Source organism: Aegilops tauschii, chromosome 5 (genome assembly GCF_002575655.3).
Source record: "Aegilops tauschii subsp. strangulata cultivar AL8/78 chromosome 5, Aet v6.0, whole genome shotgun sequence".
NCBI classification, from domain to species: Eukaryota; Viridiplantae; Streptophyta; class Magnoliopsida; order Poales; family Poaceae; genus Aegilops; species Aegilops tauschii.
The window spans coordinates 9,451,108-9,518,658 of record NC_053039.3 but is presented as its reverse complement, the minus strand read 5'-3'; the positions used below and the strand labels follow the sequence as shown (position 1 = coordinate 9,518,658).

Here is a 67,551-nt window from a genome sequence, read left to right as displayed (position 1 = left end):
GTGAAACCTCCAATGATGACAACGAAAGATTGGCTATCATGTCACGGCATCGTTAGAGCATAGTTAACAATTAATGTAGGTGGCTGCTGGCTATAGAGAGATGGCATCTCACCTAAAGCCTTCATGAAAAATACTCATATAATAGGTTGACTTTTAGGTTTGCTCTAAACATTTGATATTGCATGAGAAATTTATATGATTGGAAGAGAGTTGCATGCATACAACTTTTTCTTGATCCATGTGCTATAGCCAGACTATAGAATAAGAGCCCGCTCCACTCTATCCTCTCTTCTCACTCCTCCAAGTAGAATTTTAATGACATACCAACTCTTATAGCTTGCTGACCAGGACTTATTAGACTTGCTCTCAACAGAAGTACTTTTGAAAGGACCGACTTTACAAAGTTGAAAGACACACTAATGCTGACTAATACAATCGATGATAAAGAATCTTCCCCAAGTTACACCCAATTCAGCTGATGCTCAGCAGCCTTCTAAATACGCCAATGATGGAGTGTCTGCTACCGATAAATTGGAAGGACCAGCTAATGGAACAGGAATGAAGTCTGCTACGTACTTTTTTTGGCCATGAATTAGAGAAAATCTTTTTCTTATTTTTCCTATTATTTTGTATAGGCTTTTTATATGGTTTTTATTCAACGAGTCATTCAATTTTTTTGCTATATGTGTGCTTTTGTGTTTGCCATGGGTCATGGCAAATTTATTTTTTGTTGTGTTTTCATATGACTTATTTGTAGTAATAGATGGCAACGTTTGTACATGCTTCTGTTTTACATCTTAATATGCCCATTTTATTCATAAGAACAAAATTTTAGCTTTGCTGGCATTGCAATTTTATGTATGTGATTGTTATTTTTTTCTAATGACAAAGAAAATATAGAGCATGGCCATTTTACTAATAAGAGCACGACAATTTTATTTTCACTCGCATGGCAATTTCATTATTTTCGATCATGGCAATTTTTTCTGTATGTAAATTTTTTTTGTTATGACAAAGAAAATATGGATCATGGTCATTTTACTAAGAAGAGCATGGTGATTTTATTTTTACGGGCATGGCTATTTAATTTGTTTTTGTCACTATTTTACAAATTTTATTTTTGCATGTTTTTTGGTAAAGTAGCATGCCAAATTCCCTGCTTGTGTATTTCTTTTCTTTTTTCATCATGGCATTTTTTTGTATATACCATGGCAATTTTTTTAACATCCTATGGCAATTCCTTTTTGTATGTAGTATCGTGAATTTTGTGACATTGTGGTGGCCTTTTTCCTATTGCCTTTTTTCGATTTCTCAAAAAAAAAGCATTATTTTTCTCATGGCTAATGCATTTAATTTGCTGTATCACATTTTTCTATTTTTGTTTGATGTCTTTTTTTTGCAAAAAGCAGTTAACTTTTTTTTAGACAAAAAAAGCATTTAACTTGGCCTAGCATGTTATCTCCCACGCACTTTCCTTTTTTTCGGGGCCATCTTATGTTCGCGCACCACCCCCTCGAGCAAACAGGAAAGGAGTGACAATGGTTTGCTCGTTCGCCCCGGCGACGTCCCACATGGAACACCAGCCAGTTATTGAAGTCCTATATTTTTGGGATTTTATAACCAACAAACTTCAGATTTTTAAGCATGGCAAAACAAACGTCTTTATGGCAAATTATGTCATCGCGGGGATGACAATTTTCTTTAGCAAGCATGGTAAGTCCGTCATGTTCAGTTTTCTGCGAGAATTGTCGTGCTCGCTAAATGAAATTTTCATCCTCACGACAACATAACTTGCCATAAAAAATGTTCGATTTCCCATGCTTACCCAGTAAATGTCAGAATTTTTAACATTTCCTTTTTTGGAAAATATTATTGTGCTCCCATGCTTGGCGCTTGCTAAAGAAATTTGCCATCCTCAAACAATATAAATTCTGGATATGAAAATCCTATTATTTTCCCCTTTTCTGGAAGTGCTAACTCACAAATTCCACCTCAAAACAACAAATACATGACTTACAAACCGCTTTCAGATATGAATTTTATGGTATACTTTTTGTGACATACATCTCATATATTATTGATCATATTGATGGTCAAAGTATATCTCGAAATACATATTAGGCCCTATATATATCCGGATGAAGGGAGTACTTCAATCATCCGTACCTGGCGAGCTGGAGCCAACCTTAACGTGGTAGCGGCAACACCATGGAGGCATGTTGCACCCCGGTGATGCCGCCGCACCAAAGACAAGGATGCGACATGCGAGGGTGAGTGGATACAGGATATAAGGTTATGGTTAGGGGTGCTTGTCTCCTCGAAGACGGTGGGTGCAAAGGGAACACATTATTTCGCGGCGACAACAATTGGAAGCACAACATCGTCGCCAAAGATGGGGAAGAAAAATAGGGCGGGCAGCGGCAAGCAATCCCTCGGATGACTAGTATGAAGGAGAGGCATGGGGGCAAGCAAATTGTTTTGGGTCACAAAAAAACCGTGTCACGCAAAACACATCTCAACAGAAAATCCCACCAAATTCGATCCATTACCATCCACCATCCTCTCACAAACCGGATGATGCAGTGAGAGTAGAAATGTTGTTGCATGGGCATGGGCACAGCACAAGCTTACCAAAAGCTGCCAGTGATAGATAATCTACTTAACTACTTTGCTCTGAATTCTAGAGTCTTGAGGCGGTCACTGCTGCTGCTGCTGCTACTACTACTGCTGCTACTGACTGAGAGCGTCTCTAATCATCCCATCTACGAAAACGCAAAAAAAAAAAGAGCTTCGGTTTCGCAACGTGCGGGCGGGCATCACTTCTTCTTCAGTTCCATCGCCTCCCTGAAAAGAACCAAGTCCATCAGATCATCAAACATAACCAACCACTCAGCTAGCACATCCAGTCAGTCAAAAGGCAACCATGCTTCTGATCTACATGCATGTTGCACAAACCACATAATATATGGAGTACATTTTTGTCACCTGGACGACAAGAGTGAGTAAATGGTGGGGGTCTCTTCCCTACTTACCAGAACAATTTGTCCATCTCATCGTTCTCGGGGTCCAGCTCCACGCCGCCCGACAGCTCCTCGCAAGCTTTCTCATAGTCCTGGAAGAAATGGACACACAGTTCAGATCGACGGCAGCCCAGATGAAAGCAGTAGTACTTATCAGATGCAAAAATGCTACTCTCAAACAAACAAAAAAAAAATGTATAAATGCTTTGGTCTCCAGAAAGAAGAAGAAAGTGTACCTTTAGCAGCATCAGAGCCTGTCCTCGGCGAAGGCGCGCCTCCGCCCACTCCGGGCACCTCCTCTTGCATCTGGTTGCATCCTCCAGAGCCTTTTGTCCGTCGCCAAGCTGAAGCCAGCAGCGGCTCCTGCTCGCGAGCATCTTGCCATCAGAAGGATCAACTTTCAGTGCCTGCGTCCAACCAAGCAGCATGCATGTGTCAACATATATACCGACTGAAGTTATGATAGCAAATCCTTCCAAGAGATAAAATAAAATTGCAAATGGATAGAAAATAAAGGGCAGACACATCATCGTAGATTAATACGGACCCGGCCGCAACATCCTACTGAATCATCAAAATAACTCATGAAGATAGTATCTACTCCCTCTGTCCCATAATATAAGAGCGTTTTTGACACTAGTGTAGTGTTAAAAACGCTCTTATATTATGGGACGGAGGGAGTACTCAACAGAGGCATGTGCTCTATGCCTGCACTTATCTATGCAAGAATTAATACTTCATGTCATTTTTTTGTCATCGCAACTTCTACAGCAATTCTCCTGTAAAACAAGTTACTTGCTGGTTTTGTGGTTTACACTTCAGACAGTAAGCTACATCCAAGGAGATGATGATGCTGATACTAGCCATTTAACAGATTAACTTCATTAAAGGTATCTGCATGTAGAACATTTCACAATTCAAACTTTTACAGATTAACTTTAAAAAAGGTAGACCAACAGAAAACTGTACCTGTGTGTAGAACTCTGAAGCACTTGTGTAATCCTGCTTTTCAAATGCTTCATCCCCTTTTCGTTTCAGGTCAGACTTCCTTGTGTTAAGAACATCCTCATCCTGAGCAAATTCAAACAACTTTAGTCATACATTTGAAATTCCGATGTGTGCGCCAATTATATAGCAACTGACTGAGGATTTAATGCATTCAAAGGACAATAATATACATCCAAATGTTTTTTTTTCATTGGGGAATGGCACTTATTTTCGCCACGGTGGCATACCTGCAGCTGCAACCTCTCCAGTTTGGCATGATTAATTATCCCATCAATGCTCCAGTCTGCCACAGTTGAGACTGGGGAGGTGACAGGAAATAGAAGCTCAACGTCTTCCCTTGTACCATACACAGCAGCTAACTCTATCGGGAATCTACCACACTGTCAAGCAAAAGAAGAAAGCTTATTAAGCAATACTGAAGATTAAGAAAAGAAAGACAAGGGAATAGTTCCTTGGTAATCTAAGAATCACTATGCTCGCCAATTGGACGACACAAAAATGATGTTATAATACAAGCGTTAAAGATGCCTAACAAAGTTAGTAGTCTAGAATGCAGCTTGCACTTCTTGTTTCTATCCCAGCTATTAGTTTGGTACAGTTAAGATGGGCCAAGGAAGTATCCTATAATTTTCTGTGTGTATCTGTCCACACAATGAAAATACGTAGATGACGAATGGAAAAGGAAACATCAACAGGCTTTTTTTAGGTAAAACATTAACATGCTTGTGTTAAAAGGCAACTGATAGTAGTCAAACTAATCATATATACCACAGAGACTGACAAACAAATGTATCTTAATTCAAAACCAGCCCATCCAATTGACTCCCAAATGCTATAAAACTCAAGCATTTTTTTGTACGAAACTATACTTCACTTTCACCTTTGGTTCCCATTACATGTAGACTTGTACCACCATATTTTTGCAGAAACTATAAGTACTAGAACAAGAAAGCCAATCAGCTTAAAACGATGTTGTGTGGAAAACAAGGGACAAGGTCACCTCATCAGGACGATTTGGGTCAGCACCAGCCTCCAGCAAGCACTTCACACATTCAGTCAAGCCTTCGCTTGCAGCTCTTGCCAAGGAATTATTGACATCATTCACATTAGCTCCAGCCTACCAGCATGTACACGCGGAAGATCAGTAGATAAACATATAGTATCTCCATATAAATTGAAGATCAGAACAGATATGAGCAACCGTAACATCACTAGTTACTCATAGATAAGCATATCTTGCAAGGAAAAGCAGATTAGTAGACAATTCCATACCTGAACCAATAACTTCACACAAGGCGTGGAAGCGCTTAACAATGCGGCCTTTAGAGGTGTTACTAGATTAGAAGGCACAACCTTGTTGACCTGTAAAAACCAAGACTGTCATAAACATTTGCATGCCGTAGTAATGGCAGGTCCTTGAGATAACACCACTTTCAAGTAAAGCAAATGCAACATAAGTTGGGTCAGCAGATAGAAAAAAAAGGGTACAAGCACATTACATCTGGATGGTGTTCCAACAGAACCTCCACAGTGCTCTCATGCCCTTTAACAGCAGCAAGATGGAGTGGTGTCCCGTGTTGTGAGCTGCCGTTAACGTCGGCTCCTCTAGCAAGCAGCAACTTTACTATTTCACACCTCCCTGAAGACAACAATCAGTGTATGGAGAACTGGTGATCACAGTCATAACAAGTTTCATTGACAGCAATATTTCTGGATGAATAAGTTTCAGTGGCTAGAATAAAAATACGACAAGGTAACAGTTCATGTCATGACAGTGACTAAAGACCCACGGGATATATAGAAGCAAGTAATACAAACAGGCTGATGGCCACGTGTGAAGTCTTTAAAACCAGGCTATGGTTTGATAACTTGACCTATACCAAATGAAAACTGAAGATCGCTCCTCCCTGAAGATCACAGTATATGGGGAACTGAAGATCACAGTTATAACGTACAAACAAAGGACCTTTGGCCAATTAAGTTTTGAGCAGATAGAGCAAACCAACAATGCTACAATTCATAAATTATAGGAACAACAACGGAAGGTCATTGAACAAGTTTGAATGGCCATAATAGCACAATGTAATGTAAAATTTCTGGATGAACAAGTTTGGCTAGGATAAAAATAGCACAGTCCTTTTCTAAAAAATAAAAATAGCACAGTGTAACAAGTTTGTTCTGAGTTGGCTACTTGGCTTCTCTAGAAAGCAGCAACTTTACAATTTCACACATCCCTGAAGATAAAAAACAGTATACGGAAAACTGACGGCCACGATCATAATAGACGAACAAGGCGTCCCTGCCAACCAAGTTATGAGCAGATAGATCACAGTAATATACTTTGATGCAGACAGAGCATCTGAATAAACTTTAATAAATATACGGCTCTGTGCATCAGAATGAGAGCAGACAGAGCAAACCAACAATGCTACACTTGAGAAATCGTAGCTAGGAACAACGTTTCTAGATGAATAAGTTTCAGCGGCTACAATAAAAACACGACGAGGTAACAATTGATGTCATGACAGTGACAAGGACCCACAAAACGTGTAGAAGCAAGCAACTAATATGAACAAGCTGATGGACACGTGCGAAGCGTGCATGACCAGGCTATGGTTTGATCTGTACGAAATGGAAAACTGAAGATCACACCTCCCTGAAGATCACAGTGTATGAAAAACTGAAGATCACAGTGATGATAACATACAAACAAAGGATGTTTGGCCCATCAAGTTTTAAGACAAAAAGAGCAAAACCAACAATGCTACAAATTAATCAGAAATTACAGGAACAACAACAGAAGGTTGTTTAACAAGTTTGAACGGCCACTATATATAGCACAATGTATGTAATGTAAAATTTCTGGATGAACAAGCTTCAATGGCTACAGTACTTCTTTGATTGCAAATTTTTGTTGTTGTTCTTGGTAATGGCTACAGTATTTCTGGATGAACAAAACAGGTTCAGTTGGTAGGATAAAAATAGCAGAGTGTAACAATACCATGACAGTGCATGACTAGAAATACCAGGTAATTATGGGGGAAACCCAGAACAGAAATGCGTATGGCTAGAAATAAAGCAGCAAGTGTTGAAGGTAAGTAGCAAGGAAGCGTTTGTGGTGGTACCTCTCCTTGCAGCGTGATGAAGAACAGTGTCGCCGTCGTCCTCTTCCTGGGTGAGGTCGGCGCCATGGTCGAGGAGGTACCTGAGGGCGGGCAGGTTGTTGCCGTCCACGGCGTGCTCCAGGGGCGTCTTCTTGCCTGTCCCATCCCATCCCAGGCAGCAGCACGCACACGGTCGATTAGGCACATACTACTAGTACAGTTGATTGACCAAGTGATGTGATGCTGCGTCGCGTCGATCGATCTTGGGGATGCGAAGAAGGAAGTGGATTTAGTACTTACTTGGGGAGGAGTCCCACATGTTGACGTCCATCCTGACGGTCTCGACGAGGTAGCGGCAGGCGGCGAGCTTGCCCTGGCCCCCGACGGCGGCGTGGAGCGCGTTCATGCCGCGGTAGGTTGTGGCGGCCACCGTGGCCTCCTCCCCCGCCTTCCCCTTGCGGTCCAGCTTCCTGGCGATCTCTGCAACCCAAGAAAAAGAGAACAGATGAGTGCTTGTACTTGGCCGGCGGCGCGGGAGGAAGAATTAGAAACCCCCCAAAAAAGGCGCCTTTTTTTCCACCGGACGGTGCAAATCGAGGAGAGGGACGAGTCGCGGAGGCAAGGAAGGTCGTGCGTGCGTACCCTTGAGGCGGCGGACGTTGCCGTAGTGCGCGGCGACGAGGAAGCGCGCCTCCGGGGGCCACGTGTCCTCATCTGCATAAACAGAGAAGGAAGGAATGGGGGGGGGGGGGGGGGGGGGACCATGAGCGATGATGCGATGCGACGACGGAGGGAGTAGGCGGGCGGCGGCGTAGTACCTTTGCCGAGGAGCTGCTCGAACATGTTGGGTAGCGGGATCTCGAGGAGGTCCATGGCCGCGCGCGCGCTCCCCCTCTCCTCTTCCAACTCCGGCGGCGGCGGCGGCGGCGGCGGGCTAGGGTTTCTCTCCCCCTCTGTCTCTCGCGGTGTGCTCTGCTCTGGTGGGAGTGAAGGGGAAGGTTGGGGAAGCGCAGCGGAGTGCTCCAAATGGAACGGAGAGAGAGAAATAGGGGCGGGAAGGGGGAGGGGGAGTGGGTAGTGCGCCTGCAGCTGCAGCTGCAGGCGGGAGACGCAGTGGGAGGCCGACACGCGCCCCCCTCACCCTGCTTTCTTTCCCTTCCCGTCGCCTGGGCTCCTGCTCTTGACCGAAAGGCCACACGCAGAATGCGCTTGGACTCCCTTCTCTTCTCGTCGCGTGCTGTGCTCGGTGCTCCGTTTGAATTCGTTTGGAATCCGTCCGTTCGTTGGCCACAGATAACCACCCTGCTGCGGCCGCTGCTAGTTCCTCTGATTAGCATTTTCACTGAGATTAGGGTTAAGGGGTTGCTTATAGGTGATTAACACTCGCCAGTGGACATCGCCAGCTACGGGGATGTAGCTCAAATGGTAGAGCGCCCGCTTTGCATGCGGGAGGCACGGGGTTCGATCCCCCGCATCTCCATTTTTTGATTTTTATTTTCTTCTTTATCTGTTTTTCTTCATCTCTTGGGACTTGTCACCCTATTTCTCACTCGACTCAATCCGTGCTAGTGTCACGCTTGGTGGATGACAATATGGGTGCTCTGTCCCCAAATATATGTAGCCCCATAACAGAGACAGAGCTGACGGTATGTTCCACAGATTACATAATTTTGTACTTTATTTAGGCTTTGAAGATATTTGGTTACGTTATTCTGATGCTGGCCGGTTCTGCTATAAATAAATTATATAACATGATCTTAGAGACAAAGCCGACTGCACACCGGCATGCCGGTCAACAAAGGTCGACCGGCCGCCACCACCGGAATAAAATGCCACCTATCAGCTCGCGCAAAAGGCGTCTATCTTTTTTTTTTCTAACCTAATCGCACGAACAATTCCCGGTTTTCATCCACTTTCTCGAATATGCATGAGTGTGCATACTATATATTAAAGAAGAAAGGCAAGGAATGCCTCCACCATGAGTTTACATAAACCTCGTTAGAACACTACTCATCCACCGCTCTAATCTAAGGAAGAAAGGGTCCATGTTGCCTTTAAACTTGCCCGCGATGGACCAAACCCTTCCTTCCGACAAGATTCTACCGAGGAGTTCACTCATCGAGGGCGAGGCCCCGTCGAAAACAATAGCGTTCCGGCTTTCATCCACTAGAATTCACGCCACACCTGGCTAGAGCAATCCACGGTTTGGATTTCCGGTGAAGTTCCATACCACCCCCAACGGGATCGGGTTTCACTATCAACTGATAAGGGAACAAACAGAAACATCAGTAAAGAAGCGGATCATCAGGATCGGGTTTCACTATCAAATGTCCGGTTGGCGTTGGCAGCTCCATTTGAATGTTTTTTCAACCCATCCATACGTTGGTGTGACATCCATCTACTTGTCTGGCTGGATTGCCAGTGTACTCTGCTGGTTCCTTCGATTACCATCTATTAGCTGCGGTTAACTAACAATGATTAGAGACAAGCAACAGGCAATGTAAACACACGTGGGAATGTTGGATCCCCCGCATCTCCACTTTTAAATGTTTTCGTTTTTATCTGTTGGGCATTTTTTTAGGGCTGTTGGGCCTTAATTAATGGACCTGCAACACGGTGGGCACTGCTCTTCGTAGAGGTCGCCCACCTGAATGGGAGCTCAGCTCCTATTCGCCTCTTGCTGCGGCAAACAGGCGCGGTTTCGCATAGGCGGGTATCCAACTGGGCCGGCCCATGAATATAGTGAACGACAACACACTGTAGCATACAAAAAATACCGCCATCGCGGGAATTCAAAACTAGGACCTCACGCTATAAATGACGTGGTTCTACTAGTTGATCTAGCACTCGATACTGATTCTACAGCAGCGCCAAGTTTTAAGAACAACCCGCAGCGCAGATCCAAATTATATCTTGAATTTCAAAAGCCTTTTTTATTGGAAAAATCGAAGGGATCTATGAAACACAAACAAATTCCTAATTTGCGAACAAAATTTCAAACTGAAATATTTTCGAAAATCAGGAATTGTTTTTCAAACGGGAACATTTGTTTCAAATTCCAAGACAAAATTTGAAAACGTGTACATATTATGAAAAATGTGAAAAAGAACATTTTTTAAAATTTGTGAACAAATATTTGAAACTAAACAATTTCGAAACTCCTAATAGAATGAAAACATGCAAATTTTTGAAATTTGCAAACAAGTTTTGAAAACGGGAACATGTTTTGAACAGCCCGAACATTTTTTGAAATTTGTGAACAAAAATTTGAAACTGAACAATTTTGAAAAATAAAATATGAAAACGTGCAAATTATTTCAAATTTTTGTTGGATTTTATTAAAAATGGGAACCTTTTTAAAAATTCCTCAGCATTTTACAATTCATGAACAAATTTTAAAAACATGAACACTTTTTCAATTTGCAAGCAAATTTTGAAACATGATTTTTTTTTTGAATTTTTGAACAAATTTTGAAAACAGGAACATATTTCCTAAACCGAACATTTTTTTAGTTTGTAAAACAAAATTTAAAAAGACGAACACTTTCTGAAAATAAGCGAACAATTTTTCAAATTCTAAACTTTATGAAATTTCTAAACAGAAATTTGGAAACAGAAACATTTTCTAAAAAACGAACAAAATCTGAAAATTTCACTTTTTAAATTTTTTTCTGAAAGCATTTGTTGAAATAGAAAATAAATTCAAAAATAAAAGAGCACGAAGAAAGAAAAAAGACATAAAAAAGAAAAGAGGGAAAAGAAAAAGGAAAGAAAAATAAAAATAAAAACGTACAAGAAATATAAAAAGAAAAACCGGTTCAGGAACCTTCTAGGAGGTTCCCAAAACCGAAAAAACCGGCTAGAAACATTTTCCCAAAAGCGGTATAGATCTAACGCTTAACAGGGCGGCCCAGGTGCGACAATAGGGTTTTCCCTGCTGTTCGTCGCCTTTTAAGCGCTCGAACAGGTAGCTGGCGCCCACACGCCGCACCTCATTGGCCGGCCCACCACACGCAGTAGAAGAAAAAAGGTCTTGCGAAAAAGTGTGGTACAGGGACTTGAACTCACGCCTTGCCGCTACAATAGAAGAACTGTTTTGCTAACAACTACAGCCGGTAAGTGCCAGTGACTACAATGAACGCGAAATCTTTACGAACCAATGTACCCGTGCTATTTTTTAGATTTGCGAATTATTCAAAAACAATTTGGAAAAGTTGATTTTTTATGAAAAAGAGTTCATCAAATTTTGAAGCATGTTTATGAATTTTAAAAAATAGTTCATTGATGTTTAAAAAAAGTTCAGCGAATTAAAAAAAGTTCATCAAATTTGAAAGAAAAGTTCATCGATTTCAAAATAGTTCACCAAATTTAGAAAAAGATCATCCATCTTTTTCAAGTTCATCTGATTTGAAAAAAGTTCATCGATTCTGCAAAAAGTTCATCGAATATAAAAAAGGTTCATCAAATTTGAAAAATGTTCACTGACTATGAAACAAAGTTTATCGATTTTTAAAAAGTTCATCAAATCTGAAAAAAGTTCAGCAGATTTGAAAAAAATGTTCATCAGATTTGAAAAAAATCATCAAATTTGAAAAAAAGTTTGTCGATTCTAAAAAGATGTTCATCAAATCTGAAAAAAAGTTCATCGATTTTAAAATTTTATTAAATTGAAAAAGCGTTCATCAAATTTGAAAAAAAAATTCATCAATTTAAAAAAAAGTTCATCAGAATTGTAAAAAAGTTCACCAAATGTGAAAATGTTCATAGAATTTGAAAAAGTCCGTAGAATATGAAAATAGTTCATTAAATTTAAAAAATGAATCAAATAATAAAAAATAGTTCATCGGGTTGAAGAAAAAGTTGATTGAATTTTAAACTGTGCACTTTGGAAAAAGATAAAGAAAAAGAAAAGAAACCGAAAAAGAAGGGAAAATCGAAATACAAATAAGAAAGAGATATAAAGGAAAAAGAAAAGAAAATATAATCCTGATTCATAGCGAACTCGAGCTAGAATAGAAAGCCAAAAAGAGGATAGTAGCCATGAGTCTGAAGGTGGGTGAGTGGTTGGTTTTGAACTATTCGATTCTTGAGGTCGTGAGTTCGAACCGCCCATCGCTGCGCCTTTTTATTTGAAGTTAGCAGGAAAAAATATACGGGCCGGCCAATCTAGACACGCGAGAAACTGCTGCAGGTGCCGGTTTGCGAAAAATGAAGAAACCGGTGCCTGTAGCGCTAAATAGAAATTGCCCATCTGAATCATCCTCCATCAGCCCAGCGTAAGGGAGCACGTCAAGTGATGCGTCTGGCCACTGTAACATGTCACAGGTTGGACGGATCATTGGATTTTTTTTCTGCATGCGTTGTCGGTGTTTTATTTGCTTTTCCCCTAGTTTTTTGTAGGGATTTTTTAGAGGGGGGGGGGGGGGGGGGGGGGGGGAAGGCACATACATGCTTTTGCGAGACGGTTGCGCTTCAGCAAGATACTTTATCTTGACATCATGTCTTTTTTTAGATAAGTATATTTCACTATTCTGTTCTTTGGCCTTTAATATCTCTTACGACAAACTTATTAGGAGTCCTATGCTTCATAAACAAAACATAATCTCTTTTGCTTCTTGTATTTGTATCAATATTTGTCCATCCATGATCCTTTTAATGTGTTACAGAAAACAATTTGGTTCCCATGGGCACGCACGGGCACATACGAGATATTGAAAATAAATCCACCGGCAGCCATACTATCGAATAAATCGTTGAAGCTGCTCTATTTGCATCACTAGGGACGTTTTCCGAGCAAACGTGTTGGTTGCCGTTAGATTCTCTAGTGCGAATCACGGTGCAAGGCTTATACGACTTCAGCTTTTCTTACTCGTTCGGTATAGACAGCGTCCTGTAAGTTGTGGTGGTCTCGAACTCACGACGTCCTGCACAAGCAGCGGCATGCATGTCACTTGGACTGAAGCAGTTTTGGTAACACATATGCTTAAACAGCTTTATGTATTTGATGTTAAATTCATTTTTCATTAAAAAAATCCAAAAATTCTATTTTTTCATTTTTAAAAGAACATATATCCCTATTTTTAAAGAATTCTTTTGTAAACTTAGCGTGTGCATTTTCATTATCGAAAGCATTGCAGTTTCTTTTTGTTTAAACCATGACATTTTTTGTCTTCCAACACATGGTAATTTTTAGGTGTTTTGTAATGCCCCCATGACAAGATTTGGAAATTTTTATCACTCATTCATGGCATTTTTTTTTCTCACATGGCAGTTTTGTTACTAAAATTATGACATTTTAATAATTAATAACATGAAATTTTTGTTATTAAGAGAATGACATTTTTATTATTAAGTGGATGGCCATTTTATTATTAATAGCATACCATTTTTATTATTAAGAGGATGTCAGTTTTATTGTTAACGGGGTGACAAATTTTATGATTGGGAGCATGTCACTTTTCTTATTGCTGGCTGGCTTTTATTATTATTAAGAGGATTTCACTATTAGGAAAAAGCTTATAGGCAGACGCTCACTAGTAGTGAGGGTTTATAATCCTCGCTACTGCTACTTACTAGTAGCGCGGGTTTTTACCCCTCGCTACTACTAAGTAAACCCGCGCTACTACTAAGCGGTCTCTACTGTGCCCTCCCGGGACATGCCATAGTAGTAGCGAGGGGTACAAATCCGCGCTACTACTAAGTTGATAGTAGTAGCGCGGTTTTATACCCCTCGCTATTACTAAATACGAGGTAGGTGAAATCCCCATATATTCAGCCGAATCCTTCCTTGTTTTTATAAAAAATTTATATTTGTTTTCGTCTTCATTACTATTAAACAATCAAACAAGAACTTTCTTACGTGCATCCAACAATTAGTCCCACAAAACGCACATACCAATCAGCATCACAAATCTCAATCTAACAGTCATCATCTCCACTACTATTAAACAATCAAACAAGAATTTTTTTACGTGCACCCAACAATTAGTCCAACAAAACGCACAAACCAATCAGCACCACATAATTAGACCCACAAATCTCAATCTAACAGTCATCATTGATCTAATATCTCTATGGTGTGAACTTAGCAAATTCCTATGATTGACCGTGCTCCATCTCCACCATCCATCCACCAGGACAGAAATACCAGTCCTGTGTCCGTCCCCTACAATCATGCTAGATAATATTATCCCATAATCAGAACTGAAAACACCATCACACCGACGACGCCCAATAGTTATTGCCCAGTCTGCTCGCACCATCGGCGCATGATGCCGTCGCCGGCCGTAATCCCTCCCGGTGTCCTTCTCGCATCACCCTGCTGCACTTCTCGTCGATCGCCTCAATACGTCACCCAAGCGCGCTCGTGGCCACAAAAGCACTTAATCATGGTCAGGCACTGGTAGACGACGACATGCCGCGGAACGATGAGCAGCTCGTCATCGTCGCGGCTTGATCTTCCTTGATTGTCACTTTTTTTAATAAACTATAATCTAAACTATCTTCTGCGGCGAGAAGTATGGTTCCGGATGTTGGACGAGACTTGTCTGCTTCCTTCCCATGCTCCCATCCGTGCTTCCGCATACGTGGCTTGATTTGATTGGAAGAAAATAAGGCCCGGCCCCACCCCCTGAAAATCAGGGGGGGAGATGATTATATTAGAAAAGAAAAAGGGAAAAGAAAGCCGTAGGATGAAGTGGGAGCATGGATGGGAGCATGGAGAGGGAGCAGGCAAGCTGGATCCCCGGATGTTGGTGTTGCAATCGTAAATAGATTGTCTCACACGTTACAGTGATTTTCTAAAAATTAACACATGCACATACTTTCAGGCACCAGAAATGGTTTATCTACATGACACGAGAACTACCAGGGGCCCAGCCCAGGAACAGCCCAAGCGCACCAGGAAGCCCAATGACCGCTATGCTGGCCCGGTTTGGAGCAAGTGACCTAGCTATATAATCAGCGAGTGAAGGGAAGAGAAGGCACGGAAGAACTGACCCTCGAACCGCCCGCCTGTGGCGTGTTCCTCTCTCCCACCCCTGGCTCTCATCTCCCGATCCCCTTCTTGCTGCTACCAAATTTTCCATTTGTATCCCGGATATGTAATGTATTGATACATCTATATTGAGAGAGTGATCTAGGACCGTCACACTACAGTTGTGCATCTATGTGCTGAATTCGTTTGCATGCCACACCCAGACCTAGCTCGTTGGGAAGGGGCGCCACTGCAAAAGATATGAAATTATTAAATTTAATAATGGTCGCATCTGATAGAACAACTAAACTCTTAGTTCATTGCTTATCATATTGGCCCTAACGAAAGAAACACATATATTTTCCGGACCTAATCCACCATGCCTCATGTTCTTATTGCCAAGATTAGGAAGAAGCCATGGGGTGGTCCATCGCCGGGGCTAACCATTTGACTATCTGAGTTATATCATGTTGCGAGAGTAGGGTTTCCCCACTTTTCCGTCGCACTTGTGCGGGTCGTTGTACTATTTCTACTCTGTTCTTAATTAATGAATGAAAAGCGGTAAAGCTTTTGCCCTTGTTTTTTTTGCAGTATCAACCAAACATATAAACAACTAAAATATAGTCGTGAGGTGAGGTGATTAGTGGTCCGCCTCCTATAATATTTTGTCAAAATAAAATTTATATATTACTATTTTGCACTTAATGTATCTAAAGCCTTTTGATGATCTATGTTGCAAATGGTCAATACTTATGCTTTATCTTATTTTACTTTATAATACTCTGCTTAACTCGATTGTATAATCCTGAAAATATTAGTTTGTACATATTGTTTCTCGTATTGTCTCTTTGATAATGAAATGGATGAAAATATGTTTGGAGAGACATGGGAGGGGAGGGTGGGGGTGGAGAACGAACATTTAAAATATTTGAGGCACGGTGTTTAGGATACAAACGACCGTCCAGATGGACTGCCCAAATTCTTTAAGGTTACACGTGCATTGCGCGTGCACGATTACTATTATAGAAAACAGTAAACTGAGCAAACTGCATTGACGGACCATGCCTGAGCTAGACTGATGAGTGATGTGTCTCGCCTTGGCCTAGGGTAGCGGTGTTTTCCATAACCAGTAAAACTATGGTACCAGAATAAACATAATTGTGTATGGAGGCAAATTAACATTTAGTCATTCAATTAACATTTAGTCATTCTTATATAGTTTACCAAAACAAACCCTTAGGAAGTTGTGTGAATTTTTGGGCTCAGCGCTGCTCAGAACAAGGAAACCTTTTACTTACCCTCGTGCGAGGGACTAAGTAAAATCGTAAAAACAGCCTCTACAGAGCCCCAAATAAAACCTCTACTTTAGTGATGGTTTTTTTTTTGTTATTTACGAAATTGTTTCAATTTTTTTTGAATATTTTAAAAATTGCATTGACATTTTTTCAAATTACCGAATATCTTTTGAATACACGATAATTTTTTAAAAATCATGAAAATCTTTTGTTTCACAAACATTTTTTGAAGTTTTGATTTTTAATAATATGCGAATAGTTTTTTGAAATCACGAACATTTTATGATTTCTTGATATATTTTTCAAAACTTGCAACTTTTATAAATTTTTATTTTTTGGAAACCCCAAATTAATTTAAAGAAAAGATAAAGAAAAAGGTAAAATTTGAAATAAAAAATAGGGGCGTCATGACTGGCAAATGGGCCGGCCCATTACCGCATATGGGGAGTAGGAGGCGAGAAAGGGGAGAAAAAGCAGGAGAAAAAAAAAGGGGTGGGACCGGGGATCAAGCCCTGCTCTCCTGTGCGGACGATGGGGGCGTTAACCACTACGCTGCTTACATGCTCCTGGCATATGAGTGTCTCATTGTAGAAGTACGCTCGCGGCATTTTTAAAATAAAAAACGAATAGTTTTTATCCATTTATAGGTGGCAATGGTGGGTAATTATTAACAAGTTCGAGGGCGATTTTTATGACGGACGACCAGAAGCACTAACTATTTTATTATTAGATAGAGATATCTACCCAATGTAGTACATCAACTCTACAATATTTTATCAGCAGGCCAGGATATATCATCTACCACCAGACAGGCGTGTGATGGTGTTCGCTGCCTACGGAGGCGCTTCAAGAACCTGATCCACGTCCGTGACGGCGAGGTATCCGGGTGCGAACTCCGGCAGAGGCAGGTCTCCGTTGAGGTACCGCATGACGAGGCGCATTCCGGGCCTCGCCGCCGGCAAGGGATGCGAGCATAGCAGCCCCAGCTTAAGCACCAGCTCGGCCTCGTCGGCGACGAAGTGGTCCAGCCTCGGGTCAACGGCGTCGATAATCTGACCGGAGCAGCTCTCCCACGTGTCTCTCACCCACTGGACGAGCACCAGCAGCTCGCCGCGGGCGTTGAGCCCCATGGGCCGCCTCCCGCAGGCCACCTCCAGGATGAAGGCGCCGAAGGCGAACACGTCGGTGGCCTTGCCGAACCTCATGAGCTCAGGGGCGAGGTAGCCCCTGGTGCCAGCCACGTGGGTGGTGTGCGCGTCGGCGCCGTGGTCGTGCAGCCTCGCGAGGCCGAAGTCGCCCAGCCGGCCGTTCATTTCGCCGTCGAGGAGGACGTTGCTGGCCTTGACGTCCTAGTGCACGATGACCTGCTCCCAGTCCTCGTGGAGGTACAGGAGCCCGGATGCGACGCCCTTGATGATGTGAAGCCTCTGCGTCCATGAGAGCGTGGCGTGCGTGATATGAGCGTGCAGGTAGCTGTCCAAGCTGCCGTTGGGCATGCGCTCGTAGACCAGGAGCAGCTCGTCCTTGTGTCGGCAATAGCCGATGAGGCGGACGAGGTTCCGGTGTCGCAGCCGGCCAAGGATGATGATCTCGGCCGTGAACTGGGCTAGCCCCTGCCTCGACTCCGAGGAGATCCGCTTCACCGCCACCGGAACACCGGAGCCGGCGAGGGCCCCTCCGTAGACCCGCCCAAAGCCGCCTTTTCCGAGGATTTGATTGTCGTGGAAGCCATTGGTTGCTCGACGGAGGTCCTTGTACGCGAAGCGGCGGGGACCGAGTTGGGCTTCCCAGTCTTCGTTCCACTCTGAGTCTGAGTTCCTGTTCCTGCACCACCATCGAAGGAGAAGCCAAGCCGCTATACCTGCAAGTATAATTTTGACCACTTTTCCCTATTAACTACTGACCAGTTCTCTTCTTCAAATGAATGAAAGCACAGAGCTCATGTCGATTGCTTGAAAAAGAAGGAAAAATTATCTGCAAATATGGCAAGGGAAGATAATACCGCAGGCTGCCATTTGACGATTTTTTCTTGTTGTCATGGGCTTCTTGCCTGGAACTATTTCGTTCTTCTTGTGACTGCAACAGCAGCGATAAGTTAAGCGGTTTGGCCGATCCAGACATGCTAAAGCTCCACCCGAGTAGAATACAACTTGTAATACGATTAGGACTCCTACTCGGTTTATAATAGGGCTAGGTCTGGTGCAATTTGGCTCTTATATATACCTCTTGTACTGGCACAATATTGCACGAATAATTATTCAATAAAATTCTACATGGTAGCAGACTTACGATCCTAGGGTATGGCTAACCCGCCGGCCCCGCCGCCGCCGCCCGGCTACTCCGAGCGGCACGCCGCCATCCTCGCCGCCCAGGTCGCCGCGGCCTCCTCCGCCTCTACCTCTACTCTAGCTCTACCTCCACCAACAACACCTCCTCAACCATCCGGCTGGCATCCAAGTCCAAACTACCGGGGCAAAAACCCTAGGCCGCCGCAGTTCCGCACGACGCCCACCCCTGCTCCGCCCCCGGCTCCACCAACTGCGCCACAACCGCCTCCGACTCCATCAACTGCACCGCCACCGCCGCCCGGATGGCGCCCATCTCCTGATCCATGGACAGGGCTAGTCCAGGCGTGGCCTATGCCCTGGTCCGCCCCTACGCCATATGGTGCCCCGCCTGCCTATACCGGTGGCTGGCAGCCCGGTGCTCGCCCTCACACCGGCGCGCCCATCCTCGCGCCCGACAGCCGACGGCCGCGTACCACGCTGCTCCCTCCTACGCGCCACCGATCTACAACACCATTCCTTATGCATCATACTGCGCTCCATCGTCCCCCTACATGCAGCAGTACAATGATGGTGTCTCTCTCTTTACGCCGATGCCAGCCCTACTGCCGACGCCACCAAACCCGCAAGCGCCCATGACTACACCGGCCTCTACTTCGACTCCGAGCTGGGACCAAGCTGTTTTTCTACAAGCCATGAACAACTTTGCTGCTCAAGGGAACTCAGGTACGGATTGGATTTTCAATTCTGGTGCTTCTCGTCATATGTCTGCATCGAGTAATTTGCTTTCTTCTTGCACACCTTCGTCTTTTCCCTCTATTACTCTCGGTGATGGATCTTCTATTCCTATTTACTGTGTCGGTCAGGCTCAAATCCAATCCCCAACTAAGCCTTTGCTTCTTCATGATGTTCTCGTAGCTCCTGCTCTTATTAAAAATCTGATTTCTGTTCGCCAAATCACCACTGATAATCTTGTTTCTGTTGAGTTTGACCCCTTTGGTTTGTCTGTGAAAGACTACCGGACCAAGGCCGAGATCGCTCGATTCAATAGCTCCGGTGATTTATATTCTCTCCATGGTGTTCCGGCCGCTGCTCCTCCAACATCTATGGCGGCCTCTGTTGATCTGTGGCACCAACGTCTCGGCCATCCCAACAAAAATGTGTTATCTACACTTCTTAGTGAATTTTCAATACCTCGTCATAGAGACACTCATAATTCTTCTATGTGTCAATCATGTCAATTGGGCAAACATGTTCGCCTTCCCTTTAGTTCCTCTCAATCCTCTAGTACTTTTTCTTTTGAATTACTTCATTGTAATCTCTGGACATCACCAATAGAAAGTGTATCTAGTTTTAAGTATTATCTCGTGATTCTTAATGATTTAACTCATTATGTTTGGACTTTTCCTTTACGCAACAAATCCGACGTTCATAATATATTCCTTAACTTTCAGCGCTATGTCTCGGTCCACTTTTTCCTCCCTATAAGATTCATACAATGTGATAATGGTCGTGAATTTGACAACTTTAAAAATCGAAATTTCTTTCTACAATATGGAATTCTCTTGCGTTTCTCCTGTCCTTATACCTCCCCTCAAAATGGCAAAGCCGAGCGTTCTCTTCGTACTCTTAATGACATCATTCGCACTTTGCTTGTTCACTCTTCTCTGCCTCCGACGTTCTGGGCCGAGGCCCTCCACATGGCCACATATTTGCTCAATATTCGTCCATCTAAAGTTAACCCGCAAACTACTCCTTACTTCTCTTTATTTCTCTCTCATCCAAATTACTCTGACATTCGCGTCTTTGGTTGTCTTTGTTTCCCAAACTCCTACTCCACTTCTCCTAGCAACTTTCCCCCCGCTCTATCCCGTGTGTCCATCTAGGGTTTGCTGACGAGCACAAGGGTTATCATTGTCTAGAACTTGTTAGTGGTCGTGTTTGTTGGAAATATGCCCTAGGGGCAATAATAAAATGGTTATTATTATATTTCCTTGTTCATGATAATTGTCTATTGTTCATGCTATAATTGTATTAACTGGAAACCGTAATATGTGTGTGAATACATAGACCACAACATGTCCCTAGTAAGCCTCTAGTTGACTAGCTCGTTGATCAATAGATGGTTATGGTTTCCTGACCATGGACATTGGATGTCATTGATAACGGGATCACATCATTAGGAGAATGATGTGATGGACAAGACCCAATCCTATGTTGGGGATCGTAGCAGAATTTTAAAATTTCCTACGCATCACCAAGATCCATTTATGGAGTATACTAGCAACGAGGGGAAAGGAGTGCATCTACATACCCTTGTAGATCGCGAGTGGAAGCGTTCCAATGAACGGGGTTGATGGAGTCGTACTCGCCGTGATCCAAATCACCGATGACCGAGTGCCGGACGGACGGCACCTCCGCGTTCAACACACGTACGGAGCAGCGACGTCTCCTCCTTCTTGATCCAGCAAGGGGGAAGGAGAGGTTGATGGAGATCCAGCAGCACGACGACGTGGTGGTGGATGTAGCGGGATCTCGGCAGGGCTTCGCCAAGCTTCTGCGAGAGGGAGAGGTGTTGCAGGGGAGGAGGGAGGCGCCAAGGGCTGTGGTACTGCTGCCCTCCCTCCCCCCCACTATATATAGGCCCCCTGGGAGGGGGGGGGGGCGACCTTACAAATATGAGCAACCGCACCGGTATCAAATACCCAGGAGCTACTACGAGTACTGGTAAGGTACACATCAATTACATGTATATCACATATACCTTTGGTGTTGCCGGCCTTCTTGTCCGCCAAGTATTTGGGTCAGTTCCGCTTCCAGTGACCACTTCCCTTGCAATAAAAGCACTCAGTCTCAGGCTTGGGTCCATTCTTCGACTTCTTCCCGGCAACTGGCTTACCGGGCGCGGCAACTCCCTTGCCGTCCTTCTTGAAGTTCTTCTTACCCTTGCCCTTCTTGAACTTAGTGGTTTTATTCACCATCAACACTTGATGTTCTTTTCTGATCTCCACCTCCGTTGATTTCAGCATTGAATATACCTCAGGAATGGTCTTTTCCATCCCCTGCATATTGAAGTTCATCACAAAGCTCTTGTAGCTCGGTGGAAGCGACTGAAGGATTCTGTCAATGACCGCGTCATCCGGGAGATTAACTCCCAGCTGAGACAAGCGGTTATGTAACCCAGACATTCTGAGTATGTGCTCACTAACAGAACTATTTTCCTCCATTTTACAGCTGAAGAACTTGTCGGAGACTTCATATCTCTCGACCCGGGCATGAGCTTGGAAAACCATTTTCAGCTCTTCGAACATCTCATATGCTCCATGCTTCTCAAAACGCTTTTTGAGCCCCGGTTCTAAGCTGTAAAGCATGCCGCACTGAACGAGGGAGTAATCATCAGCACGTGATTGCCAAGCGTTCATAACGTCTTGGTTCTCTGGGATTGGTGCTTCACCTAGCGGTGCTTCTAGGACATAATCTTTCTTGGCAGCTATGAGGATGATCCTTAGGTTCCGGACCCAGTCCGTATAGTTGCTGCCATCATCTTTCAGCTTGGTTTTCTCTAGGAACGCGTTGAAGTTGAGGACAACGTGGGCCATTTGATCTACAAGACATATTGTAAAGATTTTAGACTAAGTTCATGATAATTAAGTTCATATAATCAAATTATTCAATGAACTCCCACTCAGATAGACATCCCTCTAGTCATCTAAGTGAAACATGATCCGAGTTAACTAGGCCGTGTCCGATCATCACGTGAGACGGACTAGTCAAGATCGGTGAACATCTCCATGTTGATCGTATCTTCTATACGACTCATGCTCGACCTTTCGGTCTTCCGTGTTCCGAGGCCATGTCTGTACATGCTAGGCTCGTCAAGTCAACCTAAGTGTATTGCGTGTGTTCCGAGGCCATGTCTGTACATGCTAGGCTCGTTAACACCCGTTGTATGCGAACGTTAGAATCTATCACACCCGATCATCACGTGGTGCTTCGAAACAACGAACCTTCGCAACGGTGCACAGTTAGGGGGAACACTTTCTTGAAATTATCATAAGGGATCATCTTACTTACTACCGTCGTTCTAAGCAAATAAGATGCAAAACATGATAAACATCACATGCAATCAAATAGTGACATGATATGGACAATATCATTTTGCTCCTTTGATCTCCATCTTCGGGGCGCCATGATCATCTTCGTCACCGGCATGACACCATGATCTCCATCATCATGATCTCCATCATCGTGTATTCATGAAGTTGTCACGCCAACGATTACTTCTACTTCTATGGCTAACGCGTTTAGCAATAAAGTAAAGTAATTTACATGGCGTTATTCGATGACACGCAGGTCATACAAAATAATAAAGACAACTCCTATGGCTCCTGCCGGTTGTCATACTCATCGACATGCAAGTCGTGATTCTTATTACAAGAATATGATCAATCTCATACATCACATATATCATTCATCACATCTTCTGGCCATATCACATCACATAGCACATGCTGCAAAAACAAGTTAGACGTCCTCTAATTGTTGTTGCAAGTTTTTACGTGGCTTGTATAGGTTTCTAGCAAGAACGTTTCTTACCTGCGTAAAACCACAACGTGATATGCCAATTTCTATTTACCCTTCATAAGGACCCTTTTCATCGAATCCGTTTCGACTAAAGTAGGAGAGACAGACACCCGCTAGCCACCTTATGCAACTAGTGCATGTCAGTCGGTGGAACCTGTCTCACATAAGCGTACGTGTAAGGTCGGTCCGGGCCGCTTCATCCCACAATACCGCCGAAACAAGATAAGACTAGTAGCGGCAAGAAGAATTGGCAACATCTACGCCCACAACTGCTTTGTGTTCTACTCGTGCATAGTAACTACGCATAAACCTGGCTCTGATACCACTGTTGGGGATCGTAGCAGAATTTTAAAATTTTCTACGCATCACCAAGATCCATCTATGGAGTATACTAGCAACAAGGGGAAAGGAGTGCATCTACATACCCTTGTAGATCGCGAGCGGAAGCGTTCCAATGAACGGGGTTGATGGAGTCGTACTCGCCGTGATCCAAATCACCGATGACCGAGTGCCGAACGGACGGCACCTCCGCGTTCAACACACGTACGGAGCAGCGACGTCTCCTCCTTCTTGATCCAGCAAGGGGGAAGGAGAGGTTGATGGAGATCCAGCAGCACGACGGCGTGGTGGTGGATGTAGCGAGATCTCGGCAGGGCTTCGCCAAGCTTCTGCGAGAGGGAGAGGTGTTGCAGGGGAGGAGGGAGGCGCCAAGGGCTGTGGTACTGCTGCCCTCCCTCCCCCCACTATATATAGGCCCCCTGGGAGGGGGGGGGGCTCCGGCCAAGAACCCATCTGGGGGGGGGGGGGCGGCCAAGGGGGGGAAACTTCCCCCCAAGTCAAGTGGGGCGCCCCCACCCTAGGGTTGGAAACCCTAGGCGCAGGGGGGAGGCCCATGGGGGGCGGCCCAGCCCATTAAGGGCTGGTTCCCTTCCCACTTCAGCCCATGGGGCCCTCCGGGACAGGTGGCCCCACCCAGTGGACCCCCGGGACCCTTCCGGTGGTCCCGGCACAATACCGATAACCCCCGAAACTTTCCCGGTGGCCAAAACTGGACTTTCTATATATAATTCTTCACCTCCGGACCATTCCGGAACTCCTCGTGACGTCCGGGATCTCATCCGGGACTCCGAACAACTTTCGGGTTTCCGCATACTCATATCTCTACAACCCTAGCGTCACTGAACCTTAAGTGTGTAGACCCTACGGGTTCGGGAGACATGCAGACATGACCGAGACGCCTCTCCGGTCAATAACCAACAGCGGGATCTGGATACCCATGTTGGGCCCACATGTTCCACGATGATCTCATCGGATGAACCACGATGTCGAGGATTCAATCAATCCCGTATACAATCCCTTTGTCAATCGGTATGTTACTTGCCCGAGATTCGATCGTCGGTATCCCAATACCTTGTTCAATCTCGTTACCGGCAAGTCTCTTTACTCGTACCTCAATGCATGATCCCGTGGCTAACTCCTTAGTCACATTGAGCTCATTATGATGATGCATTACCGAGTGGGCCCAGAGATACCTCTCCGTCACACGGAGTGACAAATACCAGTCTCGATCCGTGCCAACCCAACAGACACTTTCGGAGATACCCGTAGTGCACCTTTATAGTCACCCAGTTACGTTGTGACGTTTGGCACACCCAAAGCACTCCTACGGCATCCGGGAGTTGCACGATCTCATGGTCTAAGGAAAAGATACTTGACATTGGAAAAGCTCTAGCAAACGAACTACACGATCTTTACGCTATGCTTAGGATTGGGTCTTGTCCATCACATCATTCTCCTAATGATGTGATCCCGTTATCAATGACATCCAATGTCCATAGTCAGGAAACCATGACTATCTGTTGATCAACGAGCTAGTCAACTAGAGGCTTACTAGGGACACGTTGTGGTCTATGTATTCACACATGTATTACGATTGCCGGATAACACAATTATAGCATGAACAATAGACAATTATCATGAACAAAGAAATATAATAATAACCATTTATTATTGCCTCTAGGGCATATTTCCAACATCCTAAGCATAGCACAAGATCATGTAGTTCGTTTGCTAAGAGCTTTTCAAATGTCAAGTATCGTTTCCTTAGACCATGAGATTGTGCAACTCCCGGATACTGTAGGAATGCTTTGGGTGTACCAAACGTCACAACGTAACTGGGTGGCTATAAATGTGCACTACAGGTATCTCCGAAAGTGTCTGTTGGGTTGGCACGAATCAAGACTGGGATTTGTCACTCCGTATGACGGAGAGGTATCTCTGGGCCCACTCGGTAATGCATCATCATAATGAGCTCAATGTGACTAATGAGTTAGCCACGGGATCATGCGTTACGGAACGAGTAAAGAGACTTGCCGGTAACGAGATTGAACGAGGTATTGGGATACCGACGATCGAATCTCGGGCAAGTAACATACCGATAGACAAAGGGAATTGTATACGGGATTGATTGAATCCCCGACATCGTAGTTCATCCGATGAGATCATCGTGGAACATGTGGGAGCCAATATGGGTATCCAGATCCCGCTATTGGTTATTGGCCGGAGAGGTGTCTCGGTCATGTCTGCATGGTTCTCGAACCCATAGGGTCTACACACTTAAGGTTCGGTGACGCTAGAGTTGTTATGGGAAATAGTATGTGGTTACCGAAGGTTGTTTGGAGTCCCGGATGAGATCCTAGACATGACGAGGAGCTCCGGAATGGTCCGGAGGTGAAGATCGGTATATTGGACGAAGGGTATTGGAGTCCGGAATTGTTCCGGGGGTACCAGGCTATGGCCAGCATGTCCGAAAGGGGTTTCGGAGGCCCCGGCAAGCGTTTGGGGGCCTTATGGGCCAAGGGGAAGGGGCAAACCAGCCCACTAAGGGGCTGTGCGCCACTCCCAACCCCCTCACGTAACCAGGAGAGGTGGGGGCGCCACCCCTAGGGCAGCCGCCCCTCCCGGCTTGGGGGGCAAGTTTCCTAGGGGGTGGGGGCGCCCAAACCCATCTAGGGTTTCCCCTGGCCGCCGCCTCCTCCTCTAGATCCATCTAGAGGGGCCGGCCCTCTCTCCCTTTCCCCCTATATATAGTGAGGGGGTGGGAGGGCAGCCACACCCTTCCCTTGGCGCAGCCCCTTCCTCCTCATACAACTCCTCCTCCTCCGTAGTGCTTGGTGAAGCCCTGCCGAAGAACCACGAGCTCCATTGCCACCACGCCGTCGTGCTGCTGGAGTTCTCCCTCAACTTCTCCTCTCCCCTTGCTGGATCAAGAAGGAGGAGACGTCCCCGGGTTGTACGTGTGTTGAACGCGGAGGCGCCGTCCGTTCGGCGCTAGATCGGATCTTCCGCGATTTGAATCGCCGCGAGTACGACTCCATCAACCGCGTTCTTGTAACGCTTCCGCTTAGCGATCTTCAAGGGTATGAAGATGCACTCCCTCTCTCTCGTTGCTAGCATCTCTTAGATTGATCTTGGTGACACGTAGGAAAATTTTGAATTATTGCTACGTTACCCAACAGTGTTCATGTGTCTTGTCATGTAACATTTGCTGAAAACATTTTCCCCTTTTCTGAGCGTCAACAATTAGATCCCAACTCACCCACGCCTTCCACTAGTCCCTCTCGTCGCAATCATCTTCCTTTCTTTCACTCGCCGACCTATCCATGCGAAACCAGCCGCAGTAGCGGATCCTGCCGCCACCACTTCTTTCATCACCTCTGTCCCGGCAGAGGAAAACATATTACCCTCTGACGCGGCAGACCTCGTGCCGCCGCAGTCTTCACCGCCATCTCTCGCGTCTGCTTCCTCCGCTGCGCCAAGCGCGTCCACCACATCTCCCCCCACTCCTCCTGCTCATGCTATTCCCGTTCCAGCTCCTACTAACAATCATACGATGCGCACACGTGCCAAGTCCGGGTTTCGTTTACCTGCAAAAGCTTGTCTCAATCTTCATGCATCTATATCTCCTTCCTCTCTACCCAAATCTTACAAATGAGCTCTCCTAGATCCTAATTTGGCCGCAGCTATGAAAGATGAATATGATGCCCTTCTGCAGAATAACACGTGGCAGTTAGTTCCTCGTCCTTCCAATACAAATATCGTTTCGGGCAAATGGGTTTTTCGCCATAAATTTAATTCTGATGGGAGTCTTGCACGTTATAAGGCTCGATGGGTATGCCGTGGTTACTCTCAGCAACACGACATCGATTATGATGAGACTTTCTCTCCAGTTGTCAAGCCCAGCACTATTCGCACTGTCCTTAGCATCGCCGTCTCTTCTTCCTGGCCAATTCATCAACTAGATGTCAAAAATGCTTTTCTTCATGGCTCTCTTCAAGAAACAGCCTATTGTCAACAACCTCTTGGCTTCGAATATTCCTCCTATTCTAATCTTGTTTGTCTTCTTAACAAATCTCTTTATGGTCTTAAACAAGCACCACGTGCCTGGTTCCAACGCTTTTCTATTTATGCTCAAACCATCGGTTTTATCCCTTCCCGTTCTGACACTTCACTCTTCACCTTTCATCACAACACCAACACTGCTTACCTTCTTTTATATGTTGATGATATTATCCTCACAGCTTCCTCACAACAATTTTTAGATCATATTATCTCTCTTCTTCGCCATGAATTCTCTATGACAGATTTAGGTCTTCTTCACCACTTCTTAGGTATTGTTGTTATCTGTGACTCCTCTGGTCTTTTCTTGTCTCAACGTCAGTACACTCTGGATCTTCTTTCCCGTGCTGGTATGCTTGATTGTCAAACTTCCCGTACCCCTGTTGATACAGGTTCCAAACTCTCTGCCGACGGTGATCCTTTCTCTGATCCTTCTCTTTATCGTAGTCTTACCGGTGCACTTCGGTATCTCACTCTCACTCGTCCTGAAATTTCTTTTGCTGTCCAACAAGCTTGTTTATACATGCACGATCCTCATATTCCACACTACAATCATGTCAAACGTATTATTCGGTATCTCAAAGGCACACTAGACTTAGGTATTCATATCAACAACTCCTCTCCCACCTCCTTGACAGCTTACTCTGATGCAGACTGGGCTGGTTGTCCAGATACTCGTAGGTCCACATCTGGATTTTGTGTTTTTTTGGTAACAATTTGGTTTCTTGGTCTTCAAAAAGGCAGGTTACGGCCTCCCACTCGTCTGCTGAACCTGAGTACCGCGCTGTGGCTCATGCGGTTGCTGAAACGGTTTGGTTGCGCCAGTTGCTGTCGGAGCTGCACCGTCCTATTGAGCAAGCTACCATTGTTTACTGTGATAATATTTCAGCTGTCTACATCTCAGGGAATCAGGTTCAACACCGTCGCACCAAGCATATTGAGATCGACATTCATTTTGTTCGAGAGAAGGTGGCTCTCGGTCAAGTTCGCGTTCTCCACGTGCCTACTTCTGCTCAGTTCGCTGATATCTTTACTAAAGGCCCGGCGACTACTCCGTTTTAAGACATTCGTTTCAGTCTCAACGTCGTCGAGCCTACCGTTGACACTGCGGGGGGATGTTAGAATATAACTTGTAATAGGATTAGGACTCCTACTCGGTTTGTAATAGGGCTAGGTCAGGTGCGGCTTGGCTCTTATATACCTCTTGTACTGGCACAATATTGCATCAACAATTATTCAATACAATTCTACACTTATGAGTGCCACTCGGAACTCCGGAAGCGGCGGAGAAGCCGACGTATGCCATGGTGGGAACCCCTGCCTTTGACTTGGTGCCATTCTTCAGAACCTTCGTGAGGTCGAGGGAGTCGTAAGTGAGAAGCTGTGAGTTGGGCTCATCCATGGGAACTGGAGCAAGCCGGACCTCGAGCAGCCCCGAAGAGTAGTAGTCCACCCACACCTGCATTGGTTTTCCACTATAAAGTATCAACGGATTAAAGTCCATGCCGTTGGCAGTGTAGTAGCCCGCGGTTGAAGAGGCGGCGGACGTTAGGTTGTTGAGATCAATCCCGACATGGTTGTTGTCTATGTCTCGGAACTCCTTGTTGTCTACATTGTCCAGCTCTATGGCGAAGAAACAATTTGCACTTGCATGGGTGTCGACGTACTGACTGGCATAGCTGCTAAGGCCCAAGTATTTCCCTGCCTCGGTAAAAGACAACGGGGCCAAGGAGATGACGAACGCCATCCCGTCGCCGGAATAGCCCCAGTGGCCGGGTGTGATGGTGAACATGAAAGTGGCCGAGAAGCTCGTGGCCATCCCATCAGAACTGACGAACGGGAGGGCTTTGGGGAGGAAACCGTGGCCCTAGAGATCGGCGTAGCTCTTTTTTTTGAACGAAAACGCTGAAAACGTCCGGCTTTAAATTAATAAAGCCACAAGACACCATTCATACAAGGTTCTAAAAAGGGAACAAAAGAAGATAAGCAGTTCCGCACGGCCATCAACATACAAACAAGGTTCAGAAGCACGCAGGCTCAAATATTACAACCATGGAACCACCCAGCCTTACTAGGCCTTGCCAGCGAAGGCTTTCCAAAAGCATCTCATCCGTGCGTCGGTTCTTGTCTTGACAAAGTCTGAGTCGTCTTGATACGCATCATGGCCCTTGATATGCGCTCAGCATCACGCTCCTTCCCCAGCGGTATCCACGTCTGTAAAAATAAGTGGCATTTGAAGATCACATCAGCGGGGTGATTAGGGAATTTTTTTCTCAATCGTAATTTTGTTACGAGTCATCCATAGAGCCCACAATAGCGCCCCTACGCATCGCCAAGCTATTCTAGCGCTGGACCCTTTTTGTGTTCTGATTAGAGTGAGCAAGTCGGCTCCCAATGCGGGATTCCAGTTCGAGTGGAATGCATCCCTAACCGCACTCCACACAAACATGGCTAGGTGGCATATGAAAAACACATGGTTAGCATCTTCTGCCAGACCGCAAACCGTGCAAGATCCATCAGCCGGACCATTGCGTTTAGCTACATTGTCCGAGGTAGGCAGCCTATTTCTAAACATTTGCCACATAAAGATTTTTATCTTCAGTGGCTAGCCTGCCTTCCATAGTCCCCTTCCTATGTCTAGCGCATTCCCTTGGGTAAGTTTGCTATAGAGAGATTTTACCGAGAAGTTTTTGGAGGCGGTCAAACTCCACTCTATTGAGTCAGCACCCACGCCAAGTCGATAGTCACCAATTTTTCGAACCAAGTCATCCCATGACTCTCGTTCGGTATTGGTGAGGGGCCGCAAGAAGTGAATCCCTGGAGGAGAGGAGATCAGAGCCTCCCCAACAATGATACTGATATTCATGGCAACCTGGTAGAGATTGGGGTGGCTTTCCCAAGGGGGGCGGGTCCCAGCCAACAATCTAGCCGAAACCGAGTGGATTGGCCATTGTTAATCCGGAACTTTGCCCCAACCACAAAAGCGGGCCGGACCGCTTGGATCCCATTCCAAAACGCGGATCCGGTCGGGGAGGCCATGAAGGGATTCCCGTTAGGGAAGTATTTCGCTTTTAGTAGCTACGCCCAGAGTCCCAACTCGTTTTGGGCTAGCCGCCACCACCATTTGGTGAGTAAAGCCACGTTCATTAGTTTCGAGTTCGTGATCCCCAGCCCACCGAATTTCTTAGGCCTACACACGGCCGCCCATTTAACAAGGTGATATTTACGTTTGATGCCGGTTCCTTCCCAAAAGAACCGAGATCAAGGTGTGTCAAGCCTAGCATGCACTCCGTCTGCTAATAAAAACATCCCCATAGTAAAAAGAGGAAGGGAGGAGAGGCTCGAGTTTGTTAGAATTAGCCGGGCAGCAGAGGACATAAATCGCCCACGCCATGGGCTAACTCTATTTGCCACTTTCCCATAAAGTGGCTCCCACTATAGGATAGAAAGTTTACAGTGCGAAATCGGAAGCACAAGGTACTTAATTGGAAAGCTCCCTAGCTTGCAATTAAGTAAGCTAGCTACTCGCATGCTTTCTTGGTCGTCCATCCCCATGATGATCACCTCACTTTTCAGGAAGTTAATTTTGAGTCCTGAAAGGATCTCGAATACGAGTAGCAGAAGTTTAACGGAAGCGATGTTGTGGTCGTCTGGTTCGAACATCAACAAGGTATCATCGGCGTATTGGAGGTGTGTCACCCCTCCAGGGATGAGGTGTGAAACCAGCCCCTTGATATGCCCAGCCTCCCTAGCCTTAGCAATCATAGCCGACAAGGCATCCGCCACGAAGTTAAAGACAAGCGGGGAAATGGGGTCGCCTTGTCGTAACCCTTTCTTATTGCGGAAAAATTTCCCCATTTCACCATTGACTATAACCGCGGTGTGCCCACCTGAAATCAGGTGCATGATATGGTGGACGAATCCAGCCTCAAAGCCCTTTTTGAGGAGGACCTCACGCACAAACTCCCAGTTTACGTGGTCATAGGATTGTTCGAAGTCTAGCTTAAGGATTACCCCCTGCCCTCGAGTACGTTTCAGCTCGTGAATAATTTTTGTGAGTGCTGTTGGGCCTTCGAGAATATTTCTCCCCTTGAGAAAGGCGGTTTGGCTCTTAAGTATGACTCGCTGAGCTACCGGGGCCAACCTAGTGGCGTAGGCTTTGGCACATAGCTTAAAGGGCACGTTTATGAGCGTGATAGGGTGGAAAAACTTGATTGCATCCGCCCCTTTCACCTTAGGTATCAGGCAGATCACACCATAATTGAGGCGAGCTAAGTCTACCGTGCCTAGGGCGAAGCCATTTACGATCGCATGGAATAAGTCCCTAAGAACAGGTCAGAACTTTTTGAAGAACTTGACCGGCCATCCGTCCGGGCCTGGTGTCGTGTCATTCTTCATATCAGCAAGAGCCTTATTAATTTCTTGCGATAGAAAGGACAATGCGAGGGCATTGTTTTCCAGCTGTGACACATGCTCCGTAGGTTCCCACAAGTCACCCCGGAGACTAAGACGCTTCTCTTTGGCTGTTCCCAACAGCTCGATGAAGAAGTCATAAATATGTTTCACAATCTCACTTTGGGTCGCCAAAATCCCATTCTCAGATTGCAGTCTCAGGATGGTGCTCTTGCGCTTACGGCCGTTGGCGTAGGCATGGAAATACCCGGTATTGGTGTTGCCTTTCGTGACCCACTTGACACCACCCCTACGGCGCCAATATTCCTCCTCCGGTCTGAGGATAGCCAAGACATGGTTTTCCAAGGAGTATCTGTGCTCCCATTCGTATCCGGTGTTGGAAATATGCCCTAGAGGCAATAACAAATTGGTTATTATTATATTTCCTTGTTCGTGATAATCGTTTATTATCCATGCTAGAATTGTATTGATAGGAAACTCAGATACGTGTGTGGATACATAGACAACACCATGTCCCTAGTAAGCCTCTAGTTGACTAGCTCGTTGATCAATAGATGGTTACGGTTTCCTGACCATGGACATTGGATGTCGTTGATAACGGGATCACATCATTAGGAGAATGATGTGATGGACAAGACCCAATCCTAAGCCTAGCACAAGATCGTGTAGTTCGTTTGCTCAGAGCTTTTCTAATGTCAAGTATCATTTCCTTAGACCATGAGATTGTGCAACTCCCGGATACCGTAGGAATGCTTTGGGTGTACCAAACGTCACAACTTAACTGGGTGGCTATAAAGGTGCACTACAGGTATCTCCGAAAGTGTCTGTTGGGTTGGCACGAATCGAGACTGGGATTTGTCACTCCGTGTAAACGGAGAGGTATCTCTGGGCCCACTCGGTAGGACATCATCATAATGTGCACAATGTGACCAAGGAGTTGATCACGGGATGATGTGAGTTACGGAACGAGTAAAGAGACTTGCCGGTAACGAGATTGAACAAGGTATCGGGATACCGACGATCGAATCTCGGGCAAGTAACATACCGGTAGACAAAGGGAATTGAATACGGGATTGATTGAATCCCCGACATCGTGGTTCATCCGATGAGATCATCGTGGAACATGTGGGAGCCAACATGGGTATCCAGATCCCGCTGTTGGTTATTGGCCGGAGAACGTCTCGGTCATGTCTGCATGGTTCCCGAACCCGTAGGGTCTACACACTTAAGGTTCGATGACGCTAGGGTTATAGGGAATAGATATACGTGGTTACCGAATGTTGTTCGGAGTCCCGGATGAGATCCCGGACGTCACGAGGAGTTCCGGAATGGTCCGGAGGTAAAGATTTGTATATGGGAAGTCCTGTTTTGGTCACCGGAAAAGTTTCGGGTGCTATCGGTAATGTACCGGGACCACCGGGAGGGTCCCGGGGGTCCACCAGGTGGGGCCACCGGCCCCAGAGGGCTGCGTGGGCCAAGTGTGGGAAGGGACCAGCCCCTAGGTGGGCTGGTGCGCCTCCACAAGAGGCCCAGGGCGCAGGAAGGGGGGGAAGGGGGAAACCCTAGGCTCAGATGGGCCTAAGGCCCATCTAGTGGGGCGCCCCCCTCTCTCCCCCCCTTGGCCGCCCCCCAAGCCCCCTCTAGGGCTGGCCGCACCCTTTGGGGGGGAACCCTAGATGGGGGCGCAGCCCCTCCCCCTCCCCTATATATACTTGAGGTTTTGGGGCTGCCATACACGTGAGAACGTCTCTCTCTTGGCGCAGCCCTACCCCTCTCCCTCCTCCTCCTCTCCCGCGGTGCTTGGCGAAGCCCTGCAGGATTGCCACGCTCCTCCATCACCACCACGCCATCGTGCTGCTGCTGGATGGAGTCTTCCCCAACCTCTCCCTCTCTCCTTGCTGGATCAAGGCGTAGGAGACGTCACCGGGCTGCACGTGTGTTGAACGCGGAGGCGCCGTGGTTCGGCACTTAGATCGGAATCAACCGCGATCTGAATCTCTACGAGTACGACTCCTTCATCCGCGTTCTTGCAACGCTTCCGCATCGCGATCTACAATGGTATGTAGATGCACTCCCCTTCCCCTCGTTGCTAGATTACTCCATAGATTGATCTTGGTGATGCGTAGAAAATTTTGAATTTCTGCTACGTTCCCCAACAGTGGCATCATGAGCTAGGTCTATGCGTAGTTTCTATGCACGAGTAGAACACAAAGTAGTTGTGGGCATCGATTTTGTCAATTTACTTGTCATTACTAGTCTTATCTTGATTCGGCGGCATCGTGGGATGAAGCGGCCCGGACCGACCTTACACGTACTCTTACGTGAGACAGGTTCCACCGACTGACATGCACTAGTTGCATAAGGTGGCTAGCGGGTGTCTGTCTCTCCCACTTTAGTCGGATCGGATTCGATGAAAAGGGTCCTTATGAAGGGTAAATAGAAATTGGCATATCACGTTGTGGCTTTTGCGTAGGTAAGAAACATTCTTGCTAGAATCCCATAGCAGCCACGTAAAACATGCAACAACAATTAGAGGACGTCTAACTTGTTTTTGCAGGGTATGTATGTGATGTGATATGGCCAAAAGGATGTGATGAATGATATATGTGATGTATGAGATTGATCATGTTCTTGTAATAGGAATCACGACTTGCATGTCGATGAGTATGACAACCGGCAGGAGCCATAGGAGTTGTCTTTATTTTTTGTATGACCTGCGTGTCAATGAAAACGCCATGTAATTACTTTACTTTATTGCTAACTGTTAGCCATAGTAGTAGAAGTAATAGTTGGCGAGACAACTTCATGAAGACACGATGATGGAGATCATGATGATGGAGATCATGGTGTCATGCCGGTGACGAAGGTGATCATGCCGCGCCTCGAAGATGGAGATCAAAAAGGCGCAAGATGATATTGGCCATATCACGTCACTTTATGATTTGCATGTGATGTTTATCATGTTTACATCTTATTTGCTTAGAACGACGGTAGCATAAATAAGATGATCCCTCACTAAAATTTCAAGAGACGTGTTCCCCCTAACTGTGCACCGTTGCAAAGGTTCGTTGTTTCGAAGCACCACATGATGATCGGGTGTGATAGATTCTAACGTTCGCATACAACGGGTGTTGACGAGCCTAGCATGTACAGACATGGCCTCGGAACACATGCGAAACACTTAGGTTGACTTGACGAGCCTAGCATGTACAGACATGGCCTCGGAACACAAGAGACCGAAAGGTCAAACATGAGTCGTATAGTAGATACGATCAACATGAGATGTTCACCGATGATGACTAGTCCGTCTCACGTGATGATCGGACACGGCCTAGTTTGACTCGGATCATGTATCACTTAGATGACTAGAGGGATGTCTATCTGAGTGGGAGTTCAATAATCAGATGAACTCAATTATCATGAACATAGTCAAAAGGTCTTTGCAAATTATGTCATAGCTTACGCTTTAGCTCTACTATTTAAGATATGTTCCTAGAGAAAAAATTTAGTTGAAAGTTGGTAGTAGCAATTATGCGGACTGGGTCCGTAAACTGAGGATTGTCCTCATTGCTGCACAGAAGGCTTATGTCCTTAATGCACCGCTCGGTGTGCTGAACCTCAGCGTCATCTGTAGATGTTGCGAGACATCTGACATACACGTTTTGATGACTACGTGATAGTTCAGTGCGTAATGCTAACGGTTTAGAATTGAGGCACCAAAGACGTTTTTGAAACGTCGCAGAACATATGAGATGTTCCGAAGATTGAAATTGGGATTTCAGACTAGTGCCCACGTCGAGAGGTATGAGACCTCTGACAAGTTTCTTAAGCCTGCAAGCTAAGGGAGAAAAGCTCAATCGTTGAGCATGTGCTCAGATTGTCTGAGTACTACAATCACTTGAATCGAGTGGGAGTTAATCTTCCAGATGAGATAGTGATGGTTCTCCATAGTCACTGCCACCAAGCTATTAGAGCTTCGTGATGAACTATAACATATCAGGGATAGATATGATGATCCTTGAGCAACTCGCGATGTTTGACACCGCGAAAGTAGAAATCAAGAAGGAGCATCAATTGTTGATGGTTAGTAAAACCACTAGTTTCTAGAAGGGCAAGGGCAAGAAGGGATACTTCATGAAACAGCAAATCATTTGCTGCTCTAGCGAAGAATCCCAAGGTTGAACCCAAACCGGAGACTAAGTGCTTCTGTAATGAGGGAACGGTCACTGAAGCAGAACTACCCTAGATACTTGGTAGATGAGAAGGCAGGCAAGGTCGACAGAAGTATATTGGATATACAATATATGAATATGTACTTTACTAGTACTCCTAGCAGCACCAGGGTATTAGATACCGGTTCGGTTGCTAAGTGTTAGTAACTCGAAATAAAAGCTGCGGAATAAATGGAGACTAGCTAAAGGTGAGATGACGATGTGTGTTGGAAGTGTTTCCAAGGTTGATGTGATCAAGCATCGCATGCTCCCCCTACCATCGAGATTGGTGTTTGCGTTGAGCGTAAACATGATGGGATTATGTTTATCGCAATACGGTTATTCATTTAAGGAGAATAATAGTTACTCTGTTTATTTGAATAATACCTTCAATGGTCTTGCACCTAAAATGAATCTCGATCGCAGTGATACACATGTTCGTGCCAAAAGATATAAAATAGTAATGATAGTACCACATACTTGTGGCACTGCCGTTTGAGTCATATTGGTATAGAACGCATGAAGAAGCTCCATGTAGATGGATCTTTGGACTCACTCGTTTTTTGAAAAGATTGAGACATGCGAACCATGTCTATTGGTATATATGCATGAAGAAACTCCATGCAGATGGATCGTTTGGACTCACTTGATTTTGAATCACTTGAGACATGCAAATCATACCACATGGGTAAGATGACTGAAAGGCCTCGTTTTCAGTAAGATGGAACAAGAGAGCAACTTATTGGAAGTAATACATTTTGATGTATGCAGTCCAATGAGTGCTGAGGCATGCAGTGGATATCGTTATGTTCTTACTTCACAGATGATTTGAGTAGATGCTGAGTGTATTTACTTGATGAAACACAAGTCTGAATTATTGAAAGGTTCAAGTAATTTCAGAGTGAAGTTGAAGATCGTCGTGACAAGAGGATAAAATGTCTATGATATGATCATAGAGATATCTGAGTTACGAGTTTGGCACACAATTAAGACATTGTGGAAAGTGTTTCACAATTAAGACCGCCTGGAACACCACAGTGTGATGGTGTGTCCGAACATCATAACTGCACCCTATTGGATATGGTGCATACCATGATGTCTCTTATCGAATTACCACTATCGTTTATGGGTTAGGCATTAGAGACAACCGCATTCACTTTAAATAGGGCACCACGCAATTCCATTGATACGACACCGTTTAGAGAAACCTAAGTTGTCGTTTCTTAAAAGTTTGGGGCTGCGACGCTTATGTGAAAAAGTTTCAGGCTAATAAGCTCGAACCCAAAGCGGATAAATGCATCTTCATAGAATACCCAAAACAGTTGGGTATACCTCCTATTTCAGATCTGGAAGCAAAAGTAATTGCTTCTAGAAACGAGTCCTTTCTCGAGGAAAAGTTTCTCTCGAAAGAATTGAGTGGGAGGATGGTGGAGACTTGATAAGGTTATTGAACCATCACTTCAACTAGTGTGTAGCAGGGCACAGGAAGTTGTTCCTGTGGCACCTACACCAATTGAAGTGGAAGCTTATGATAGTGATCATGAAACTTTGGATCAAGTCACTACCAAACCTCGTAGGACGACGAGGATGCGTACTACTTCAGAGTAATGCGTGATCCTGTCTTGGAAGTCATGTTGCTAGACAACAATGAACCTACGAGTTATGGAGAAGCGATGGTGGGCCCATATTCCGACAAATGGTTAGAAGCCATGAAATCCGAGATAGGATCCATGTATCAGAACAAAGCATGGACTTTGGTGAATTTGCCCGATGATCGGCAAGCCATTGAGATAAATGGATCTTTAAGAAGAAGACGGACGTGGACGGTAATGTTACCGTCTATGAAGATCGACTTGTGGCAAAGGGTATTTTCACAAGTTCAAGGAGTTGACTACGATGAGATTTTCTCATCTGTAGCGATGCTTAAGTCCGTCAGAATCATGTTAGCATTAGCTGCATTTATGAAATCTGGCAGATGGATGTCAAAACAAGTTTCCTTACCAGTTTTCGTAAGGAAAGGTTGTATGTGATACAGTCAGAAAGGTTTTGTCGATCCTAAGGATGCTAAAAGGTATGCTAGCTCCAGCGATCCTTCCATGGACTAGAGCAAGCATCTCGGAGTCAGAATATACGCTTTGATGGAGTGATCAAAGTTTTTGGGTTTATACAAAGTTTGTTAGAAACTTGTATTTACAATAAAGTGAGTGGGAGCGCTACAACATTTCTGATAAGTATATGTGAATGACATATTGTTGATCCGAAATGATGTAAAATTTCTGGAAAGCATAAAGGGTTGTTTGAAAGGAGTTTTTCAAAGGAAGACCTGGATAAAGCTGCTTACATATTGGGCATCAAGATATATAGAGATAGATCAAGACGCCTGATGATACTTTCAAAGAACGCACACCTTGACATGATTTTGAAAGAGTTCAAAATAGATCAGCAAAGAAGGAGTTCTTGGCTGTGTTACAAGGGGTGAGTATTGAGTAAGACTCAAGACCTGACCACAGCAGAAGAGAGAGAAAGGACGAAGGTCGTCCCCTATGCTTTAGACGTAGGCTCTACAGTATGCTATGCTGTGTACCGCACATGAAGTGTGCCTTGCCATGAGTTGGTCAAGGGGTACAATAGTGATCCGGGAATGGATCACATGACAGCGGTCGAACTTATCCTTAGTATCTAGTGGACTAAGGAATTTTCTCGATTATGGAGGTGAAAAGGAGTTCGTCGTAAAGGGTTACGTCAATGCGAACTTTGACACTAATCCGGATGACTCTGAGTAGTAAACCGGATTCGTATAGTAGAGCAGTTATTTGAAATGGCTCCAAGTAGCGCGTGGTAGCATCCACAAGATGACATAGATATTCGTAAAGCACACACGGATCTGAAAGGTTTAGACCCGTTCACTAATAACCTCTCTCACAAGCATAACATGATCAAGCCAGAACTCATTGAGTGTTAATCACATAGTGATGTGAACTAGATTGTTGACTCTAGTAAACTCTTGGGTGTTGGTCACATGGTGATGTGACCTATGAGTGTTAATCACATGGTGATGTGGACTAGATTATTGACTCTAGTGCAAGTGGGAGACTGTTGGAAATATGCCCTAGAGGCAATAATAAATTGGTTATTATTATATTTCCTTGTTCGTGATAATCGTTTATTATCCATGCTATAATTGTATTGATAGGAAACTCAGATACATGTGTGGATACATAGACAACACCATGTCCCTAGTAAGCCTCTAGTTGACTAGCTCGTTGATCAATAGATGGTTACGGTTTCCTGACCATGGACATTGGATGTCGTTGATAACGGGATCACATCATTAGGAGAATGATGTGATGGACAAGACCTAATCCTAAGCCTAGCACAAGATCGTGTAGTTCGTTTGCTCAGAGCTTTTCTAATGTCAAGTATCATTTCCTTAGACCATGAGATTGTGCAACTCCCGGATACCGAAGGAATGCTTTGGGTGTACCAAACATCACAACGTAACTGGGTGGCTATAAAGGTGCACTACAGGTATCTCCGAAAGTGTCTGTTGGGTTGGCACGAATCGAGACTGGGATTTGTCACTCCGTGTAAACGGAGAGGTATCTCTGGGCCCACTCGGTAGGACATCATCATAATGTGCACAATGTGACCAAGGAGTTGATCACGGGATGATGTGAGTTACGGAACGAGTAAAGAGACTTACCGGTAACGAGATTGAACAAGGTATCGGGATACCGACGATCGAATCTCGGGCAAGTAACATACCGGTAGACAAAGGGAATTGAATACGGGATTGATTGAATCCCCGACATCGTGGTTCATCTGATGAGATCATCGTGGAACATGTGGGAGCCAACATGGGTATCCAGATCCCGCTGTTGGTTATTGGCCGGAGAACGTCTCGGTCATGTCTGCATGGTTCCCGAACCCGTAGGGTCTACACACTTAAGGTTCGATGACGCTAGGGTTATAGGGAATAGATATACGTGGTTACCGAATGTTGTTCGGAGTCCCGGATGAGATCCCGGACGTCACGAGGAGTTCCGGAATGGTCCGGAGGTAAAGATTTATATATGGGAAGTCCTGTTTTGGTCACCGGAAAAGTTTCGGGTGCTATCGGTAATGTACCGGGACCACCGGGAGGGTCCCGGGGGTCCACCAGGTGGGGCCACCGGCCCCAGAGGGCTGCGTGGCCAAGTGTGGGAAGGGACCAGCCCCTAGGTGGGCTGGTGCGCCTCCACAAGAGGCCCAGGGCGCAGGAAGGGGGGGAAGGGGGAAACCCTAGGCTCAGATGGGCCTAAGGCCCATCTAGTGGGGCGCCCCCCTCTCTCCCCCCCTTGGCCGCCCCCCAAGCCCCATCTAGGGCTGGCCGCACCCTTTGGGGGGGGGGAACCCTAGATGGGGGCGCAGCCCCTCCCCCTCCCCTATATATACTTGAGGTTTTGGGGCTGCCATACACGTGAGAACGTCTCTCTCTTGGCGCAGCCCTACCCCTCTCCCTCCTCCTCCTCTCCCGCGGTGCTTGGCGAAGCCCTGCAGGATTGCCACGCTCCTCCATCACCACCACGCCGTCGTGCTGCTGCTGGATGGAGTCTTCCCCAACCTCTCCCTCTCTCCTTGCTGGATCAAGGCGTGGGAGACGTCACCGGGCTGCAAGTGTGTTGAACGCGGAGGCGCCGTGGTTCGGCGCGTAGATCGGAATCAACCGCGATCTGAATCGCTACGAGTACGACTCCTTCATCCGCGTTCTTGCAATGCTTCCGCATCGCGATCTACAATGGTATGTAGATGCACTCCCCTTCCCTCGTTGCTAGATTACTCCATAGATTGATCTTGGTGATGCGTAGAAAATTTTGAATTTCTGCTACGTTCCCCAACATTCGGAAAACGGTCTGGCATCGGCCTGCTCATCAAGGAGCGCGATTTCTTCAATGAGTCGTTCCCTTTCCCGTTTAGACTCACTGTTGTGGTTAGCCCCCCCCCAGCCCCGGAGGAAGGCCTGCAAGGACGCAGCCCCGGAGGACCAGAAATCTACGGGTCCTCGTTGGCGCCCGAGCTGGTTTCCAATCAGGGCCCAACGGTCAGAGACCAGCTGGGTAAACCCCTCGGCCTCGAACCAGGCAGTCTCGAAGAAGAATCTCTTCGACTACGACGCACACTATCCTCCCCAGAAGATAGAATTAAAGGGACGTGGTCTGAGCCAATACGTGTCTCAGCCACTAGGATGCATAAGGGGAAGAGCACCTCCCAGTCGCTAGTACAGAACACACGGTCGAGGACACAACGGACAGGCGCACGCTGTTTGTTGGTCCACGTGAATCTCGCATCCGTGCGCGCAATCTCATGCAGTGCGACTGACGCGATTGCGTTATTGAATAGGGACACCCTAGCCCAATCAATGTTGCCGTTGTTTTTATCCGTCCCTGAGCGGATCAAGTTGAAATCCCCTCGTCGTTAGAGCAAGGGCGCCGTCCTGTGTGACGGAAGCTGCGCTATCGAGGAGGAGGTCGCTGCCGGCGAACCCGTTGTATATAAACTCATCCTCGTCGACGGCGGCAACACTGTCGTGTAAAGAGACGACCAAGAGGAGGCAGCACAACCGGATGAGGAGGCTTGGCATGGTGCTTTGCCGGGCTCCCTTTTGTTTGTCCCTTCAGTTTGTGTGTATGTGTGTGGTTGCTCAGAGTAACCACGTAACTGGCAACTATTAGTACCACTCGCTGGCCATAAACTGCCAACGGGAGTCAAAGTCAATCGCTACTCAAGAAAATGTCCATTATTTTCTACGACCAGAAAAGCACTCCAGATATGTGGATTGCATTCTGTCCATGTTGGCCGGGCAACCGTGATAACGAGGCTTCGGACGCCCTTATTGGGTGCACGCGTACCACATGTTAGACTCCGTAGATCATGACATGAGGCCTTGTACAATGAAAGGTGCTTAGGAGAGATGCTTAGAGAAATGAATCAGGCTTTTCTTAAGCACCGGTGCTTATTTGTATAGGATAGACGCTTAACTAAGCGTCTCTCCTGTAGAAATAGGCACCGGTGCTTCAGAAAAATCCGGTTTATTTTCTAAGCATCTCTCTAAGCACCTCCCATTGTACAAGGCCTGATAGGCTAGTCAAGGCGCCAGGTGGCTTCCCGAGCAGCTTCCGAGAAGGGAAGCTGCCTGTTACACTATGGCAGCTATGGTGTTCCTTTCATCTCTCAATCTCAGATACAGGTAAAGTTTTCAGCGTATCGCCAAGGATTAGATCATGTTCAGATCTAAGGTTCGTGGGCAGAAAGAAGAAGAAGACATGAAGGAGGATGAGAAATGCTACAACCACGTTGCGCGGATACTTTCTTTTTTCGAGAAACCGGCAGGAGCGCTGCCTTTCAATTAGAAGAAGAGAAAGTGTTACAAATAGTTTACACAAGGCTTTTCCCTATAAAAGTCGGGTGGCAGGGGAGCCTCCCAAACATCATCGGCATGCGGATTACTCGCGAATGAGAAAGCAACTGGATCTGTGCAAGCGAGTATCTATCAAAGCTAGGTGGACGACTTCTTGGTAGGTCAACCTCTTGTCGATGAAAATCCGACGGTTCCTCTCTAGATACTTCATGATTGGCGCGGATACTTCATGAAGCGTGTGTATCCAGCCAGATACTGCCCCGATAAGTTGGGACCTCCTAATTGGTGCTGCAGGCGCCAGCTCGCGAAACTCGCTCACGCAGCCGTCCCGCGTGGGCTGGCCCAGCAAGCGAGCCGGTCGATTGCTCCTCCTTTCCTTCGCTAGTCGTTCGGTCGCTCCATTCCTTCGCTCGCTCAAATGACCGTGCGTGCGATCGCTTGATTGTCACGAATTTGAAAAAATGTTCATCGATTTTGAAATAAGTTCATCATTTTTGGGACAAAAGAGGAAAAAGTTCATTGATTTTGAAAAAAAGTTTGTCGAATTTCAAAAAAAAGTTCATCTATTTGGAAAAATGTTCATCAATATAGAGAAAAGTTTATCATTTTTGAAGAAAAGTTCACAAATTTTAAGAAGTTCATCGATTTTGAAAAATGTTCAAAAAAGTTCATGAATTTTGAAAAAAATCATCAATTTGAAAAAAGTTCATCAATTTTGAAAAAAATTATGAATTCTGAAAGAAAATCATCGATTCTGAAAAAAAGTTCATTCAATTTAGCAAAAGAAGGAATAAAAAACGAAGAAAACAGTTTCGAATAAAAATGAAAAAAGGAAAAAAGAAAAATAAAACAGAAATGGAAAAAAGAAGATGTAAACAGAAAGAATATGTAACTGAGCACATACATGAGGATGGTGGGGTGGTTAGTGCAATGTACGATCGACGAGGAAGGGGAGCTCCGAGAAAATAAGAAGGATTCCTTGGGTCTGTTTTCTTTATTGGCAGAGAAGGAAGAAAGGCGACCTCGCGTGCGCCGTTAGGAGCGCTTCTTCCGCCGCCGCCCTCCAGCGGCTAGATCTCCTCCGCTGACGACCACCATGCGTCGGTGATGAGGGGGGTTGCCGGATCCATGAGTGTAAATAGTTTTAAGCCAAAATAGCTTAGTTTTTTAGGTTGTTCATCGTCTTGGCTTCGGCGACAGCGAGGGTGGCGCCGAATAAAATTTCTTTAGATTCTACTCCGACAAGGCAATTGGTCCTATGGTTGGGGATGGATCTGGAATCCAGTCTGTTCAAGTAAGGATGGTGCGGCGGCGACGACATCCTTGTGGTGGACTTGTGTCCTCGGGCTCCATAGTTGCGACATCATTTTCTCTAGTGCCGACGCAGAGCTTGGGAGGTAGTCCAGGAGCGGATGCAGATTGTGGTCTGCATTAGCGGCATCTGCAAGATAGTGGATCATGTGCTTGGTTCGTGATACGTGGATGGCAGGTATGGTGTCCTCCTCTGACGTCTTAGTCATGTGGGGGTACCAGATCTGGAGTTCGATGGCGTGTCCGGGGTGTTGAGGGTTGTCTGATTCGTTCAACGGTATGGTTTCGTCTTTGGCAAGCCACCTTGGAGATCCACAAAACTGCATATCAGCGATGGAGCCGCGTCGAGCTTAGGTGTGGTGGTGATCCATCATTTCGTTCTTTGGTGGCTGCTTTGGTGACGCCAGAGGCAGGTGACGGGCGTTGGTGTCAATCAGAGGTTTCCTCGGTCTTATTTGTATTTTTACTTCTTGACTGGTGTTCCTTCGTGCAAAGGTTAGCGTTCTGTTGTGTATTCGGTTTTGCCAGATCACTGTGTACATGACTTGTACTATGATACTTATGATATAAATGAGACATGTATTATCATGAAGAAAAAAGGGGAGCTCCTATTGGGCGCATAACACGCTGCAAACAAAGTGAGCACGCACCGCCGCTCGACTTGGCGCCCATCTGGGCCGGCCCATGTGCGGGCCGGGACGCCGCCTATTTTTTTCCTGCGTTTCCTTTTGTTATTTCCTTTTTCAATAATTTGGGATATCAAAAAGTTTTAAAATAAAGAAAAAGTTGTGATTTTTGTATAAAAGAATCATGATTTCAGAAAAATATTCATTACTTCAAAAAATTGTTCGGGAAAAAAAAATATTCATTACTTCCCAGCGACCTACGCGCCATATATGAGCCACCACCAGGAAATTTCTCACCAAACGCGCATTTGTAGTTTCTTTTTTTGTTTTAAAGAACAGAAAAAGAAAAGATGGGCCGAGCCCAACTAGATGTGGTGCCAGTTTGCAAACGGGCGCTTAAGCGTCAAATAGGATCCGCCCAGAAAGTCGGCATATTTGAAGTACTTGTCGACCACAACCATGATCGTGAAAAAGCCAACACCGGAAATTGTTCAGTAAAGTACATACTCACCGTATGCCAAGCTTCAGATGGTATGGGAAGTAGCCACCATAGATAATGAGAACTAGTGATTACAGAGCTGCGCAAGCCTATAGGAACCAAAACAAACGCAGATCCAGACATTACCTTTTTCTTTTCTTTTATTTCCTTTTTTTATGTGAATTTTTTGTTCGAAATTCCAGAAAATGTTCTCAAACCTGAAGTTTGTTGACAAATTTTAAAAAAGTTCATGTTTTCATTCTTTCGCAAATTTCAAAAAATGGTCATGTTTTTAGAAATTGTTCATATTTTACAAAAAATGTTCAAAAACTTCATAATTTTTTTTTTGGAAAATGTTCAGGATTTGAAAAATGCTCATGTTTATAAAAGAAATCCCTTTTTTGTAAAATGAATGTTTAATGAAACCTGAACTCTTTTCACTCAAAACATTTTCGAAAAATGTTAACATTTTCTAAAATTACAAACAATATTTTTGAATATATGTACATTTTAAAAACAGGAACATGTTTTGAAAACTTAATAAAATTGGAAAATGCGAACAATTTTTGAGAACAGGAACATTTTTGGAAACACCAGAACAAATTTGAATACAGGAACGTTTTTTGGAAATGTGCGAACAATATTAGAAAATGTGCGATTGCTTGATAACTGGACGCAACGTGCGACATATAGGTTTTTCCCTTAAGAGTGGCCATAGTTGAAGTAATTGCCTTTTTTTTTAAGAAACGATTGTAGTTTTATTCATATTCATTACAATTACAGATGCACTGATTTGGTTCTAAGATCCAAAAAAACAAAGTAATTCCCATAACTAGAAATTACATAAAATCTCTTGGAAACACTTTCTTTGCGGTATCAATCTGTGCTAGAAGAAATACTCCAAAAACTTTTGTAAAGAGGCTGCAATTGGACTAGAGCATGGATGTTGTCACTCTTTCACCCGCACGAATAACACCAATAATTGTTTCTGAAAGTGCCTTCAGTCGCCCATCCAAAAAGATGTAACGCCTTGATCGATGAATTGTACTTGGCCAGGGATGATCGCCAAGAAGTGTAGACCTTCGAATCATGATAACTTCATCGTGGTGTCTATGAAAGATTTCACCTCCACAAAGAATTAAATCAACAAAAAAGCTTGACACACCAACATACTCTCAACAAATCCGAATAATCGGATCTGCGAGGACAGAAAACTCATTGTATGCCAAACTTCATATGGCATATGTCATCCCATACATACTGTCCCTTGAGTTTTATCCAACAACGTATATGCATGAATGGCCTGCCCTCGGTCATGTAGTACATCACGGCAGCACGTGTAGAATATACAACATGTGGAGCAACATCGAGTGAATGAATGAATTAACCAATATGTAGAGCAAGAAGCAATACTTAAGATCTTGATGGTTGACGAGCCCAATGAACACATTTGTCTCCACTCGGTGAATCGCACAATAAAACTTCATGACAGAGTTACAGATGATGTACCATCAATGTGATATGGACTTCACATTGCGTTCATGGATGCCATGCATGTTGTAGGGTCTGTACATCTTTCGCTCATGAAACAAAATAATGCACAGCTGCCAGAAGATCGAGCCCCTTCACTTCTGCCTACAAAGTCCGCAACTATGGCCAGCCACGCATCGCACAACAACTCATTGTCGATCACCGAGTACCCCTCCATCGAACTACTTTAGGAAAGAACAAAAATTCAATTAAAAAATCAATGGCATTTGGCCGAACACCTGTCGGGCATGGTGTATAATATGGACGTCATCGATAGGGGACTAAGGCTACTTGGCTGCAGAGGGATCCTGGGTAGACGAAGGCGTAGTCCAAGGCAAGCAGGTGTGTTGGTGGGGGCTGTGGACGTCTGAGGATACCTAGGGGGCGGTCGAAGAGGTACAACGGCGGCATCAGACGAGGAGGGTGCGTTTGCAGAACAAGGAAGGAGTAGGGGCGAAGTGACAGAAAAGTGTACCGTGAGGGAGATTTGAGTGGACCGGGGATGTCGAAGTCCTACATGACGGCGGTCCAGACTCCCACAAAACCTCGTGTGAGGTTCCGACCAATATGCTCCAGTTGACCCTATTCTCTCGCGTCCCGCCGTGTGATTCCGGTTATATATGGCAGCAACAATCAGCTATAGACTCGCTGATGATTTGTTTTCTCGGTGATCCGGCATGGCCAATGAAGAATTGTTGCATCCATACAAGAAGTTTATCAATTTTTGTTTTTGAGATTCCACAGTAAAAAAAATTTACACACCCTAAGGGAAAATGTTTACTGATATTGCAAACGTATAGAAAAATATGGCGTATGGAAAAAATATACTATGAGGGGATGGCCTAGGTCTAAGATTTTAGTAGGATCGGACGGCTTTTTTCTCAAACCGAGAGAGTCCATGCCCGGCGGTCTGGATCAAGTGACGCTACTCACGTGCGTGTGCATCATGCATGACGATCGCCGCCGAACAATCAGGGTGCCCAGCAAATTTCCTTGCGTGCCGGTCTACGTGAAAATACTCGGTACATGCGACAAATCCACGAGGATGGATGGATGGATGGATGGCAATCAAACGGGGCAGCATCTTTGACCTGACCCACGCTGCACAACGGCATGCCGGTCAACAACGTCGACCACCACCACCGCCACCGCCACCGGCATGCTAGAATGCCGCCTACCACTAGTCCACTACCAGCTCGCGCAAAGGCTCCTATCTAACCTAATGGCACGAACAATTCCTGGCTTTGATGCACTAGACTAGAATTCACGCCACACCTGGCTCGACCAACCCACGGTTTGGTTTACCGGTGAAGTTCCATACCACCTCCAACGCGACCGGGTTTCACTATCAACTGATAACAGGACAAACACATAGACCGGACGGCGTTGGCGGCTCAATTTGAATATTTTTTAATCCACCCGTACGTTGGCGTGACATCCATCTACTTGTCTGGCTGGATTGCCAGTGTGCTCTGCTGGTTCCTCGGATTACCATGTAGTAGTATTAGCTGGGATTACCTAACAATGGGTAGTAAACGCTACAGCCAATTTTAACACACATGGGGATGTAGCTCAAATGGTAGAGCGCCCGCTTTGCATGCGGGAGGCACGGGGTTCGATCCCCCGCATCTCCATTTTTTGATTTTTATTTTCTTCATCTCTTGGGCCTTCATAAGTGGATCTGTCAGCCTATTTCGCATAACATCAGTGTATATCTTTTTTTTGGAAAAACTTCCAATCTATTCATCTTCAATCATGGCAGTACAACGAACATCAGAAATAAAAATTACATTCAGATCCGTAGACCACCTAGCGACAACTACAAGCACCGAAGCGAGCCGAAGGCGCGCCGCCGTCATCGCCGGAGCCGGGCACAACTTGTTGTAGTAGACAGTCGGGAAGTCGTCGTGCTAAGGCCCCATAGGACCAGCACCCCAGAACAGCAACCGCCGCCGATGAAAAATAGCGTAGATCGAAAGGATCTAAACCGAAGACACACGAACGTAGACGAACAACGACGAGATCCGAGCAAATCCACCAAAGATAGATCTGCCGGAGACACATCTCCACACGCCCACCAACGATGCTAGACGCACCGCCGGAACGGGGGCTAGGCGAGGAGACCTTTATTCCATCTTCAGGGAGCCGCCGCCGTCTCGCCTTCCTGAGTAGGACACAAACCCTAACAAGATTGAAAAAAATAACTGAAAACGGAGCCCTCGCCGGCCCTTGCCAGGATCCACCGCTCCTCCATGGCCCTACGGCCACCGGAGACGAGGCGGATCTGCGCCGGCGCCGGCAAGAGGCATGAACCCTAACTTTCTTTCTTGGAGGAGGAGGAGGAGGTGAAGAGACTTGACTAAAGGCAGTGTTAGTGTATACCTTTTACTTGTAGTTGCAAGTAGAACAATTAGTTCTGCTAAAAAAAGAGTAGCATAATGGGTGCTTTGTCCCTGAATATATGTAATATATGTATTCAACTATAAATAAAAATGGACGTCGATATGGCGCTGATGTTCGGTCTGAGAGGCTGCCAGACCGAACGAATTGTTGGTACTGGAGGGTAGATTGCTCCGAACGAATTCGTTCGGGAGGACAGGCCCCCAGCGCGAACGCCCCACGCCCCCACCCTGTCCTACAGCCCGGTAGCTAAAAAAAGCCCAATTATTTTTTTGCTGTGCCAGTTTAAAGCCGAGATTTTGCACTGCTACGAAACAACAATGTCATCAACTTTAAAAGCAAAAAGAAAAAATAGTCATGGCAATTTCCATCATCGAAACAAAAAAAATTGCCACGGAAGATTCATAGTAAAAAATGCCATCCTATTTAAATTTCCATAGATTGTATGCACAATTTGAACACAAAATTAAGTGTGAGGAATTTGCCATGGTGTGGTAGTATAAATTGCCATGTTTAAAAAAAATACAATTTCCATGGCACTAAAGAATAAAATTTCTATCATGAAAATTAAAGAAAAGGAAGGGAATTTGCTATGGTCCATGACCTCAAAACATAGATTTACCATGGATTAAAAATATATATCGCACGGCCTATAATGAAATGTTTACACATGGCAAATTTAGTAAGTTTTTCTTCAAAAAAGATGGCAAAATTAGGATACTTTTTCAATAAAACACATGGCAACTTTTTGAAAAAATGTAACAGATACATAGATTTGTTACCGAACGTTCGGTCTGGGCGCCTCCCAGACCGAACGAGAAGTTCAGTGCGACAGGCTGCCCCCTACGAACGAAATCGTTCGGGAAGAGAGGCCTCCCAGCCCGAACGCTCCTTCCCATCGCCCCTATAGGCCTGTTCTTGTAAAAAAAGCCCACAAGAACGAAAAAGCCCTATTTTTGCCGTGACAAAATACACATTGTTCGTTTGCACGACAAAAAATGCCATGGTCTTTTGCCATGCTATGAAAGAAGTTGACATGCTCGTGAGTCCACAGTGTAAGTACACTAAATTGTATGGGAAATCTATCAAAAGTTGTTCAACAATTTGTCATGTTCTACACACAAAAAAGTTTGTTATGTTATACTCAAATTTGCCATCTTCGACATTTTCTGCAAAAATTGCCATGTTCCCATTGCAGCTAGCAGGAGTTCATCTAGAGATTTATTTCATGCATCACCTTATATTAGAAGTAAAAATTGCCATGGCAAAAAAAAAGAAAAAAATTGTCATGCCACTAAAAGTAAACATTGCCATGGCAAAAAAGAGTAAAAATTGCCATGGCAAAATAAAGTAAAAATTTCCATGGCAAAAGAAAGAGTAAAATTTTGCCATGAAAAAATGTTATAAAATTTGCCATGGCAAAAAAAGGGTAAAATTGCCATGGCAAAAAAGGGTAAAACTTGCCATGGCAAAGAAAGAGTAAAATTTTCCATGTCATTTAAAGTAAAATTGCCACGGCAAAAAGAGTAAAATTTGCCATCGCAAAAACATATTTAAAAATTCCATGGAAAATGAAAGTAAATTTGCCATGGAAATGAAGTAAAAATTTCATATGATACTTAGAAAAAGTATCAACTAAAATTGCAATGGTCTAAAGTATACAATTTGCCATGGACCGTAAACAAAATTTGCCGTGGACATAAACTAAATTTGCCATGGTGCATAAACTGAATTTTCCACGGTGCAGAAAAGAATTTTTGCCATGCATCTATATCTTCCTTGAAGAAAAGAATGTAAAAACAATAAATAACTTGGCAAAAGTAGCTCCGTAAGATCATGGCAACTGTGAATATATGAATCTTGTATGCTATTTAAATAAAATAGATTTCCATGGGATGTTAACTTTTTTGACATGTTCTACATAGTAGGGTCATGACAAATGTCACTACCTAAATATCATGGCAAAAAATTGTCATGATCTACTTGGTAGGGGCATGGCAAGGTCGCTACCTGAAATTTGCCATGTCAATGTGTGAAAAACATGTGTCGTGTCACTTTAGGAGAAAAATGCCATGCGACCATGCAAAATTTATCTATAAATGGAAAGTGTGAGTAGACAAAAAATTATGAATTATGTCATATGATTATTTGTCGTGTCACTCCACAGAAATTGCCACATTATTTTGAATATTTCTCCTAATTTTGTCATGGCCTACTACTAACCTATCTCTTAACACAGATTAGAACTCAATACGAATCAGCTACCAACCAACAAACAGTTGAAGGCCATTTGATTTGGCAAAAGAACAAGGCAACTACACCAAGTTAGTATAAGAAAATGCCATGTATGTAGTGCACACTTTCTTCGTCTCAATCATATAGTGGAAAAGAGGTTCCATGACACATGAATTACATTTGCATGGTTTAATATATATTGACATGGCCCCATAAGAAATAGAAATAGTTTGCCATTGTTGGAAAAGGAAAAAGGAATTTGCCATTACCCATAACTACAATTGCCATGCTTCCATGAACTTAGAAGCCATGATATACATAAAAATCCGAGGGGATTCATGTTCCATAGCTTGCACACAAAGTGAACACAAAAACAAAAGTTGCCATGTGAAAAAATGAACTCATTAGTGATGTTTATAAACTACAATTGCCATGCTTCCATGAACTTAAAATGCCATGGTATGCAAAAATCCTAGGGTATTCATCTTCCACAGCTTGCACACAAAGTGAACACAACAAAAAAATGCCATGTGAAAAAATGAACTATGTAATTTGATTGCACATTGAAAATTTCAACTATCCACCCGACTGATGGTAGAGAGCTCAAATGTCCAACGAACGAACCTGTAGCCTGCAACATCCTCGTGCAGGCGGCACATCTACTGGTGTTGCGCCAGGACCTAGCGCTTGTAGGGGCAACGGCCGCTGCTGGAGTGGAGGCCAGCGCTGCCGGGCTGAAGGAGGCGCCCAGGTCGGCGAGACGTTCGAGCTTGCTGACACCTGCATCATGGAGTGCGCCGGCGGCTAGTCGGTCTGGACCTCCTTGTGCGGAGGACGGCGCAACTGAGGCGACGCTGGGCCGTCGCCGTCGCGGACGACGACGATGTAGACACTGACGACCTGCCCCCGACCTCCCCTCCGTCATCAGAGGAGTGGCTCGGCGAGTCCGACTGCGGCTGCGCGCTCCCGGCGAGCCTCCCCATCAGCTGCTCCTCGTGCGCTCCCCGACGAACTGCTCTTCCGGCGAGCCTCCCTGTGGCCGGACACCGCGCACGTCGCTGGGTGTTCCTAGGATGGCTGCTGGGAGGTGCCTGGACGACGCTGCCGAGCCAAGGTCGAGGCTCAACTCCGAGGGAGTTTGGGAGGCGCGACACCGGCGAGGACACATCAGCCCACCTCATCTTAGCCACGCAACGTCCGGATGTTGGATCCGGTGGAGCTCCTCCCCGCACCGCCCACCTGGTGCCCGCCGCTGCCCGCCTCGCATGGCCGCCTCGTCGCCGGCGCATGGTGCTCTTCCTCTGTGCGCTGTAGCGAGGAGAGGGGATGGGACTGGAGTGGAGGTCTGTCGATTTGCCCGACGGGTGAGCAGAGAATGGATAAGGTAGCGGCGTGGGGCGATGAAAACGTTCGGGACAACCACATCCTTTTCCGAACGAAAGGAATCGATGACGTGGCTGCTTTGACACACTTTAAGATCAGTGCTGTAATCCCGTGGTCAAAAGGTCGTTCAGGGCCAGAGCATGAAACATGGACGTTCGGCACTTATCGATACCGATAAAAATTGAACAAATATAACATGGTGAAGTGGGCGGAAGAGGGGGGGGCAGTGGCCCCCTATCCTGCCCCATAACAGAGTTGACGTTACGTTCTACAAATTACATAGATTTTGTATTGCTTGGGAGATCTTCGGGTACGTTAATGTGGTAGTTTTGTCATCTCCCTCGTCAGCTTCATTTTCTTCCGGGCAACGCCCTCCGTTGCTCACCCCCGTGGGGCAGTGCAGACAGCTGCCCGGTTGGAGGTCTAAGTGCATTCTTTGCTCGTCTTCAATTGGGTGAGGGCAACGCTCGGCTGTCAGTGCTGGTGTCAAGCGTGGTGGATGACTAATTTGTAGTAGCAAGTACCCCTAATAGGTTTTTTGTCTGGATGTATCATCTTGATCTTTGATCTTAATCTGTGTTGAACGATCTGATGTGGGATGTATCATTTTTTTTATGTTTTCAATCTTATGCTCTTGAATATCCTTTGAAGTCGGCGGATTTGTCCTTGCTGAGGGTCCAGCCGTTTAATATCTTGGTTTGAACTGCAAAGGATCCTTTTTCAATTTGGACTTGGCAGTAATGCACATTTTATTATTCTTGAGCTCTATGAACAAGGATATATCATTCTCCCAGATTCTGAATACACAGTTATGACACTACCACGTTTACACAGGCTATTGTCTAATTCATGGAGTATTATTTTCGTTGTCACTGGCTGTTGTACAAGCGAGGACTTAGGACAAGAAAACATCGATTATACATTTCCAATCCAAGAATTCGATTATTCTCTTGAAGTCTTACGCCTACTATTTGTTTATTATACTCCCTCTGTAAACTAATATAAGACATTGAACATTAGTTTACATGTCGGGTATTTTTAAGATTGATGTTGACCAGATTTTCAATACACATTAAATATTTTCCCAATTAAATGTTTAGCATTTACCAGATGCATACTGAACATTTTTTTTAAACATGTTGACCGTTTTCAAGAATGCCATGAATTTTTTTATTACATCAAAAACATTTGTTAAGTGTGAGAACATTTATTTTGAATGGTATGAAACATTTTTATAAAATTACATGGACATTGTTTTTACATTTCATAAACATTTTTTAAAATGTCACTGACAATTTTTTGTAACGCTGAACATTTTTTTGAATGGTGTGAAACATTTTTTAAATAGATTAGAAAACATATTTCATTGTGTAAACATTTTTAAATATTTCATGAATGGCGAGAAGTATTATTCAAATGTGTTAACATTTGATAAACATTTTTTGAATGGTTAGAAACATTTTTAAAAAAATTACCCGAACATTTTTACCTTGTATAGAAATTTCGGAAATTCGTGTACGTTTTAAAACTTTTTTGAATGGTATGCATATTTTTTAAAATGCACGGACATAATGTTACACTGCATGAACATTTTTAAATGCACGATCAGCAACTTTAAAGAATAAGTAAATTATTTTTTGAAATATACGCATTTAGAATATTTCAAAAAATATAAGCAGAACTAAAAAAAAGGAAAAGATAAAAACGAACGAAGCACACCTACATAACGAACCCAAACGATCCTATTGGGTTGGTCGACCAGAGTCTCGCTTCAGGCGAGGCTACCGTCTGTCTCGCTATAAGCGATATATGGACGTACACCCCTCTATATAGAGGTAGGCAGAAGCCCGTCTAGGGCCTTCAATGTTCTATTGCCTTGATCCTATTTCTATAATGTTTCCCCGATTTTGAAATCATGAGAACTATTTCTTTACATTCGGGGATTCCCCTCCGGATCCCTGTAAGTGCATGTAGTGTCCCATGATAATTTTGGATGATTAAATGAGAAAACAATTAAGGGACTAATGTGTTTGTAAACACATGTGAAAGACCCTAAGGATTTGGTTTAATCGAATAGTATGACCCCTAAAAATTGTGTGCTACAATGAAGTCTTTGGAATTCCCCGGCGATGGTTATGAAGTTGTTGTGTATATTTTTGTTTACTAGTTTCATTTTGTCCTATTAAGTCGATATATAGCAAACTGTATTATCAAGTGGGTTCATGTGAAAGTTAGACTGACGACGACGTGTCTTCGCCTCGTTTCTGTGCTTATAGTCGCCGTTAGGTGGACAACGAACATGAACGTGATTTTTGTTACCTTTCATGTGGTTTTGGCATGGTCGTTACTTTTCGTATTCTACGTATTCTTTGTACTGCCTTGTTTTTGGATGAATAGATCGGAAGTTTTTGTAAAAAAAAAAATGATAATGATGCAACACACGGTGCTAATATATTGATCGGCCCTGCACTAACTTGTCAAACCGTGACTGTGACAGCGCTCGGCGCCCAGCGGTCATGCGACGGTACATACATACATACATACGGAGAATCCCTGCACGTGTGCCGGCGAACGAATCAATGTAACCGCGTATGGTATGGCGGCTACAACGCAATCGAAGTGAGTGGTACACTTTGCACGCGACAAATTGAAGAGGGTGTGCGACGGGCCAGCATCTTTGACTTGACCCACGCGCGCCGGCCGGCCGGTCACGGTCAGCAAGGTCGACCGGAATGGAAGAACGCCGCCAGTCTTGTGCGTGCACGCCGGGCTACCTAGACTGCTCGTCCCTGCTACGTAGTAATACTATCCTGGCTAGAGTGGAGAGGGGCTAGTTCTTCACTTCCTCAACACTACTACTTTGAGCTGAACCAAAACCCTAGTACGCGGGCACACACCCACAGGGCAAGACATGTACCAAGTCGCACACGTTAGAAAAAAAAACCCCGGAATTTGACCAAGGGAATCCCATTCCACTTTAGCCTGCAATCGGCTGCGTTTTGTCCTGAAGACTCGTATATTCAGTGTTCATTTAGATCCAATAAAAATTCCAGCCGCAATATGAAATAACTATCCTATCTACGTGCTAGCGGACGTGTCACTACCGCGAGGAAGCGGTTTCCGCATGGAACAAAAAAGCTGCATCTATCGTACCATGCAATCTAAGATCCAAATTCACTTAGGTTCGAACTCAAAGCAGTTCGTAGTTTGTAATCGGGTCGTAGATCATTTTTTGGTTTTAACCTTTTCCTTCCAGTAAAACAAGTTTTTTTTTATAGAAATGTTATGCCGAAAGAAGAGCGCATGTTTGCTAGGCAACCGAGCAATCTTGCACTAGTGATAACAATCTCGCCTGCTGGGAAAATGTCCACAAACCTAAAAAGTACGACGCTTTCCTTTATTGTGATACTCCAGGTTGCGCCATATGCTTAACAAGCGATTCAGCACTATTGGCCACGTGACTTCTCCTTGGGTGCGGCCTATAGTTAGTCTCATCGTCAACTTCGCAAGGACCCTAACGCTGCTATCATTTGGGGCTCACATGTCCCTAACAAGGCCAAGATCTTCCCCGTAGAAAGAGAAAAAAAACAAGGCCAAAGATCTCCGCGCGACCAGAGACATGCTAAACACAAAACATAAACTCCACATGAAACCCTAGGATAGGACGACCTTTGCCCTAAATGCAAAGTCACCCTAAAATAGGGCCGCACTCTCACGTCCGTGTAACGCCCGCATTAGGGATGAAATTGACATCCCTCCCCCCTTTGACGTTCCATGATCTTTGGGTCACTGGCACTCAAGACCACGGAAACTTCTCTACCTAGATAAGGTCATTATCCTGGCCCCCTAGAAATATGGGCTGAGGAATGTAAAAGCTTTTGCTGATATGGGTGAGCATGTTTCTACTTCAGTTAGAAACATTTAGTGAATCTACTTCTTTATAAAGAAAGGGTTCTCCACCCCAGTTTTATTGAAAAACGAGGCAACCACACAACATCAGACAAAACTCTCTCTAATTGCCAAATAAAAAAGATGATTAACCGTTAGTGAGTTTGTTCATCGCAAACATACTGTCGCTTCAACCTTGGTAATTACATCTTGTGCTGCTGCTAACAATATTACAAAGGGAGCAAACGAGTGTTATATTTGCCTTTTTTAACCGGGAGTATTATGTTTGCTAACAACTTTTTTTTTCTTCTGGAAAAGAGTTTGCTAAGAACGTAGAACTAACTGGCTGGATATTAAAAAGTTTTTACTCGCTCCCTTGAAGTTTACGCGCCCGCCTAGCTTGCTTGTCCTAGAAAACAAGGATGTACATACAAGAGCGGCGGCATGCCGGAGGGCGGAGCTACTCTACATGAGATGGTGGCCGTCGAGGCCGGGTTGCATGGACGCCGGCGGGCCCATGAGCGGGAACGAGCACCAGGGCGCGTACATCTGCCCCCCGGCGGCGGCGTCCTCGACACCGCCGGGGCGCACGGGCACGGGCTGCGTCGGCGCGCGCTGCAGCTGATGTGTGTGCTGGTGCTGCCTGGCCATGGCCGCGGCGGGCGCGCCGGTGAGCCTCTGCACGAGGTCGCGGAACTCCCGGGGCTCCACGCGGTACACCTTGGGCGGCGTCGGCGCCGGCGTTAAGCCGCCGCCCGCGCGCCACGGCTTGGCCGGCGGCTTCTGGACGGCCCTCAGCGCCGCCTCGTGGCCGGGCACGGACGGCCTCCTCATCTCGTGCCCATGGTGCAGCAGATGGTCCATCGACGTACGTGCTCGGCCGACCAAGTCGAACCGTGGGCGCTTGAACGATCGGTCAAGAACTTACACTTGCAGCGACAGGAAGAAGAAGCGGAAGCAGAGCAAGGCAGAGTATATGGAGCATGGAGACGAGGGCGGGGGCAGGGGAGGTATATATAGCGGGCGTCCGCGCGTGCGCGAGGGGCTGAGACCGTGAGAGGCTTCTAGAAGAGAAGACGGCGGAAGCAAGCCGGAAGCGGGGTGCCCGCGTGGCTGGGTGGCGGCGCCGGCGACGCAACACGTGGATGGGGACGGGCGGTCAATCGCGGCGCCCGCCTGCCATGCAGCGATCGGCCGGCCGGCCAGCCAGCCATGCCATGCAAATATCTCTCGGCGGAGTTTTTTATTGTGGAATTTTTGTGACTTGCAGATTTCTGCGTCAGCTGCTTGTTGGACGCATCGGCGAGGGCGCAACAGCTGCGCCTTCCTAGTTTGGACCTACGGTGCCGAGGTTGGTGCCATCGACGGCTGGCTGGCTGGCCGCCTGGCTTATCCGGCGTGCTGCATCACCACCATCCTCTAGATCGATCCATCTCTTCAACTTCTTGTTCCTATCTAAAATAGTACTCCTACGTCTCTGCAGCCACAGCTGACACGTACGTACGTACGGATCACCATATAATCTTAGCCTGTTCATCCCCCTCGATGAGTATCAAGGCTATAGATGAGTTACGGGAACATATACGGTCTTGCCAAATCTCAGTCGACTGCATGCGAAATCCTTTGATTGTTTGTAGAATCGAAATAACTATACAGTCTTTCTTGTTTCACTTGCAAGGCAAAGAAAATAAAATGTCAGTTTTGTTATTACAACCTTACTTTTTTTTTATGTCAAAGACAAAAAGCTACGCGCAAATTCTCATTGGATCTGGGGTAGCACCACCATATCTTAACAGCGATGGCTATTCAGTTAAATCTTCGGGTAGCAGCACCAGATCTTGGCCGAGGACCCGGGTATACTGTACTAATATTTATAGGTCCTGTAATTGAGTGAGATTGTCATGGCGCAAAAGCAGATATGGTCCGGTATTCCCTTGTTTCCCGTATTGGTTATGTTCCTTATTCCTCAAGTCTTAGTCAACTTACCCTAAAAAAAAGTCTTAGTCAACTTAGAACTAGCCACACCCGAACATATAAAAACAAGTACAATAGGATGACGTAGGCGGGTTGTAACCGAGTGCAGCACGCTCCTGGACATGTTATGAGAGATTGAGGTGGGCCATGTATCAAAAAGGTAGTACATATTTATTTGCAACTATTTTACTTGTCGGCTATAGATGATCTGGCAAGATCTTATAGCTATACTATTAACCATGCTCTAATTACCCTATGCAAACTTTAATCTGCATCGACGACATCTGGAAGACGGAACGTGTACTGGGTTCGTGGTTCGTGGATGACATGTATGGTTTTCTCTTTCGGGGTTTTAGTCATGCCGGGGTGCCAGATCTGGAGTTCGATGACGTGTCCGGGGTGTTGCCCCAGTCTGTTTTTTTCAACGGCAAGGGCTTCACTTTTGGTGAGCCATCTTAGAGGTCCGCAAAGCTGCATATCAGCGATGGAGCCGCGTCGAGCTCGGGTGACAAGGTGATCTGCCATTCTTTTCTTCGGTGACTGTTGTGGTGGTGCCGGAGGCAGGTGACGGACGTTGGTGTCAAGCTCAGAGTTGTTCTGCTATCTTTTCAGTTTTGTCATGTTGGTTCTTATGTGACTTGTACTTTGATCTTTATGATATGAATGAGACACTTATTACCATGCAAAAAAACTTTAATATTCCTAATTGAAAACGGACTAATCTTTCCTTCAATAAATGAAAAGAGACAAGTCTTCTGCTTCCGCTTTCACTTAAGGGGCGCGCTACGCGTCCGCCAGCTGATCTTTCTAAGGTTCGGCCGTGCGCGAGCTGTTAGATTTGATGCATCAGGCGGCCGAGCGTTACCATCCATCATTGCAACACATGCTTTGTTGCGAAAATTTCTTGCAACAGACATCTTGTTGTAGATTTTTTCGCAACAGATGCCTTGTTGCAGTTTTTTGCAACAGACATCTTGCTGTAGTTTTTTAGAATTTTTCTGCAACAACCGTTTTGTTGCGGATTAATTTTGTGCAACACAGGACTTGTTGCAGGATTATATTTTTATAAAACGAAGCAAAATGAAGCCGCCTCGCATCACAGTAGCCGTTCGCCGCCAAGATTTGCAACACCCCCATTGTTGTGGAAATAGGTGCTTGCACTCGCCTTTATGCTGAGGACGCGTGGCACGCAACGGAGGTGGTGGACACTTGGTGATTATTAACCAGGGCAATCGTTTCCCTTCGCTTAAAGGGAAAAAATAAAGATTACTACTCCTGCACAAGAGCCGTTCAGACTATTGCAAAAGCCGTTCAGAGATATGATCATTGGTTCAAGCTCCGGAGAAATGCATGTGGAGATATAAGTGCAAGCCCTCTCATGAAATGCATTGCGTCTATTCGTTATTGGCATATGGGTGTTCGGCCGATGAAATCGATGACTATGTCTGCATTGATGAAGACACAATGTTGGAGGCTGTTCAAAGATTCACTAAAGCAGTGACCGCTGTTTTTGGCCGGAGTACTTGAGAGCACCAACCGAGGAAGACATCCAGAGGTTGATGACTGAGAGTGACGCAAAAGGATGGCAGGGTTGCTTGGATCACTTTCCTTGTCGTCGGGCTCTGGCTCCCTTTCCTCCGGTTCGCCGGCGCTCCGCCCCATCAAGCCGGAACCACAGGAGATGCCGCTCGGGCGCCGCACCCGCGGCGGCCCCCTCGTCATCAACGAGGGCGGCCGTCCCTCTCCTTCTTCTTCCCGCCTCGCCAGGCCGAAGACTGAGCTGGGGTTGCTCCCCGTGAAGAAGGAGCTCGAGGCCATGGCCGCCGCTGACGAGACCGACCTCAAGTGGGCGAGGGTGGACTACGTCCGCGAGCAGAAGGAGCGCCAGCGCCGCGCCTTCGAGGAGATCGCCGCTCGGCGCCGCGGACGCGAGGAGGGCGGCATCGTCATCCTTGACAGCGACGACGACGACGGCAACGGCGACTACACCCGGTTCCACAGGCTGCTCGGCATGTAGATGGCGTGAGACGGCGGCGGCGTAGTAGTGCTAGGCGTAGTTTGTCGTTTTTAGTGTGTTTTTTAAGTTTTGGTACAAATATCGATGAAATCGCCTAGTTTGGACGAATTTCTGTCGTGTTTGGCCGATTTCCTTTTTTTTTTTTCAAAAAACGGCGTCTGGAGACGACCTGGGTGCGGCGGCTGGGAACCCGATCGCCCTCACGCCGAATTTATCGCCAGTTTCGCCCCAGGCGGCGCTATTTCAAGCCCCTGGGGTGCGAACGGCTGGAGATGCTCTAAGAATGCTGAACCCTGAACACCCCTGCTATTGCCGTCTAAAAAACACTTGTAATCAAAGACCTATAGCCATACAATTTTTTTTTCGAGTGAACCGATTAAGCAAACGAAGCATCTTTTTGACCAGCAAAAAAGCACAACGTCGCGCGGCCGCCATTAACCAAGCATTCGTCGAAATCGAAAAGAAAAAGGAAATCTCTGTCACAGCTAGCTGCTTGTTGGACGCATCGACGAGAGCACACCGCGCACGTACCGTACCTGGACCTATCTAGCTAGCCCAATTGGACCGGCGTACACGAGGTGGCTGTTGCAATCGTCGGCTGCCTTGCCATTGCCAATGCCAATCCTATATATCCCGGCGGCCTCACATGCGTCATCGTCTCTTGTTGTTGCTCCTATCTAATCTACTCCCTCCATTGCAAAATAGATGAACAAACTTTAATACAAAGTTAATACAAAGTTGGGTCATCTATTTTGGAACGGAGAGAGTAACTATCTATCTATCTGCAACGAGGTTGGCCCTCGCTTTCTATCCATCTGCAAACAAAACAAGGGAGAACCCGTACGAATGGGACAGTGTACTATTACTACTCCAACGTACGTACACAGCGAGTGCGTGTACCTCTCTCGAGTCAGTTTCGCGCCAATTTTTTCACTTGACTGGACGTGCTATTGTGAGTGCGCGTGTACGTGCGTCGTGCATGCCATGCTGACTCCGGTGGCCAGGACGACTAAGACCGTGCGTGTCCGAGCAAGCAAGGGAAGAGAGCGTGCACTGGGGGCTGCCGGCCACCGCGTATTGCGTCACTCAGTTGGCCAGTCAAACTTGTACGCACGAACGACGGGAGCGATTCAATCGGAGGAACGGAATATATATTCACGTAAATTCTCTCACAATCCTGGGTCCTCCGCCCTGTGATGAGACTGGGACTTGTGGGGCTGATGCCAAATTATTAGTAATAATAATTACCAGTTAGTTGAACGATGAACATCATTCTGTTTTCTTGGGATGAGTGTGCTTTCGGTTCAGCATAGTGATGTATACTACCTTCTAGTTCGCCGCCACTGTCTACCCAGAGCTCCCCTTCGTTGGTACTGGAGTACACCCGGAGGCGTCCCACCTCGCGGCGGCCCTTTGGACTACTGTAGAATACGTGAATTACACGATGTATTGTTCTTCGTGCATAGGCATGTACTAGCACATATGTCCGTGCGTTGCAACGGGAAAAATTGATGTTTTGTGCAAGCATAATGTCCCACAGCCTATATATGACAAAAATACATATATTTACAAACTACATCCGTGTAGAAATCTAGTGATATACTTTTCATGACATATAATATATATTTAATTCCTCAAATCGATGACCTAGAAATACACGAATGACTTATACATCGAGAGGGAGGTAGTAACTCAAACCCTTCATGTAGAATTTTTTAAGACCACAATCTTTCTTTTAGTTATTCAACCGCTTTACCCATAATCCTTTATTTAATTAGCCACGTCCGTTAAATATTCTATTTATACCCACAATCCTTCCTTTATTAGCTCATTCGCTTAATTAGCTCCCCCTAAACATGATGACTGCCACTCGTATATTTAGAGTGAGTTGGGATTAGTAAATAGAAAGGCGCATAGGTCCTGTGTTCAATTCCCATAACATTGATTTATTTTGACCCAATTATTTTTCGCGGTCTCTGTGAAAGCCCATAAAAGGCCCATCAACATACAAGTACCTGGCCCAGATCGCTTAACGTGTATAAACCAAACGAAAAGGACTAAACCAAACCAAGAATACCTATTCCCTTTAATAGTAGGTATAGATATATGATGTACAAAGGTGGACCACGGACCTCAACTATACAAGGAACTAGGAGGCGGGCCCACTACATAATATGCACATAACACATATACTCAACACCCCCCCCCCCCCCCCGCAGTCGAAGCGGCACCGTGGCTGACGCAAAGACTGGATCGGAACTCCTCAAATGACGCCGTAGGCAAGCCCTTGGTCATGATATCGGCAAATTGTTGGGAAGTAGGAACGTGTAAAACACAAATATGGCCAAGGGCCACCTATTCCCGAACAAAATGAATATCCAACTCAATATGCTTGGTCCGTCGATGATGCACCGGGTTAGCGGAGAGGTAGACCGCCGAGACGTTGTCGCAGTAGACCACCGTGGCACGGTCAACAGGACAAGAGAGCTCCTGAAGCAGCTGACGAAGCCACGAACACTCGGCGACGGCGTTGGCCACCGCATGATACTCAGCCTCCGCACTGTAACGAGAGACCGTAGGCTGCCGCTTGGACGACCACAAGATAAGTGAGGGTCCAAGGTAGACACAATAGCCCGAAGTGGAGCGACAAGTGTCAGGGCAGCCCGCCTAGTCTGCATCGGAGTAGGCGGTGAGGGCGGTGTCGGCGGAGGCGTGAAGCGTGACGCCAAGATCCATAGTGCCACAGATAGAGCGGAGAATCCGCTTGACGGCAGCCCAGTGAACGTCTCGAGGAGCATGCATATGAAGATACACCTGCTGCACGGCATACTGGATCTCCGATCGAGTCAGAGTGAGGTACTGCAGAGCACCAACAATAGACCGATAGAAAGCAGCATCCGAAGCAGGAGAACCATCCGTGGCAGAAAGCTTGGCCTTCGTATCAACAGGCGTAGCGGCAGGCTTGCAGTTAAGCATGCCGGCGCGCTCCAGGAGCTCGTGAGCGTACTTCCGCTGATGAAGGAAGAAGCCATCCGGACGGCGCACCACCTCGACACCGAGGAAGTAGTGCAAAGGACCCAAGTCCTTGATGGCGAACTCAGCGCGAAGACGAGCTGTGAGCTGACTGAGGAGACTGGCTGTACATGCCGTGAGGATGATGTCGTCGACATAGAGCAGCAAGTAGGCCGTGTCAGAGCCCTGATGATAGAAGAAGAGCGAGGCGTCCGAGCGGGGTAGAGCGAAACCCAAGCTGGTGGAGAAACGCCGCGATGCGCTGGTACCAAGCGCGCAGAGCCTGCTTGAGTCCGTACAAGGACCGCGAAAGCAGGCACACGGGAAGCGCCGGGTCAACAAACCCGGTGGGCTGCTGGCAGAAGATCTGCTCCTCGAGGTGACCATGCAGGAAGGCGTTGGAGACGTCCATCTGGTGCACCGGCCAAGCACGGGAGACCGCAAGGTGGAGAACCGTGCGTATCGTGCTGGGCTTGACGACCGGAGCAAAGGTGTCGGTGAAGTCGATGCCAGCACGCTGTCGGAAGCCACGAACGACCGAGCGCGCTTTGTAGCGATCAAGGGTACCATCAGGACGGAGCTTGTGTTTAAAGACCCACTTCCCGGTAATCACGTTGGCGTGCCGGGGACGGGGAACAAGCTGCCACGTCCGGTTGCGCAACAGGGCGTCAAACTCCTCTTGCATCGCAGCCATCCAAAGCGGGTCATGAAGAGTGGCTCGAACGGAGGACGGCAACGGCGACGGCACAGAGGTGGACGCCGCATGGACGTAGTCATCCGAGGCGTAGCGCGAGCTCGGGCGAAAAACACCTGTACGGGCGCGGGTGACCGGACCGGCCACAGGCGCCGAGGGGGCCGGGGGCGGCAGGGGCGCCAAGGGGCCCGCCGGCGCCGGGGGCGCCGAGGGGGCCGCGGGCGCCGCGGTCGGGGCGCCGGGGGTGCCAGCGCCGTGGCTGGAGGAAGCGCCGCGTGCGGGGGGCGCGCCTCAAAGCCAGGGGCGGGCCAAGAGAGGCGCGCGAGCGCCCTGGGAGAGGCGTCGACAAGCCCGCGTCACCGGTGGCGGGAGGAACAGCCGGCGGTACCTAGTGAAACGGAAACACATGCTCATCAAAGTAAACGTGTCGGGAAGTGAACACACGGTGGGAGACGGGATCATAGCACCGATATCCCTTGGAGTTAGAGGGGTAGTCGATGAAGATGCAAGCGACAGATCAAGGTGCAAGCTTGTGAGAAGCAGTGTCGGCAGTGCTGGGATAGCAAAGGCACCCAAAAATACGCAAGTCGTCGTAAGACGGGGGCGTACCAAAGAGAAGATGGTGAGGTGCGTAGTGCCACCGTGGGCGGCAGGGTCTAATGTTAAGAAGAAGTGATGCAGTGGCGAGTGCGTCCGGCCAGAAACGAGGCGGCACGTTGGCATGAAACAGGAGCATGCGAACGCAGTCATTGAGAGTGCGAAGGACGCGTTTGGCTCGACCGTTCTGCTGTGAAGTGTACGGGCATGTGAGGCGGAAAACTATGCCGTGATGCGACAAAAAGGTGCGGAAAGCGAGGTTGTCGAACTCTTTTCCATTGTCCGTTTGAAGCGCAAGGATGGGATGCCCAAACTGCGTGCGGACATAGGAGTAAAAAGCCGTCAAGGTAGAGAGTGCATCCGACTTTCTGCGCAAAGGAAAAGTCCACACATAATGGGAATAATCATGAGAATGACCAGATAATATAAATAGCCCGGGTTACTGGGAACCGGAGAAGTCCACACATCGCTATGAATCAACTGAAAAGGGAAGGAAGCAATGGTGGTGGAATTATTAAACGGCAGGCGAACATGTTTGCCGACTCGACATGCATGACAAGTGTGATCCTCAATTTTATTGCAAATGAAACTGAAACTCCTAAGAATATGACGAATTGTGACGGGGTTGGGATGACCCAAGCGAGCGTGTCAGAGATCGACTCCAGCGGAGAGAGCAACCGGTGCGGTGGTGGTGGATGAAGGCGAGTGCACCGGATAGAGCTCGTCGGGGCTGTCACATCGGTGAAGTACCATCCTGGTTCGAGCGTCTTTGACACAAAAACCAAGCTCGTCAAATTCAATGGTAACAGGATTTTCACGAGTGAAACAACGAACAGAAATGAGATTCTTAATAAGATGAGGTGACACAAGTATGTTAGACAAAGATAATGGAGTAGAATTAGAAGGAAAACAAGTGTGCCCAATGTGTGTGATAGGAAGTGTGGAACCGTCGCCGACAATGATGCGGCGGTCGATGGAGACAGGAGTGAAGGAGGCAAGGTTACCAGGATGAGCAAACATGTGAGCCGTAGCACCGGTGTCCATGTACCAATCACCACCTCCAGCGTAGTTGTTCGGCGTAGGAGCGGCATGCAGTGCGGGGAGGAGCACCGGGTCCCAGGGCGCCGGCGACAGGGCCGGCGAGGGGGACGGAGACGCCATGGGGAGGGCGTAGCCGCCACTCGGCTGCGGCAGTGGGTAGACTCCATACGGTATGGGTAGCAGCCCCAGCTGCGACTGCGGTGCCGGGTAGGCCGGATGGCCCACTGACAGATGCTGCAGGTGCTGAGCGTCGTCTGGCTGATGCCCAGCAGGCGGGTGCTGGCCTGCTGACGACCCCCACAAGTATCCGGAAGACCCGTACACGGGCGAAGCCCCATACGTAGGATTCCCGTACGTGGGAACGGGCGCGTCGAACGCCGCGCACAACAGCAAGGGGTCGACGGGCAAAGACGGCGCCAACGATGGCGGGGCCGCGCCGTTGGACGCCGGCGGCGGAACCGCGCCAGAGGGCCCGTAGCGGGACTGGCCGGAGAGCGCGGGGCCGCGCCGTAGTACGCCGGCGGTGGAGCCGCGCCAGAGGGCGCCGTCGGCAGGACGGCAGATGCGGCGGCGGACGCGGGTCGGGCAGCACGCATATGCTTGCGCTGACCGGGGGTGAGTGGCGTGCGGGTCGGGCGGCTAGCGGGCGCGGGTCGGGCAGCTCGCGTATGCTTGCGCTGACCCGGGGGTGCCTCGCGTCCCGTCCGCGTGCGTTGGCGGCAGCGCGCTGGCCCTTGTCAGGCGCCGCAGTGGCCCGACCCGGTGCATGGTCGGTGATGCATCCCGCATGGCCCCGTGCTATACTTGATGCTTGACTCGTGGCATGCATGTGCATGGATTCTCCCTGCATAAACGTGTTTGTACGGATCTGCATGGTTGCCCAAGTGGCAGGAGCGGCTCGCGAGGCGGGAAGGCAGCGGCGAGCGATCTAGCGATCGATGCAAGCCCGCGGCGGCTTTCGGGCGAGTGAGCAAGCGATCGGCGCGGGAGGCTGGGAAGCGAGGCGAAGGGCGAGCGACGCGGGAGGCTGGTGAGCGAGCGGCGCGGGCGGCCGGGTAGCGAGGAAAACGGCCGCGGCTGGGTAGCTCGCGACAGGGAGAAGCAGCGGCCGGCGCGTGGGAGCGCGCAAACGGCGGCGGCGACAGGTGCAGGAGGCGCGCCGGTGGCGGTGGCAGGGTTGCAGCGACGGCGGCGGCGGAAGGCTAGAGTTAGAACCCGGAAACTGATACCATGTAGAATATGTAAATTGCACGATGTATTGCTCTTCGTGCATAGGCATGTATATATGATGTAGAAAGGTGAACCACGGACCTCAACTATACAAGGAACTAGGAAGCGGACCCAATACATAATATGCACATAACACATATACTCCCTCCGTCCGGTGAAGAGTGTACATCTAGCTTCAAAATTTGTCCACAAAAGAGTGTACTTCTACCTTCCCAATGCACTTTAAAGTGGGAAAAAATACTTCTCTCTCATCACAAGGTAATCAAGACTAACAGCAATCTACACATGGTCTTCTTAATTTCTACATGCACTTAGCTCATTGGGAGTTAGGTAATTAAAGAGGAGAGAGATGGTGGCTTGCTTCTTTCCAATGCATTTTTTATTCAACTTCATAATTTGTCCTAAAATTTTTAGATGTACACTCTTTACCGGACGGAGGGAGTAC

General features: G+C 46.4%; 2 protein-coding genes, 2 non-coding genes and 1 pseudogene across 4 annotated transcripts; 2 read left to right on the top strand and 3 right to left on the bottom strand.

Moving 5' to 3' along the window:
* Nucleotides 1-2,515: 2,515 nt before the first annotated feature.
* On the bottom strand, nucleotides 2,516-8,249 carry LOC109742474 (uncharacterized). The gene is made up of 12 exons (XM_020301558.4): nucleotides 7,951-8,249; nucleotides 7,775-7,846; nucleotides 7,433-7,612; nucleotides 7,154-7,288; nucleotides 5,528-5,667; nucleotides 5,301-5,390; nucleotides 5,029-5,145; nucleotides 4,256-4,408; nucleotides 3,990-4,091; nucleotides 3,257-3,427; nucleotides 3,033-3,112; nucleotides 2,516-2,844 (listed from the first exon to the last, which is right to left on the bottom strand). The coding sequence occupies exons 1-12, from the start codon at nucleotides 8,003-8,005 to the stop codon at nucleotides 2,817-2,819; spliced, it is 1,323 nt and encodes a 440-aa protein (XP_020157147.1). The 5' UTR covers nucleotides 8,006-8,249; the 3' UTR covers nucleotides 2,516-2,816.
* Nucleotides 8,250-8,539: 290 nt separating this feature from the next.
* TRNAA-UGC (transfer RNA alanine (anticodon UGC)) lies at nucleotides 8,540-8,612 on the top strand. Its single transcript has one exon. It is a non-coding gene; the product is annotated as a tRNA-Ala (tRNA).
* Nucleotides 8,613-17,196: 8,584 nt separating this feature from the next.
* On the bottom strand, nucleotides 17,197-41,913 carry LOC109742445 (L-type lectin-domain containing receptor kinase SIT2-like; annotated as a pseudogene).
* A 6,283-nt stretch (nucleotides 41,914-48,196) lies between these two features.
* On the top strand, nucleotides 48,197-48,269 carry TRNAA-UGC (transfer RNA alanine (anticodon UGC)). Its single transcript has one exon. It is a non-coding gene; the product is annotated as a tRNA-Ala (tRNA).
* Nucleotides 48,270-56,635: 8,366 nt separating this feature from the next.
* LOC109742483 (uncharacterized) lies at nucleotides 56,636-57,550 on the bottom strand. The gene has a single exon (XM_020301569.4). It carries the CDS (start codon nucleotides 57,403-57,405, stop codon nucleotides 57,007-57,009), a length of 399 nt encoding a protein of 132 aa, XP_020157158.1. The 5' UTR covers nucleotides 57,406-57,550; the 3' UTR covers nucleotides 56,636-57,006.
* Nucleotides 57,551-67,551: the final 10,001 nt, after the last annotated feature.

Excerpts from the sequence above, each read along its gene's own strand:
- LOC109742474 (XM_020301558.4), bottom strand. The coding sequence starts at position 8,005 with ATGGACCTCCTCGAGATCCCGCTACCCAACATGTTCGAGCAGCTCCTC. Across the intron at positions 5,391-5,527 it reads TGTTGGAACACCATCCAGAT|GTCAACAAGGTTGTGCCTTC; the intron begins GTAATGTGCTTG and ends TGGTTTTTACAG. Across the intron at positions 5,146-5,300 it reads GTGTGAAGTTATTGGTTCAG|GCTGGAGCTAATGTGAATGA; the intron begins GTATGGAATTGT and ends ACATGCTGGTAG.
- LOC109742483 (XM_020301569.4), bottom strand. The coding sequence starts at position 57,405 with ATGGACCATCTGCTGCACCATGGGCACGAGATGAGGAGGCCGTCCGTG.